Consider the following 72,089-nt stretch of genomic DNA (forward strand, 5'->3'; position numbering starts at 1 on the left):
CTGGCGAAGAGGGCCGCATCCAGCTTGGCCCTCAGCCGAATACGATTCCGGAGGCCCATATGGCTCCGGAGTCGGGCGGGCAGCCCCCTTTGAAGGAGGGGGGTGCACCACTTCCGCCGGTGGTCCCTGTCCATCCAGGGGCGCCGGATAACCTGATGGAGGCGCTACGAGGCGCCTCCGTTATGGACGAGCATCGTGTCCTTATGGGCACGGTGATCGAGAAGGTTCAGTCTGCCAAGAGTGGACTGAACGAAGCCTGCAGCAACCTGTTGACAGGTTTCGAGGTAAGTGACATAGAAAGAGAAAAACCCCATGTAGTCAGTAGCCCTTGAGACACTGTCCGGTGTTCGGCGACAAGAACCGGACAGAGGATCAATCTTTTATTGTAGGAGACTAACGTGATATGTATGCATAAGCAGGCGCCGCTGTTGGCCGCAACCTCGCATGCTACTGAAGTCTCTGAACTGAAGCAGAGGCTGGAGCGGACCGAAAACGAGCTCGGCGAGGTGACGATTCGGCTCTGGGAGAAGCAAGGTAAATGAAGACATGCTGTGTGTTCGAAAAGAACAAGCGTTGTATACTGACCGTAGTGTCGTAATATGTGCAGGAGCCGCAACCGAGGTGGAGGCCCTAAAAAAGGCTTTGGCCGAAGCCGAGGGGAAGGCCGTCAAGCAGCAAGCCGCCCGGAAAAAGCTTGAGGCCCGAGTCAAGGAGGTCCAGCAGGAGCTCCAGGATGCGGTGAAAAAATGTGAGACCTTGGAGCATGATGCGTCGGCTCGACGGGCCGAACTTACCAAGGCTCATCAGAGTGCGGAGACCGCACAGAATGAGGCCCAGGTCGCTCTCCAGGAGATCCAGGAGGCCAAGAAGATCACGGCGGGTAAGGCTTTTAAGATGCAAAGCAAGTATGCGGAGAGGCAGTACCTTTTACTAACCCGGGTTCGGAGTTCCCCAGGGGCTTTTGCGGATCTACCACATAGCGTATCAGACGGTGCAGAGTTCTACCGAGCCGAAGGAGGAGGTTCTATGGAGAAGTTATTCTGGTCGCAGTATGCGATGCCAGAGCATCCCGTGTCTTTCACCGATCAGCTGAAGCAGCTAGTGGAGCTGCACCGGGTGGCCGAACTAGCCATGAAGGATTTGACAATCTGGCTATGGCCAGCCGAAGCTATGCCCGGCAGCTACTTCAGACTCGTGAGGCGCCTAGTGGAAGCATGTCCGCGGCTGGACGTCGTCAAGCGCTCTGCCTGTATTGAAGGTGCCCGTATGGCCTTCGCTCGCTGCAAGATGTGGTGGGCGAAGATGAACGTTGTTGAAGTTGCCAGCGGTCCGCCGGAGGGCAAGGAGCACCGCACACCCGAGAAATATTTTGCGGATGTCATAGAAGGGTCTCGACTTGTGGCAGCTCAATGTTCGAAGGATATTATTTTCGAATGAATACATTCATGTTGTCCTTTGCCTTGTACTATAAAGACAAAGCTTGTTTTGTAATGTAATTTCGTTATGCTTTAAATTGTTTCCTCATGTGCGGCCGTGTTATATGCAATCTGAGGGTTGGCCAGTCGTCGGCTTCTGCCCTCACGTAATTAGTACGGAGGTGTTCGGGATGGGATCTAAACAATCTTGATCCAATTATATGGTCCTTGAAGGAGTTGTTTAGCACAACGAACAAGGCAATCAGACTATACGGCTTAAACACCCTCACTTAGCCATAGGAGTTTTATAATTAAGCAAGTGCGTAGCCCCTGGTCCAAGCCAGGGTGCTGTCAGCATCTGACTGGGAAGTGCCGATCCTTCACGTGACGCGGAAAAAATCTCCAACGATTTTGTAACCCTCGAACAGCTGACCGGCTCTCGCCGTATCATGACAGTCAGATTTTGGCTTTCTCTCCTGAGGTGCTCATCCGGTCAAGGCCATGGCACAATCGCAGTAGTTCTCCCTTTACTACCCTAGCCGATAGAGCGGAACGTAGGGTAGCAAGCACAGGAGCCGGGCAACCCAACTATTGACCAAAGACATGATTTAGAGCCAATGCATATAATGCTAAATTCGGGGTGCCGAACTTTTATACAAGAAGTGTTCGGACTTTGTTGCCGTGTTATGGGGCGATAAGCAGCCCCTGGCGAATATGAAACGTACAAAAGAGTACCGATGTAGCTGATAAGCAGATCGAAATAAAATGAAGTAAGAAGCGAAAACCACAGAAACTGGGCCGTAAATCATTTGTATTATAACTGAATGGATACGTCAAGGCGTATCTTATAAAAATAGTGCGATAAGCACCCGGACTATTTAACATGCCGGGATCAAGAAGGAGCAGCGTGCGGGTCCTGGGAAATAAGTAAAAATACCGTCAAGAAGAACGTATGGAGGTTACCCTACGCACCTATGTTGCATGCCCCCTTTGTATGCCGATCCTTCGAAGGTGCTGGTGATCAGGCTCGCGGGAAAAGGAACCTGAAACAGAAAGGAAAAAGTGTGTCCGGGGTCGGTCTAGCCGAATTGTAGATCCCGGGTTAGCTTGTGCCTCCGTCGATGTCCATGGAATTTCGAGTGCGTAATTATGTACGCGTGGTACAAATGCCACTACTTCATCGGGACTGGGACGGAGGCCGAATTGCTAGTCAAGCTCTTGACGAGCCTTGCTGTCCTGCTGCAGTGTAGTTCGGAACCTCTTGATGGTGTCCAGGGGCTCGGCAGCCGCACTGTGGTGCTATTTGAGAAGGTCGCTCTGTACCTCTGCTGCTAGGGCGGCAGTGTGCTCCTCTGTTCGGAGGGAGCGTTCCATGTTGCCATTGACTGTTATGACGCCGTGTGGACCGGGCATCTTGAGCTTGAGATAAGTGTAGTGTGGCACTGCGTTGAATCTAGCAAACGCTGTTCGTCCGAGCAGTGCGTGGTAGCCGCTGCGGAACGGGACGATGTCGAAGATTAACTCCTCGCTTCGGAAATTGTCTGGAGAACCGAAGACCACTTCCAGCGTGATTGAGCCCGTACAGCGGGCCTCGACACCTGGTATGACTCCTTTGAAGGTAGTCTTTGTTGGTTTGATTCGTGAGGGGTTGATGCCCATCTTCCGTACTGTGTCTTGATAGAGCAGGTTGAGGCTGCTACCACCATCCATCGGGACTCGCGTTAGGTGGAACCCGTCAATAATTGGGTCCAGGACTAGTGCGGCTGAACCGCCGTGGCGGATGCTAGTTGGGTGGTCTCGTCGATCGAAAGTGATTGGGAATGATGACCACGGATTGAACTTTGGGGCGGCTGGCTCTACCGCGTAGACGTCCCTGAGTGCTCGCATGCGCTCCCTTTTGGGGATGTGTGTAGCGTATAGCATGTTCACCGTTTTGATTGGGGGGGGATTTCTTATGCCCCCCAGTGTTCGGCTGCCGGGGCTCTTCGTCCTCGTCCTCACTTTGTGATCCCTTTTCTTTGTTTTTGGCATTTAACTTGCCGGCTTGCTTGAAAACCCAAAAATCCCTGTTGGTATGATTGGCTTGCTTATCCGGGGTGCCGTGTATTTGGCACGGACGGTCGAGTATGCGGTCCAGGCTAGAAGGTCCTTCATTGTTTCTTTTGTAGGGCTCCTTCCGTTGGCCGGACTTGGAGCCACTGAATCCGGCGTTGACTGTGGTGTCATCAGTGTTGTTGTCATTGCTTCGGCGTTTGTGCCTATTGCGCTGGAGCTTGCCAGTGCTATTCTTGGCCTCAGAGGGGCCTGTCTCGCTGGCTGTGTTGTTACTACGGGCCAGCCAACTTTCCTCTCCTGCGCAAAAGCGGTTCATGAGTGCCGTGAGGGCTGCCATGGACTTCGACTTTTCTTGGCCGAGGTGGCGTGCTAGCCATTCGTCACGGATGCTGTGTTTGAAGGCTGCTAAGGCCTCGGCACCCGGACAGTCAACGATCTGGTTCTTTTTGGTTAGGAACCTAGTCCAGAATTTTCTGGTTGATTCTCCAGGTTGTTGAACTATGTGGCTTAAGTCATTGGCGTCTCGTGGCCGGACATAAGTTCCTTGGAAGTTGTCCAGGAAAGCTTCTTCCAAGTCCTCCCAGCTGCCGATAGAATTTTCAGGCAGGCTGTTAAGCCAGTGCCGAGCTGGCCCTTTGAGTTTTAGTGGGAGGTATTTAATGGCGTGGAGGTCGTCTCCTCGAGCCATATGGATATGGAGAATGAAATCCTCGATCCATACTGCAGGATCGGTTGTGCCGTCGTATGATTCGATATTGACGGGCTTGAATCCCTCGGGGAATTCATGATCCAGTACCTCATCTGTGAAGCAGAGAGGGTATGCGGCACCTCTGTACCGGGCCGCATCGCGGTGTAGCTCTGATGGAGTCCGTCTGCGGCATTCGGCCCGGGCGTGGTCAGATTTATCACGTCTGAATAGGTAGCCGTCTTCGTGCCTCGAGGCACGTCCTCGCGATCCGTAGATCGATCTTGTGTGTCCTGCTCTACTGTCCAGGGTCTGCCGAAGGTCGTACGTGTGACCCCGAACTCTGTCGTCTTTATTTTTGCGGGGTGGTGGGGCAGGCTGCTTTTCGGCCTGAGTTGCCGCTTTATCCTGACCGCGGGGTGGCCGGTCGGCCGCCCTGTCTCGACCACGCGGTGGTCGTTCCGCATTACGTGAGGGAGATATGTGTTCCGGTGCCTCCTCGTCGAATTGAGGTAGCAGTCTGCGTTTCGGGTAGCTTTTGGTTGGGCGCTTGAGGTCGTATTCTTCGGCTGTCAGGACGTCGGTCCATCTGTCGACGAGCAGGTCTTGTTCGGCTTGAAGCTGCTGCTGTTTCTTTTTCAAGCTCCTTGCAGTGGCTATGAGCTGAGGCTTAAAGCGCTCCTACTCCAGAGGGTCCTCCGGCACGATGAAGTCTTCATTGCCGAGGCTTGTATCGTCTTCGGAGGGTGGATGGTAACTATCGTCCTCCGAGTTATCTTCTATGGCCTGTTCATCAGGGTTGTCTTGCGTGTTGTCATGTTCCTCCTGTTCGGATGCAGCGTCGACAGGGTCTTCATTGTTTTCGGCGTCGCCCGGAGTACTATTTTCTCCGGTGCCAGTGTTGCCATCCTTTGAGCGACAAGGCTTAGAACGGCATTTGGGGCTGATGTCTACTACGCAACCTTCTTCTTGTAGACGTTGTTGGGCCTCCAAGTGCAGAGGTTTGTAGGACAGTAGCAAATTTCCCTCAAGTGGATGACCTAAGGTTTATCAATCCGTGGGAGGCGTAGGATGAAGATGGTCTCTCTCAAGCAACCCTGCAACCAAATAACAAAGAGTCTCTTGTGTCCCCAACACACCCAATACAATGTAAATTGTATAGGTGCACTAGTTCGGCGAAGAGATGGTGATACAAGTGCAATATGGATAGTAGATATAGGTTTTTGTAATCTGAAAATATAAAAACAGCAAGGTAACTAATGATAAAAGTGAGCGTAAACGGTATTGCAATGCTAGGAAACAAGGCCTAGGGTTCATACTTTCACTAGTGCAAGTTCTCTCAACAATAATAACATAATTGGATCATATAACTATCCCTCAACATGCAACAAAGAGTCACTCCAAAGTCACTAATAGCGGAAAACAAACGAAGAGATTATGGTAGGGTACGAAACCACCTCAAAGTTATTCTTTCCAATCAATCCGTTGGGCCATTCCTATAAGTGTCACAAACAGCCCTAGAGTTCGTACTAGAATAACACCTTAAGACACAAATCAACCAAAACCCTAATGTCACCTAGATACTCCAATGTCACCTCAAGTATCCGTGGGTATGATTATACAATATGCATCACACAATCTCAGATTCATCTATTCAACCAACACATAGAACCTCAAAGAGTGCCCCACATTTCTACCGGAGAGTCAAGACGAAAACGTGTGCCAACCCCTATGCATAGGTTCATGGGCGAAACCCCCAAGTTGATCACCAAAACATACATCAAGTGAATCACGTGATATCCCATTGTCACCACAGATATGCACGGCAAGACATACATCAAGTGTTCTCAAATCATTAAAGACTCAATCCGATAAGATTGCTTCAAAGGGAAAACTCAATCCATTACAAGAGAGTAGAGGGGGAGAAGGAACATAAGATCCAACTATAATAGCAAAGCTCGCGATACATCAAGATCGTGCCAAATCAAGAACACGAGAGAGAGAGAGAGAGAGAGAGAGATCAAACACATAGCTACTGGTACATACCCTCAGCCCCGAGGGTGAACTACTCCCTCCTTGTCATGGAGAGCGCCGGGATGATGAAGATGGCCACTGGTGAGGGATCCCCCCTCCGGCAGGGTGCCGGAACAGGGTCCCGATTGGTTTTTGGTAGCTACAGAGGCTTGCAGCGGCGGAACTCCCGATCTATTCTGTTCCCCGATCGTTTTAGGGTATATGGGAATATATAGGTGAAAGAAGTATGTCAGGGGAGCCACGAGGGGCCCACGAGGGTGGAGGGCGCGCCCAGGGGGGTGGGCGCGCCCCCCTGCCTCGTGCCTCCCTCGTTGCTTTCCTGACGTGCACTCCAAGTCTCCCGGGTTGCTTTCCTTCCAAAAAATAACTTCTCCAGAAGGTTTCATTCCGTTTCGACTCCGTTTGATATTCCTTTTCTTCGAAACACTGAAACAAGGGAAAAAACAGGAACTGGCACTGGGCTCTGGGTCAATAGGTTAGTCCCAAAAATAATATAAAAGTGTTTAATAAAGCCCATAAACATCCAAAACAGATAATATAATAGCATGGAACAATCAAAAATTATAGATACGTTGGAGACGTATCAGCATCCCCAAGCTTAATTCCTGCTCGTCCTCGAGTAGGTAAATGATAAAAACAGAATTTTTGATGTGGAACGCTACTTGGCATAATTTCAATGTAATTCTTCTTAAGTGTGGTATGAATATTCAGATCCGAAAGATTCAAGATAAAAGTTCATATTGACATAAAAGTAATAATACTTCAAGCATACTAACAAAGCAATTATGTCTTCTCAAAATAACATGGCCAAAGAAAGCTATCCCTACAAAATCATATAGTCTGGCTATGCTCTATCTTCATTACACAAAGTATTTAAATCATGCACAACCCCGATGACAAGCCAAGCAATTGTTTCATACTTTTGACGTTCTCAAACTTTTTCAATCTTCACGCAATACATGAGCGTGAGCCATGGACATAGCACTATATGTGGAATAGAATGGTGGTTGTGGAGAAGACAACAAGGGAGAAGATAGTCTCACATCAACTAGGCGTATCAACGGGCTATGGAGATGCCCATCAATAGATATCAATGTGACTGAGTAGGGATTGCCATGCAACGGATGCACTAGAGCTATAAGTATATGAAAGCTCAACAAAAGAAACTAAGTGGGTGTGCATCCAACTCGCTTGCTCACGAAGACCTAGGGCATTTTGAGGAAGCCCATCATTGGAATATACAAGCCAAGTTCTATAACGAAAAATTCCCACTAGTATATGAACGTGACAAAATGAGAGACTCTCTATCATGAAGATCATGGTGCTACTTTGAAGCACAAGTGTGGTAAAAGGATAGTAACATTGTCCCTTCTCTCATTTTCTCTCATTTTTTTATTTGGGCCTTTTTTCTCTTTTTTTATGGCCTCTTTTTTTCGTCCGGAGTCTCATCCCGACTTGTGGGGGAATCATAGTCTCCATCATCCTTTCCTCACTTGGGACAATGCTCTAAAAATGATGATCATCACACTTTTATTTTCTTACAACTCAACAATTACAACTTGATACTTAGAACAAAATATGACTCTATATGAATGCCTCCGGCGGTGTACCGGGATATGCAATGAATCAAGAGTGACATGTATGAAAGAATTATGAACCGTGGCTTTGCCACAAATACGATGTCAACTACATGATCATGCAAAGCAATATGACAATGATGGAGCGTGTCATAATAAACGGAACGATGGAAAGTTGCATGGCAATATATCTCGGAATGGCTATGGAAATGCCATGATAGGTAGGTATGGTGGCTGTTTTGAGGAAGGTTTATGGTGGGTGTATGATACCGGCGAAAAGTGCGCGGTATTAGAAAGGCTAGCAATGGTGGAAGGAAGAAGAGTGCGTATAATCCATGGACCCAACATTAGTCATAAAGAACTCATATACTTATTGCAAAAATCTACAAGTTATCAAAGCAAAGTATTACGTGCATACTCCTAGGGGGATAAATTGGTAGGAAAAGACCATCGCTCGTCCCCGACCGCCACTCATAAGAAAGACAATCAATAAATAAATCATGCTCCGACTTCATCACATAACGGTTCACCATACGTGCATGCTACGGGAATCACAAACTTTAACACAAGTATCTCTCAAATTCACAACTACTCAACTAGCATGACTCTAATATCACCATCTTTATATCTCAAAACAATTATCAAGCATCAAACTTTTCTTAGTATTCAACACACTCATAAGAATTTTTACTATTCTTGAATACCTAGCATATTAGGATTATTTAAGAAAATTACCATGCTATTTAAGACTCTCAAAATAATATAAGTGAAGCATGAGAGGATAATAGTTTCTATAAAACAAAACCACCACCGTGCTCTAAAAGATATAAGTGAAGCACTAGAGCAAAAACTTTATAGCTCAAAAGATATAAGTGAAGATCAATGAGTAGTCGAATAATTATGCAACTATGTGAAGACTCTCCCATTTAACAATTTCAGATCTTGGTATTTTATTCAAACAGCAAGCAAAGCTAAAGAAAATAAAATGACGCTCCAAGCAAAACACATATCATGTGGTGAATAAAAATATAGCTTCAAGTAAAGTTACCGATGAACAAAGACAAAAGAGGGGATGCCATCCGGGGCATCCCCAAGCTTAGAGCTTGGTTATACTTGAATATTACCTTGGGGTGCCTTGGGCATCCCCAAGCTTAGGCTCTTGCCACTCCTTATTCCATAGTCCATCGAATCTTTACCCAAAACTTGAAAACTTCACAACACAAAACTCAACAGAAAACTCGTAAGCTCCGTTAGCGAAAGAAAACAAAACACCACTTCAAGGTACTGTAATGAACTCATTCTTTATTTATATTGGTGTTAAACCTACTGTATTCCAACTTCTCTATGGTTTATAAACTATTTTACTAGCCATAGATTCATCAAAATAAGCAAGCAACACAATGAAAACAGAATCTGTCAAAAACAGAACAGTCTGTAGTAATCTGTATCAAACGTATACTTCTGGAACTCCAAAAATTCTAAAATAAACTGGTGGACCTGAGGAATTTGTCTAGTAATCATATGCAAAAATAATCAACTAAATAGCACTCTCCAGTAAAAAGTTTTAACTAATCTCGTGAGCGCTAAAGTTTCTGTTTTTTTACAGCATGATCATAAAGACTTCACCCAAGTCTTCCCAAAGGTTCTACTTGGCACAAACACTAATTAAAACACAAAACCACATCTAAACGGAAGCTAGATGGATTATTTATTCCTAAACAGAACCAAAAAGTAAGAAACTAAAATAAAATTGGGTTGCCTCCCAACAAGCGCTATCGTTTAACGCCCCTAGCTAGGCATGCTGATTTCAATGATGCTCACATAAAAGATAAGAATTGAAACATAAAGAGAGCATCATGAAGAATATGACTAGCACATTTAAGTCTAACCCACTTCCTATGCATAGGGATTTTGTGAGCAAACAACTTATGGGAACAATAATCAACTAGCATAGGAAGGCAAAACAAGCATAACTTCAAAACTTTAAGCACATAGAGAGGAAACTTGATATTATTGCAATTCCTACAAGCATATGTTCCTCCCTCATAATAATTTTCAGTAGCATCATGAATGAATTCAAAAATATAACCAGCACGTAAAGCATTCTTTTCATGATCTACTTGCATAGAAAATTTACTACTCTCCACATAAGCAAATTTATTCTCATCAACAATAGTGGGAGCAAACTCAACAAAATAACTATCATGTGATTGAAAATTAAGATCAAGATGACAAGTTTCATGGTTATAATTATTATTTAAAGCATACGTGTCATCACAATAATCATCGTAGATAGGAGGCATGCTTTCATCATAGTAAATTTGCTCATCAAAGCTTGGGGGACAAAAAATATCATCTTCATCAAACATAGCTTCCCCAAGCTTAAGGCTTTGCATATCATTAGCATCATGGATATTCAAGGAATTAATACTAACAACATTGCAATCATGATCATCATTCAAGTATTTAGTGCCAAACATTTTAATGCATTCTTCTTCTAACACTTTGGCACAATTTTCCTTTCCATCATACTCACGAAAGACATTAAAAAGATGAAGCGTATGAGACAAACTCAATTCCATTTTTTTGTAGTTTTCTTTTATAAACTAAACTAGTGATAAAACAAGAAACTAAAAGATTCGATTGCAAGATCTAAAGATATACCTTCAAGCACTCACCTCCCCGGCAACGACGCCAGAAAAGAGCTTGATTGACGGGGTGTGAGTGCCGCTTACCTAGCCTCCCCGGCAACGGCGCCAGAAAAGAGCTTGATGTCTACTACACAACCTTCTTCTTGTAGACGTTGTTGGGCCTCCAAGTGCAGAGGTTTGTAGGACAGTAGCAAATTTCCCTCAAGTGGATGACCTAAGGTTTATCAATCCGTGGGGGGCATAGGATGAAGATGGTCTCTCTCAAGCAACCCTGCAGCCAAATAACAAAGAGTCTCTTGTGTCCCCAACACACCCAATACAATGGTAAATTGTATAGGTGCACTAGTTCGGCGAAGAGATGGTGATACAAGTGCAATATGGATAGTAGATATAGGTTTTTGTAATCTGAAAATATAAAAACAGCAAGGTAACTAATCATAAAAGTGAGCGTAAACGGAATTGCAATGCTAGGAAACAAGGCCTAGGGTTCATACTTTCACTAGTGCAAGTTCTCTCAACAATAATAACATAATTGGATCATATAACTATCCCTCAACATGCAACAAAGAGTCACTCCAAAGTCACTAATAGCGGAAAACAAACGAAGAGATTATGGTAGGGTACGAAACCACCTCAAAGTTATTCTTTCCAATCAATCCGTTGGGCCATTCCTATAAGTGTCACAAACAGCCCTAGAGTTCGTACTAGAACAACACCTTAAGACACAAATCAACCAAAACCCTAATGTCACCTAGATACTCCAATGTCACCTCAAGTATCCATGGGTATGATTATACAATATGCGTCACATAATCTCAGATTCATCTATTCAACCAACACATAGAACCTCAAAGAGTGCCCCAAAGTTTTTACCGGAGAATCAAGACGAAAACGTGTGCCAAACCCTATGCATAGGTTCATGGGCGGAACCCACAAGTTGATCACCAAAACATACATCAAGTGAATCACGTGATATCCCATTGTCACCACAGATACGCACGGCAAGACATACATCAAGTGTTCTCAAATCATTAAAGACTCAATCCGATAAGATTACTTCAAAGGGAAAACTCAATTCATTACAAGAGAGTAGAGGGGGAGAAGCAACATAAGATCCAACTATAATAGCAAAGCTCGCGATACATCAAGATCGTGCCAAATCAAGAACACGAGAGAGAGAGAGAGATCAAACACATAGCTACTGGTACATACCCTCAGCCCCGAGGGTGAACTACTCCCTCCTCGTCATGGAGAGCGCCGGGATGATGAAGATGGCCACCGGTGAGGGTTCCCCCCTCCGGCAGGGTGCCGGAACAAGGTCCCGATTGGTTTTTGGTGGCTACAGAGGCTTGCGGTGGCGGAACTCCCGATCTCTTCTGTTCCCCGATCGCTTTAGGGTATATGGGAATATATAGGTGAAAGAAGTACGTCAGGGGAGCCACGAGGGCCCCACGAGGGTGGAGGGTGCGCCCAGGGGGTGGACGCGCCCCCCTGCCTCGTGCCTCCCTCGTTGCTTTCCTGACGTGCACTCCAAGTCTCCCGGGTTGCTTTCCTTCCAAAAATAACTTCTCCAGAAGGTTTCATTCCGTTTCGACTCCGTTTGATATTCCTTTTCTTCGGAACACTGAAACAAGGGAAAAAACAGGAACTGGCACTGGGCTCTGGGTCAATAGGTTAGTCCCAAAAATAATATAAAAGTGTTTAATAAAGCCCATAAACATCCAAAACAGATAATATAATAGCATGGAACAATCAAAAATTATAGATACGTTGGAGACGTATCAGGGGCGCCGGCGCTTGGACTGCGTCTAGCTCGAACCGAACATAGTTTGGCTGTGAGTCATCCTCCAAGGACAAGTTCTTCAAAGAATTTAGTACATCACCCAAAGGAGAATGTTGGAAGATGTCTGCGGTGCTAAATTCGAAAATCGATAAGCGATCCAGCTCGGTGTCCGCAGGCGCACTTGATCTGGAACGTGTAGCCGGAGACGAGTCCGGAGTTCCATTGACGCAAGCATTGTAGGATGTCGAGTCCGTGTGCGGCTCCAATGCCGCGGACTTTATGGCCTCGGAGGGGATGATCTGCTTCAGTACTGAGGCCATTGCAGCAACAGGATCCATCTCCTGGGTGTGCTCCGATGACAGATTTAAGTCATGTTCATCGGAGAGAAGGGGAGCGGTCGCCGCGGTCTCAAATCCATCGAAGATCAAGTCTCCACGGATATCCGCGACGTAGTTCAAGCTTCCAAATCTGACCTGATGGCCAGGGCGTAGCTATCGACCTGCTCCAGATGGCCAAGTGAGTTGGCCCGTAGTACGAAGCCGCCGAACACAAAGATTTGTCCGGGGAGAAAGGTTTCTCCCTGAACGACGCCATTACCGACGACTGAAGGGGCCATCGAGCCTTATGTCGACGGCACAGTGGAACTCTCAATGAAAGCACCAATGTCGGTGTCAAAACCGGCGGATCTCGGGTAGGGGTCCCGAACTGTGCGTCTAGGATCGATGGTAACAGGAGACGGGGGACACGATGTTTACCCAGGTTCGGGCCCTCTCTATGGAGGTAATACCCTACTTCCTGCTTGATTTATCTTGATGAATATGAGTATTACAAGAGTTGATCTATCACGAGATCGTAATGGCTAAACCCTAGAAGTCTAGCCTATGAGTATATGGTAATGAGTATGTCTCCATCCGGACTATGCTCTCCGGTTTATATAGGCACCGGAGAGATCTAGGGTTACATGGGGTCAGTTACATAGGAGGAAATCTTCATAATCGGTGGCCTAGCTTGCCTTCCACGCCAAGTAGAGTCCAATCCGGACACGGGTATAGTCCTCGGCCTTCATGTCTTCACAGCCCATCAGTCCGGCCCAGTAGAAAACAGGCCGGACGACCGAGGACCCCTTAGTCCAGGACTCCCTCAGCGTCGTGCTTCGGTTTCGTGCCCAACCCCACTTGCTTCATGCACTGTTTCTCGCAGCTACGCGCGGTCAGCCTCAGCCAGGCAGTCCGCGAGGCTTGCCTGCGCACCGCCGCTCTAACCGGTCATCGATTGGACGCCACAACCATGACCCCTTGCTGGATGGCAAGCTCGCATGGCCGACTTGTGTCGGTCGAGGAACGGGGTCGCGGGACGGGGATCGCGACGTCTGAAATCGAGGGTCGAAGAGGGCTACTCTTCTTCGGGGCGGTATTTTGGATCACGGGACGCGACCCTGCTAAAACTGGGTCGAAAAATCTGGGTCGATCTTGTCGTTCCCTCCGGGATTTGGATATGCGGTGATACATTCCTAAATCCCCCAGAATTTTCTCGTCTAATAAAATTTCCATTAAATTGTCATCATTAAAGGCTCGTAAATCAGCTCACGGCTGCTTCGGCGTAATTTTCTCAACTATCTATTTCTCTTTCACACGTACCGTTCTGCACTTCTGCACTAGAATTATCCATCTCCAGTCTTTCTATCACCTTCGCTTCTTTGGCAAAGCTCTAGCGAACTAGTCGGCCATGGATCCATCTCCGATCCTCCACCCGTCCAGCACTCTCCACCCTCTAGCCTCGGATTCTTAAGCGCGTCACTGGTCTCGTCGATGTATGGCGGGAGCGGGACGGGAGAGGATGAATACGGCAAGAGCTCCATGGCCGGCCGACGGCAGGCAAGCTGGTAAGGCTCAATTTTCTCACAAATTTTCATACATATTCTTCGCTTCTTCCATACCAGTCTGGATCGGCACCCATCGATCAGGGTCGCGACCCATCCAGCAACCCAGCTCGACCCTAGGTCGTGCCCGACCCTCGATCCGGGTCGATCGACCCCGGGTCAGGGATCACACAATCGACCCGCGAACCAGGCTACTATGGTCGGTCCTCGGTCGTCACCGTCGTGCCAAGCCTGGACTACGCCATGAGCCACGGGTGCTGCGTGATAGGCCGGCCCAACCACCACCGCGTGCCTCGGCGGCTCGAACCCACTAATTGCGCATGTCACCAGCCGGCTGCCCACACTTCACCGTGCTTGCCGGAGTCGAGCCGTGTGCTGGCCGCCGCGATCCCCCAGCCTCAGCCGCATCGCGCGCAAGCCCTGTTGTCCACGTTGCGCTCCGCGGAGACTCCACCGCCCGCCACCACCACTCTGTCCAGCCCCACCGTCTGAAGGTCTCCAACAGCCGCTGCCTCCAGTCGTCGGCCGGACGGAGTCGGCTCGGCGACCATCGGCGCCAACTGGTGCTCGGCTCGGCCAGCCTCGTAGGAGAGGAAAGAGGGGTCGGTAGTGGTGACTGGTGAGGGTAAGGGGATCGTGAGAGGAGAGGATAGAGGAAGAAGAAGAGAGATGAATATGACTTGTGGACCCATACTGTCAGCGAGAGTTTAGGGTTTAGGGATTGGGATCGTCCCTTTTCCCCATGCGCCAAATATGTCTAGGGTTAGAAAAGACCGGGATCAGAAAGGTCAGGGTATCAATTTTAGGGATTCAAAGGTGAGGGTTCATTTGGATCAGCCTCTACAAAGTCAGGGTTTATTTTAGACTTCACTCTACCACGTCGCAATGCTGCGCTACGCGGGCACCTCGCTCTCCGCTGCCCGGTCGCCACAGCGCGCGGTACACGGTACATACATATGGAGCAGTCACTGGCGTCCCACTTGTCGGCCAGTGCCTTCTCCGGCGCATGCATACGGAGCGGTCGCCGGCGTCCGTCTCCAGGATCCGGTTCCGGTAGGGTCCTGGTCGAGGTCTGGACGGGGCTTGCACGCAGTACATATTTACCATGCAGAATTGCAGATGCAGATAACACAGTTACTGGGCCAACTGAACAGGGCGTACCCCTCCCCTCCAGATCCCTCCCGTCCGCCCCTCCCTCCCCTCCCGCCCGCCTGCCCTCCCGTGTGGGGGGATGATGCCGGCGACGGGGCGTCCCTCCATCGTGGCTGTGATAGTGGATCTTGAGCGGGCGCCTCGGGACGATGTGTGTGTGACCATGGCGTCGTTCACGCAGCGATGTGACCTCCTCTACCTTCCGTTGTCTTCATCGTCGGTCCAAAGGATCTGGTCGGTGGGTGTTGCCTCGCGGTGGCTTCCCGTCGGATCAAGCGGAGGAGGAGATGGTGGCCTAACTGCTGAAGTGGGTGAGGATGCCACCATCGTCGGCGACGCTCGTGGGTGTTGTTTTTCTCGTTGGAGGCGATGGTGGGGGCGTCCCTCGCTCGTTCTTTCCTGGGGAAACCTCAGATCTGGAGGAGGCTACCATTTACGACGGTGCCCGTGGGCGTCGTAGCCCTCGTTGGAGGCATGTAGGGCCCCCTGGATCGAATGATGGCGACATCTTCGTCATCACCCCCGTGGGGGCATCATCTTTGGAGACGTTCATCGGATGGACGGACATGTGGACGGCTTGGTGGTTGGGCGTCGGTAGGTGGTGGAGCGGTGCTTCATCATACACATCGATGGTGGCGGATCTCGGCGGCGTGGCGCAGTGGAGACTCGGCGACCGATGGGTGGCGATGGACTCGTGCAGGAGGACGACGTTGTCTGGCGTCGTGGTGGCGTCGATGGCAGAGAGGCCTGGCAAGGTCTATGCGTTAGTATCTGATCTGAGGATGGATCGATGGATAAAGGAGGTGACGGCCTTGCAGCGTGCATATGTGGTGCCCACTAAAAATGCGCCGGACCGTTGTGTAACCCAGTCCAGGTATTGTGGCTTGGATGGGGCATCCGGCATTAGATGTTAGGTGTTGGCGCGATGTCTGTTTGGTACTAGACTCGGACATTCAGCACCCCTCGTCACGGGATAGAAGTAGCGACAGGTGTTGTCAAGATGATGGCTTCAACCTTACTGATGTATTGTAAGGGCTTTGTGAATAATAATTAATAAAATAACCACATGCATCGCTCAGATGTAGAGGCGGGGTACATCCTCCTTAAAATAAAAGCTGAACAGGGCGCAGCTATTTTTTTTGGAAATGGAGGTATACCCCCGGCCTCTGCATCATGATGATGCATGCGGCCCTCTTATTAAAAATCCAGAAAGTATCATCGTAAAGGTCTTACAGCTCGCAAACGAAGCAAAACAAAGTACATAAACCGGAAAATTACAAGCGGACAAAGACAACCGATACGGTAATAATAAGGATAAGCTCTCTAGACTCCTATCCTGTTATGCGAACGCCATCCGAACCGGTTGAATATAACCCGAGCCACCATCTCCCATTGGTTGCACCCAGTAACCAAAGACTCCCTGGAGTCCATAGGAGTGAGTAAGGACCACGTACGGATCCAAGTTGTAGCTCTGAAGATAACCTGCAAAAAAGTTAAGTTGTGTTGTCTGTTAAAAATCATATCATTTCTGCAGTTCCATATAGCCCATAATAACGCACCCGAATACGAGCTGCCGTGATTTGTTCAACCCCAGCTAACCACATCCCAAACAAAGACGCAATATCTACTGGAGGATTGATATTAAAAGCTATATGAATCGTTCTCCAAAGTAACTTGGCAAGTGGGCATTCAAGGAATAAATGTTGTATTGTCTCATCTTGAGCACAAAAACAACACCGCAAATTGCCTACCCATCGCCTCTTAAGTAAGTTGTCCTTTGTGAGTATTACTTGCTTGTGGACAAACCACATAAAAAATTTAATCCGCAAAGGAACCTTAACCTTCCATATATGTAGTGACCTTGAGAGGGGGCCAGAATTAATCAGATCCGTATAAAAAGATTTCACCGTAAATATCCCATTTTTAGTTAACCTCCATTGTGTTGAGTCCAGCATGTCGGAGAGTCGAACTTCAATCAATCTCCGAACCAAGTGCATCCAGGCTGTCCATCTCTCACCCACTAACGTACGTCTGAACTGGATGTTCAAGGGAATAGTTTGAAGGACGATACCTACGTAATCCTCCTTACGTTGCACAATATTGTAGAGGGTGGGATATTGTAAGGCCAGAGGCGTCTCTCCTAACCACGTATCCTCCCAAAATCTTGTTGACATCCCGTTGCTAACCAAGAATTTGACCCTACGAAAGAACATATCCTTCGTTCTCATAAGTCCCTTCCAGAACGGCGAATCAGTCGGTCTGATGGTAACCTGGGCTAGCGTTTTCGAGTGCAAATACTTATTGCGCAGGATTTGAGACCACATGCCCTTCGGCTCTGTCTCTAACCTGTACAACCATTTGCTCATAAGACATTTATTCTTAATTTCCAAGTTCTCAATACCGAGGCCCCCTTGGTCTTTAGGTCGACAAAGGATATCCCATCACGTGAGACAGTATTTCCTCTTGGCCTCATCAGACTGCCAAAAGAAACGAGATCTAAAAAAATCAAGTCGCTTTCGGACCCCTTTCGGAATTTCGAAGAACGAAAGTAAAAACATTGGCATGCTAGTCAATACTGAGTTAATCAAAACTAGCCGACCTCCATATGACATCAACTTGCCCTTCCAGCAGCTGATTTTTTTTTCAATTCGTTCTTCAATACATTTCCATTCTTTATTTTTTTGACTGGGAACTGTAGGGGAAACCCCCACAGCATATCAAAACTTTATTGAAAAAGAGAGAGCAAGTACACGTACAAAGGGGGATTACAAGAGGTAATCAAACTAAGCTAAGGGAAGAAGGAGAAGAAACGAGTTAAAATTTTCCATTCTTTATTGGATAGCTTACGGTGATGAATCGGAATACCCAAGTAACTGAACGGTAAGGCACCTAATTCGCATCCAAACAATTGTCTGTATGTATGTTCTTCGTCTTTGGCCTTCCCAAAACAGAACACCTCACTCTTATAAAAATTGATTTTTAAGCCAGACAATTGTTCGAATAGACACAAGATAAGTTTCATGTTACGTGCCTTAGCCATGTCATGTTCCATGAACAGAATAGTGTCATCAGCATATTGTAGAATGGACATCCCACCATCAACTAGATGAGGAACTAGACCCACTACATGACCATGCTGCTTGGCCCTGCCAATAATGACGGCCAATATATCTGCCACAATATTGAACAGAAGAGGTGACATGGAATCCCCTTGTCTCAACCCCTTATGCGTCTGGAAGTAGTGACCGATGTCATCGTTCACCTTAATTCCGACACTATCTTTCTGGACTTGAGTATCAACTTGGTTCCTCCAGGTTTCACTAAAACCCTTCATGCGGATTGCGTGCTGAAGAAAAGGCCATTTTACTTTATCATAAGCCTTCTCAAAATCCATTTTGAAAATAACAGGGCGCAGCTACCTCTACTGGTGCCGAGTTGCTTCGAATTTCAAGCATTGATGCATCTTTTCTCCAACGAAATTAGCTCTTGTACGTACTGTACTATACTAACATCGCGAGTTGCTTTCAGGCCCTTTTCCTCCCTACTCCTTAACCTGAGTCTTGTCGAGTTATTACTGGAACCATCTCTACATATGTCAGGTCCACAGGTTAACAGACGCAGGCAGCGACAAAACTGCAGTCTTGCGGTCGTTGGCACGCTATGATTCCAAGCGTGTCCATTTCCGCAAGTACCGTGGCGGTAGTGACGAGTTCTCAACCGGGCGAATGGGAGGCCGAAACGTGCGAGGCAGCGGCCAGCCGCGCCTTGAGGTCATCGACTGGTGGTGGTGAAAAGCTGACTCTTATTTTGGGTCTACGAATTCACGGACCCTATGCAAAGCAGACCAACGTGACCTCGCCACGTAAAAATATGATATGCAGCGTGCGGTGTAAGGCCAACTCCAGCGCGGCACCCCATCCGGTCCGACTCCGTTCGTTTGAGACAAAATAAATAGACCACACGGCTCAGCGTGATGGCCTCGATTCATTTGATCCGTTTTGTGTCCGGGCCGATCCATTTCAAACGCAAACATGCGCCGGGTTTGAGTCGCGGCGGATAGCAAACGGACACGTCGCTCGTCCGCTTTGAGGCCTCATGGCATGCGGCCACCTACCTCCCACCGGCCAACATTAATGCGCACGCGCGGTCGGCTCCACCTGTCATCCGCCCAACGAACGGTCGCCGTCCTTCTTAAATGGGAAGCCGTGGACCGGTTGTCGTCCACACCCCCCACTCCAGCCCGTGTTGCCTCCTCGAAACCCGACACGCCCCAAACCCTAGCTCTCCCTCTCCGCGATCTCGTCGGCCGGCCGCCTCGCAGCCATGGGGTTCTGGAACACCGGATGCAAGGGGAAGCACGACCGCGAGGCTGGCTCATCCTCGGGCCGCCGCCGCGGCTCCGTGAAAGAGGAGCCTGCATCACCATCGCGCCGGGCCCCCGCGCCTGCCCATTCACCATCGGCCCTATGGCCGGCGGCGAGCGCGACCAGCAGTACATCAACGCGGATGTATGCCGGCGTTATTGGGAGACGAGGACGCCGCTCCCGTGGAGCGACGTGCGCCTCCCCAATAACTGGCATCTCTTCGCCGATCAGGTGCCGATCCCGACGAGCGGCCGTGCGTGCCGCGAGGAGATCCATCGCCGCCGCCTCCTGCCGGACGACCTGTACTACGACCCCAGGTACGCCCCCCGACTCCGACCTGTGGGACACGTGGTTCCGGGACGAGCACGACACGCGGCGCGCCTTTTTCTTCCCCGGCACCTAGTCGGGGCCGCGGCGGCCACGTTGAGAGCGCGCAGCGGCTGCTCCCCAAGTGTGCGGCCTCACGCCCACGTCGTCGCCTTCACCATCTCCGTCGTCACCACCACCTGCTCGCATGACAGCGGAGGAGGCCCGACTCATGCAACGTGTCATGGAGGACTCCATGCGCACGCACGATGAGCGCCAATGGGAGGGCCTCGAGGAGATGATGGCCCTCTCTGTGGCCCGCGACGTCGCCATCCCCGAGCTGGAGATGGTGTGGACGGAAGAGGTGATGGAGGAGGAGCCCGTGGCCGCGTTCCACCCGGGCCTGATGGGCCAACAGTGGAGCTGGTCGTGCACGGCTCCGGAGATGGCCGACGCCGTGGGGGGCGTGAACTGGTGCCCCACGCCGCCGCGGTCACCGGAGCAGGAGGCGTCGCCACGGGAGGAGGTGGTGCAGGCACCTGCCGCCTTCCAGCCCGCCCCCGTGTACCACTAACCGCTGTCCCACCTCTGGACGCCGCCGGACTACATCGACCTCGTCAGCGACGACGACGACAACGGCGGTCACTGAAAGGCGACAACGGCCACGACATTGACGGGCACAGCAGGTGCGCGCGGGCGGCGGTTTTATTTTGTTTTTTATGTTAATTATGTCTATGTAAACCGTGGAACTGGACCATTTTGTGGAATTTATGTTTTATGTTTTTATGTTTGCGTTTATTTACTTTTTTCAGCATTTCATTTTAGTTTTTGTGTTTTTTTAATCACGTCCACCCCAGACATGATTTGGGGTGCGGCCGCGCGTTGGGCGCACCGACAACCCAACGGCCCCAAGCGGACATGAACGAACCCATTGCCGCCCCAAACGGACGAAATCCAGCCAAACCGGACGTCCGTTTGGGATCGTGCGGTGGCGTTGGCCTAACCTCCCAGGTAGATGGATGCAGAGAATGAACAAACAACTGCTAGTCTACTATTCACGTCGACAGCCTAGCCACGACAAGACTAGCTGACCATGATTTTTTTTTTGTGTGTGAATATTTATCTTACTTATTCGCAAAGAAAAAAGGATATTTATCTTACTCCATCACTGGACGGCATGCCCTTCCTTCCGGCTGGGCCATGGCTACGGAAAATGGCCTCGGACCATTCGAACTGGTCAAGCCTCCATGGGAAATTCAGTCAGGAAAGGAGGCAACGCATGCTCACAATTGGCTTATTAGGGACAAGCAAAAGGGAGGCGTTGGTCTTGTGTGTTTTCAAAGTATGGCGAGCGTAGAATCCAAGGAAGCTTTACGCACATATTTTGGCAAATGGCACGGCCAGTCTTGTCCTAAAAATGGCACGTCCAGGACGGGCGTCCTTCCTGAAGGAAGGAGCGTCTGTTTTCAACAGGTTGTTGAGCCGCAGAAAACAAGAGAAAAGCTAAGATAGGTACTTGGACTTGACTCTCCTGAGTGAGATGAATACGTTATCTACCAGTAGCCGGAAAGAACAACATCACGCCGGCTCAAAAAGTGCCAGTAGTAAAACTTGTCGTGCAAGGGTCCAAACTTGGGATGATTTTGCTGTGGAAAAGGTAGCTCGCCCTTACCTGTCCCACTCATTCAGCCCACTACCACCAGCATTTCACCGCGGTCCACTTTAAAGTCACAATACCAAAATGGTCTCCCTCCCTCCTCTTCGGTGCTTGTAGTTGTCGCTAGATGGTCTACGGATCTAGATGTAATTTTTATTTCTGGTATTCATTGTACTGCCATGATTGAAGATGAATAGATTGAAAGTTTTTCCGAAAAAAAAACAATCAAGCAACCACAGTGATAGATAAACCCATCCATTTGGTCTCAACCGTAGCTTTGTTCTTTTTGAACGATAGCAGGAGAGCTATTATATTCGTTGTAAAGAAGAAGATGGTACAAGGACCCAGACTGCTCGGTTTACTGTAGAAAACCGGGCGAAAACCTGAACAACGGTAAGCCACACCTAGCTTACCAGTAGCTTTGTTCTGAAACCGATACGTTTGTTCAGTTTTCGCTCCCAGGTGGCCAGGTCAGTTCTATGGCGATAGGATAGGAGCATGTGAGTGAGCAACCTTTTGGCATCACCTTCAGCAAGGGAGGTGGTAGCTGTAGCTGTAGAGTAGTTCCCCGGCCAATTAATTGGTGGGCTTAAATCAAGCAACTCCTTGTCACAGGCTGTCAAGTTACTACATTTAAGGTCCACAAAGTTGGGGCACAGCTACAGCACTCCTTTAAGAACATGCATGTGATACTCTACTGCTTTCTGCATAGCCTAGAGGACTAGTATCCCAACTGGATCAGATTGGATATCTCTGTGAAAGGATGCGTAGGAGGGGCAAATTATTGCATTTCGATGGAACCGGAGACCGGAGACTTGCCTACAGTGCTGCCTGGCATCATCCAAGATCTACATATTTCATCATTGTCGCATTGTAGGTAGGTCCAAAGGTTTAGCGTGATGGCGAAAACAGATAAGCACTTGAGATGGTACATACGGGAGCTTTAGCAGTCAGGTTCAGGTCTGCTGCCATGGCTTACAAAAGTGCAAGTCTTGCTAAGATATTTTGTGGTTTATTGGTCAACGGACGAGATGCCATGAGCATTGGTAGGTGCCTAGGATGATTCAACAACTCCTGGTTTTTGTACCCCAGAAAATGAGCTACTCCAGTGTTTTCGAGAAGGAACCTTATGATAACAGAACTTATGCGACAGTAAAAGGCGTTGATGACCTTAAACACTGGGTCTTGAGATAATTTTGCAACTTGGTGTTCTAAAAAAAATAAGGTAAATTTGCAACTTGGAAGTTGGAACGGAAGATTCGGTACAACGAATACAACCCTTTGCGAAGTCTTTGAAAAAAACGAGTTGAAGTTACGACCCATAGTTATCAATTACCCAAGTGCAAAAGGTTTCCTACCATATCGTAGTCGTGTCACATGTTTCCTGATGACAGAAAATTGCTGAGGATGTTGTTTGCGAATCGCTCTTTAGTATGAATAGAAGAAACACATTTCCATTGTTTCCAAAACATATACTTTTTGTTCACCTTTTTGCCCTAAAGCAGATCGAGTCCTCACACGAGTTGGAGTTCACAGAGAGACTTTGATCCTACAAAATACCAAAAAGACTACATCAGTGGTAGCTGCCACATGAAGAACTCCGATGAAAGGAAGCAGATTTTCCAAGCCTATATGTGCAGCTACCCATCTTTGCATATATGATACTCCTACCATTTACATCATAAATGCATTCAAAACATATGGACTTGCAACTATAAGCGAATTGCGTACCTTCTAAATTTCATTCTCAATTTGATCTGGACTTTAAAGATAAGCTGTCACATATACTTTACATGTACTGTCCACTTGTCCTTTTCCCTTCTAAATATTATGGATCAGTTTCATCGTAAATATTTGCAGGCAGCTGCAGCCCTTATGCTTGTGTAAGCAACTGAGCACTTTGCAAACTCTGAAAGCAAAGTGCACAGTAAAGAGTAGAAGAGTGCAATCCAAAATACGGTAAGCACACATATCATAAATAAATTGTTTTTTGCAGCATAGTATGATATTTTATACTGCCTCAGTGATGACTTAGCAATACAATTACACCCTAACAATATACTCACGAGTTTCTTCACAAATGTTAAACCCAGCTAATTTAAGCAAAATGAAGTAATTACTTGATGAATCTTAGAATATACTGTACTAAGCAGAGCGAAATTTTCGGCTTTACTATTTGAATCGTGAACAAGAGTGTTGAAGTGTATATGTGGATTGCGTAGCCCTTTCCATCAGTTCGGACTTTTGGTTGCGTTGGCTAGTGCATGAAGCTTAACAAAGAGAATTTTCTTCAAATAGTAGGTAACAAAATGCATACCACCAGTCAGGTATTCTTCAGAGAACAATTGATCAGTCACGGGCCTACAAATATTGAATCAACTGAATGACATATTTGCCTTTCTTCGTAGTCACGATTTCCCCAATCTACAGGAAATAATGACTTGAAGTAACTCAAGCATATAACAGAGATTTGAAAATGTATTAGACATCTCTAGTAGCATGCATACATCTTCCATAGCATGCTATAATGGGTATTTCTGCATATCATATAATGCAAAGATCTAATTGTCAGCATATATCAACAAACATATTATGAATATAAGTGGACAGCGAAAGGTTGTAATTTTTCCATTTAACATTTTGGAGTATGGTTCACAGAATAAAGAAGGAAAGGATTAAAAAAACAACAAACACTAAACATATAGAATGGGCGGTCCAACTTAACTGCATACAGAATACAATGCAAGGCCCAACATATTCTCAAAAACCTGCACTGGTGGAATGCCTCTGAAGCACCAGAAAAATTGTTCCATCAGCGTAAACTAGGTGCAACAGTAACATCATAATTTTATCCTAATTTGCTCAAGAGAATTCAAGGCTCATCAAACATTTATTCAAAAAGACAATAACTGGTGATTGATTTTACCTTTAATCTCCCCATCCCACTGACAGAAACAACATCCCCAGCCTTGAGGGTAGCTCCACTTTTCGAAACCAGTGACCAATTCACACGAACATCTCCAGAACTTACCAAACAGAAAAGGAAACTTACAATGAATTGCATTGTGCATGGTAATTAGAAAAACCAACAGGCTAACAGCACCGTCCAAAATAAGATAAGAATGTCCAACTATTCATGGTAAGGTAAAGAAAAGCCTTACTGAACATAAAGTAACAAATTAGCAGCTCAAAGTTCATACCTGATCATGCTACCAAGCTTTGTGCGTGATATTTTAAATCCTGCACTGGCCACAGCATCAACCCGAAGTGATGATTCTACAGTTTTAAAAGATTTGGTCCTGCAGTTCAATGGCAGTGCTGAGTAGCTTATTCCAGGGTATTACATCATAAGTTGTTGTGATCTTAAGCATGCAGTATATACACTAAGATCCACGATGACATGTGAAACAAACCTTGGTGGCTCATACTCTATAGCAAGCAAGGGAATCTGGGTGCATGAAACACCAACTTTCCCCACCTGTTCAATAAAATATCATTCAGAGTAAACCATAATTAGAAGAATCTGCACTTCCAACAAGGAAAATGATACTAAAAAAATCATGAACAACAGTCAAAGTTCATGGGGAGATTCTTCGCGGACAAATTTGTGTCAAAACTCACAAATACAAAAGACTAACATAAAAAGAACAAAGATTTTCAGCGATCTAAGCGGACATAAAAATTAGGATCGCAATGTGCTCTAATTTCTTAAAATGTCGAGTAAAAACAAACACATCAGCATGTAATATACAGGTTATGTGCTTTGCATAGCATTGAATGCATGTCACTGAACCATATCTCAGATCTGATCCATTATATAAACATAGGCACATAAGTGGGAGCATGCACATCCAGCTCGCACAAACGAAAAATTGGCAACATAATTTGTGAGATACCTACCTTTTCTAGTGTGGAAGTCAGATAGTCAACAAGCTCTGGATCAACAAGGACCTGAGCACCTCTTTCCCCCTAACAGAAAAGCAAAGAGACAACCCAAATGATGATAAGATGGGAAAAGAAAAACTGGACACGCCTCAGGGAAATGAGTATTTGTGGAAAGTGTGGACCTGTAAAAGTATATCTCCAACTTTCTCCCTTGTAATTCCTGCCCCAAGAATAGCACCGAGAAAGTCACCATGAGAACAGGGTTCCAATCGGAAATTCCCGGAGATGCTAGGAAAGGTTTAAAAGTCAGTTTACATAACAGATAGTGATGGCTACAATATAAATTCTTGAAAACCTCAAAGCAGCAACTACATCTGGGTCACTTCTCATAGAGTCTGGATGCCCAGCTGAAATTCGGCACCGCTCAGCCTAAATGGATATGAAGATGAGAAAAACAAGGTATATAGGTTAATATAAGCTATTATTCACGTAAAAATGGTAGCTATCAACAACTCCTTTGATTGTATTGAATTCCACCTGTGGATAGCCCCCCTGAGCTACTGCTTTGATATCAGCTAACTTTTCAATTGCTAGCATAGCCTCCGCTATGATAGGTGGCGTAAGAAAACTGGTGTGGAAGACATCTCTTCGTTGGGAAGCCCTTTGTGCCTGCATAAGCTTGATGTCAGTACAAATTCATGAACTGAAGAACTAATGATCATGTAACTGTAACCCCAGTAATTTTCTCAATATAAAACAGGGTGATATCCCTTCTCTTGGAAATGGAATAACTACAGTATTGGAACAAATTTACTGAAAAACCATGTAGTAACCTCATGGTACATTGTTAATATGCAAAAAGGCAGTTATGTTATGTTATGTTTCAAGCATCATGTGACACTATAGGGTATCAGGATCAAGTTTGTATTTCCTCCCTACAGCTTATCCGTACATCTATTCACCAATTCTTTAACTCCTGCCACTTGGTTTACCTTGGAAGAAGCAATTTTATTCTCTTCTTACAAAGGCACCAAAGCCAATATGATTGAAAGGTTATGTTTTCACACACCAAATGGACAATTCATCGACTTTTTCTTCATGCTTCAATAGCAAAACAGCTAACAGGAAGCACATCTCATTTCCCCTAAGTTTCATGTACTAAAAATATTCTCTTAGAGAGGAAGCATCAGCCTATTAGAACACAACCTAAAGCTCATGAATAGTGGGAAGAAGTCTCAAATTCCATCGAGGCACAGTTCCTCGATAGGCCAAGTATCCGCACTATCATCAACCATCTAATCTCAGTAAACACATCTAATTTTCCCCTAATTTTTCATGTAACATACCCTCTTAGAGAGGAAGTCTATGAGCCTACTGGAACACAACCTGAAGCTCATGATACTTTCTTAAATTGTGGAAAGAAACCTCAAATTCCATTGAGGCAGTTAATCAAACACCTCGTCCACAAGCCGACTATCCGCATTATCGTCAGCCATCTAATCTCAGCAAGCGAAACATTCAAACATAACTGTTTCACGTCGAACTAGACTCTGACGGAAGCTCAATGGAAAATACAAATGTGCTAGAATGAAGAAAAAGAGATAACCATATCCAGAATGTCCATGACTTCCTCGATTACATGCCTGTGCACGCCCCCCTTAGCAGACGAATCTCCGACTGCGGCCGCCGAGACGGCGAGGGCCACGTCACACCGCCCTGCGCATGGCGACCAAGTATTAGACAAACAGCTCAATCGGAGTATCAGGCCGACCGGGCAATGGGTTAGGGCTTACCTCGCGCGAAGAAGCGGAGTGGTGCGGGGATAGCGCGGCGCGGGCAAGGGAAGTGGAGGAGCCGCCGGAGAGGGCTTGCCAAGGCGACCGCGGCGGCCATCCTTTCTGCAAGCCGACTTGGCCGCCTGTGCTTTGAGCGCTCTGTGATGTGATGTGAGCGTGTCGTGCTTGGTGGCGGTTGCCTAACCGGGTGGGGGATTGTGTATGCCGTCTGTGGCATTTTGTGGACTGTACTCGTGTCGCAGTATCCCCGCCGCCGCCGCCGCGATGAGCACGCTCCTCCGCCGCATCCTCTGCAGCACGCCCGCCGGCGCCTCCCTCTCCCACCGCCTCCCCTTCGCCACCTCCTCCCGCCGCACCCCGCACCGCTTCCGCCGCAGCCACCGCGCGCCCAGCCAGTCGCCGTCTCCCGACGCCGTCTCCGCTGCCATCGCCTCCCTCCCCTCCCGCCTCACACCGGCCGTCCTCGCATCCTCCCTCGCCTCCACCTCCGACCTCCGCCTCCTCTTCCCGCTGCTCACCCACTCCCTCGGCCGGCCCACCTTCCGGCCCGACCCGGGGCCCTTCCTCGTCGCTGTCAAGCGCCTGGGCGCCGCCCAGCTCTACGACGAGTTCGACCGCACCTGCGCCCTCTTCTTCTCCCTCCTCCCCTCGCTCCCGTCCCCGGGGCCCCTCCTCAGGGCCGCCCTCTACTTCTACTGCGAGTTCCGCAAGCTCGGCAAGGCGTTCCACGTCTACACCCTCATGCGCGCCTCCGCCGACCCGGCCGCGCGCCCCGCCGCCGACACCTACCACGCGCTCTTCACCGCGCTGCTGTCGCGCGGGGGCAACGACTCCATGGTGCACTACATGTACATGGACACCGTCTCCGCGCTGTTCCGGCAGATGCTGGAGGAGGGCATCCCGCCGGACACCCGGGCGCTCAACGTGCTCGTCAGGGGCTACGCGCAGTCGCTGCACCTCAACGACGCGCTGCGCGTGTTCCACCAGATGGCGCCCGTCTACGGCTGCGAGCCGGACGGCCTCACGTACAGCTACCTGCTGCGCGGGCTGAGCGCGCAGGGCCGCACCAACAACGCCCGGGAGCTGTTCGAGGAAATGCGGGGCAAAGGGATGATGCCGACGGAGCCGTCCTGCAACGCGTTCGTCAGCGCGCTCGCGGTGGCCGGGGAGGCCGCGGAGGCGGAGCGGGTGATGTGGGATATGGCCAGGGCGGGGGCGGTGGTGGATCATATCACGAGGAGGGCGGTGGTGGAGGAGCTGGGGAGGGCCGGGAAGAGGGAGGACGCTGAAAGAGTGGTCGGGGAGATGGAGGAGATGGGCATGCTCAGAGTCGCCGAGCGGCGAGAGCTCCTGGCTTCGATCCAAGACGACGAGGACGGCGACGATGGCCTGGATGCTGACGAGTGCACGAGAGGTGGTGATCGACGACGACGACAAAGTAGCTAGCACAGAATTCAGCAGGTTGATATCTGCATCGGATGAGTTTTTTTTTTACTATGATTCTCAAGTATCCGTTCATAAATGTAAGATGTTTCAGATATTTCAATATAGACTACATTTGGATTGAAATGAATGAACAAGCACACTGGAACTAAAGCTGTAGAACATCTTATATTTGTGAGGAGGGAGGAACAGAGTCATGTGTGCAATGTGCTCACAACGATACATGCGAGTTGAAAACGTATCGTGTAATTGAATGTTAAGTTTGAAGAGTTTAAATGTCTTGAATTATCACTACGCGCGAACACCACGTCTTCTAAACACATGGTGGAATGAACCAAGGAACTGTCTAGATTCCTTCTTCTCACATTTGTTTTTAACACAATACAGACACAAGTGGGAACGTCTCCTTCTTCTCGTATTGGTGAGTGTAATATGAGCACCAACATTTGAACCTGTTGGTAGAGCTATTGCCGACCCAACTCTACGTACGCTTCTTTGTTCTTTTTTTTTCCTTTTTTTCTTTTTGCGATGGTGCTCTACGTACGGCTTGACGCCATGGCTGTGGCTGCCGCTTCACCTGCCGTGCCAATCGACTCAACCAAGACTCGCAGGCAAATAGTATCACTTACCTGCATATAGCTTGTACCCTTTCATCTTCTGACGAGGTTTTAGTGCAATCCACTGAAATGCAGATAACTCAACAATAACCTGTTTTCTTTTATTCAGATGAAGACTTTTTCGCTCTTGCTTCGACCAAGTTGCTCTTACAAAGTTGCTTTTACGAATCCCACACGGGGTAAGTTTAAGACCAAAACCATGTTTTTGTCAGGCTCATTCTACAGAAAGGGGGGAGATGGAACGGCTCCACTTATTGTTTCTCCCCCAAATGGACCATCTGTAATTTGCTCATTCTTCAGGCTGATCGGACGGAAGCCATTCCAGAGTGTTACCGGTGGACATAGGCACAATCACCCCTAAGCCGTACGTATAAGTTGCAGGCACTTTCCAGGGGCTCCTTCTCAGAACAGTCTTTGATGTGTTCCTTGGGAGACCATAAAAATCTGGCCCATTGAAGCTTGTGAAAGCCTCTAGCTTATCAAGAGCACCGGCCTGAAACAGGACAAAATATGTCCAAGAAACAGATTAGTGGGAAATCCTAACATTTTCATGTCGGATAGAGTAGTTCTTTGCCTGTAAGATTGTGATAGGCTTTTTGTAGCTGAGACAATTATAACAGTAGTTTCTAGTAAGATGATAACGATCCAGGCCAAAGAAAATACTGAACTCCAATATGAGAGAGAGATAGAGAAAAATATATTACCTCTTCAAATACCTTCGCATAAAGAGAAAGAGCAACAGGAGCACTATATATTCCTGCACATCCACAGGAACACTCCTTCATCCGTTTATCATGGGGAGCACTGTCAGTGCCAAGAAAGTATTGTCTGCTCCCACTCGTTACAGCAGAAACGATAGCTTGTCCTGAGATAGAAGATTCAGAGACAGTTAAACACATTGCATGCTGTAGAAAAAAGAAAAGGGGGATTGAGCATATTATCTACCAAGGACATCGCTCGTGCTATCCTACAAATGCAGGTGATAATAAAAGAATGCAACGAAGTCCATAGCCAAGTTCGTGTATTCAAAATTGTAATGCTGGGCAAGAATCTGAATATAATGATCATCAAAAGGAACATGATAATATAATGCAAGAATAGCAATGTTGTAGATATAGTCTTTTCCTGCTGGAATGTCTAAGTCAATGTTTTCTACCAATTATCTCAACAAGAACAATAATTAAAGGTAGGAAGTTGAGCAGAATTAGAGATTTCTTGTGTGTTGTTGAAAAAGCAGAATAAGTGATACGAGACTGGAAAACTTGTGTGGCTTAGGGACACAAGAGTGATCAGAACATACTGTGGGTTTCTCTCTTCAGCACTGGCAAGCAATAATTGTGAGGCTGTAAACCACCCTGAAACAACGCATTCCTGTTTAGAAGGAGATGCTGTGGAGTCACTGTTGCAGCAACATGACCTGAAATCACAACAAAATATAAGAACCATGTATAAGGGCAAACATAAGTATTAAGGGTCATTGTAAAAGCACATACCTTCTTTGCATGATTCTACGAAGTTCACTGCATCCATCGTAGTGATATGTTCCATAACGATTTTCAGCTGTGGAAGTTTTTGTACAAGTGGTGCTAATATTTTCTCAATGAAGACCTTCTCACGGTCAAAGGTGTCTACATGAGGATCTGTGACTTCTCCATGAACCTGAAGGAAATGAAAAAATAGCCATAAAGGCGACTATGTTGGCATTGACCGTACAGGAATCAATATTACTAACTCTGACAAACATCTTTTTGATAAGTTCGGTATTGTCAAGGCAACAAATGACAAGCCCAGTTAACATCTGAAGTAAAACTAGAGACCAACTTGGCAGATGAACCAAAACTTTGGGATTCTGTGTAGGGAGGAGAACAATAACTACTTACAAGTAAAGGCATTTCCTGCTTGACCATCTCTTCAAGGACAGGCAAGCATTTCCCCAAAATATCAGTTACGCCATCTTGGGAGTTAGTAGTTGCTCCAGCAGGATACAACTTGACAGCAAAAACCACAGCACTCTTTCCTACAAACATGGCATGCAATATAAACATTATGATTCATCATCATTTCATAATTTATGAGTAATGACTGAAGGAGGAGCATAACATTTACAAGATGACCCAGAATCGTTAAGGGAATAATTGTAATCACATTAATCAAGCTTATTCTAGCTTTTAACACACACCAACAATGTGGTAACAAACTCATCGCGCAAATTCACATCAACAATAACAAACAATAGGGCTCACTACAAACTTGGTTTTTCGCTAGTTGGGAGACAGATATAGATATTCGATAATCATGAGATGCAACAATGAAGTACAAACAGCAAAAAAAAGGAACAGCTAAAGAACAAACTGCGGTGGGGAGAATCCATACTTGCGACCTTGATTTCCTCTGGGCTAGTGCTGTCCGTGAGGTAGAGCGTCATGAGCGGCACAAAGCTGCTCCCGGGAGGCAGCGCCTTGAGGATCTCATCTCTGTACGCGATCGCACGTGCCGTTGTCGTAACCGGTGGCTTCAGGTTGGGCATCACGATGGCTCTCTCAAAGTGCCTAGCGCTGCCACAGAGCACACAGCAAAACACACAGCCACCCTGCCTGTTATGTTCGTTCAGGCATTGCACCGAACAGTAAGAGTGCGTTAGCACAAGGAGCAAACCTGTGGGGGAGCACCGTGGCCATCACGTCGCCGTCACGGAGGTGGAGGTGCCAGTCGTCTGGGCGCGTGATGGTGAGCTCCTGCGGCGCCGAGGAGGCCATGGCGCTCGCCCTCGTGCTCGGGCGGTGGCGAGGAGGGTGGACTCGGACCCGGTGCGGGGGCGACGGCCGCAGCGAGGAGACCAGAGGCTTCAGATGCGGGTTCGCGGAGGCGACGGTGGTGATCGCGGCCTGCATTGACTTGGCGGCTTTATTCGTATTCGGTTTTGGCCCTCCTCCGGTGGCGAGTCCGGCGTGGAGCAGCAAGAGGCGTGGGCGTTTAGGTAGGTAGAAACCGAGATTCGGTTGGTGTAGTTCGGTGTTCGGCTCGGTTAAGTAATTTCGAACCCAAAATGACGAACGAAAGGCTCGGTTTTCAGATTCTGCCGAAGTAACCGGAGCTCCCCCGCCGTGTGCGGGCGTGCAGCGACGTAGGTAGAGGCAGCGCACTACGGGTCTAGGGTGGTCGGCGGCTGGAAAGTAGCAGAGAAGGCGCTGTTTGGATACTGTAACTTCTAACTTAGAGGCTAGAGGTTAGAGCTAGATTCTAATCCTAAACTTACTTTAACTAAAGAGGTGTTTGGATGACAAGGTTAGATTAACAATAAATGCTCTTTCTCAATCATTTGGCTACTTCGGACCCTATTTCCTGCCGGATTTGGCAGAGCGAGCCCTGGCCGAGGCAGACGGGGACGCGCCCGGCAAGGAGCCGCGTTGGCCTCTCGTGTAGCCCGCCGACCGAATCCGCCGCCCCTGCGCAAGGAGTCGCGCTGGCCGAGGCCGACGGGGACGGGCCGCGCAAGGAGCCGCGACTGCTTACCGGCGGACGAACGGGCCACGGGGAGACGAGGGGGTATGCTGCGGGGAGAGTGAGAGAAAAAAAATGTTTTTTAGTGGTCCCAAGAAGAACTAACCCAAAGAAGCACCTCTTGGTGGGTTAGATTTTTTGGATGGGTTAGATGCATCTAACCCAAACTAACCCTCCTGTTTGGATATTTTTGGGTTAGTTGAGTCCAAACTAACCCAAACTAACTCTAACTCATGGAACCAAACAGGGCCAAGGTGGGGAAAGAGCCGAGACAGGAGGCCCGCAAGAAAAAAGAGGCAGACTGGAGGCGGCACGACGAGAGTGGCGAGCGTGCATGCTGGCCGTGCGCCTGGCTGGTGTGTTGCGTTGTGCGTGAAGGCGATGGCCAAGGCATGGGTGTTTCATTCTTTGAGCAAAGTGCGTGGGGAATGGGCAGCAGGAGTAGCTGTGGCGGCTGCTGCGGTGGGTTGTATAAACCCGATCAAGCCGGGCCGGGCTTGGCAAAGCCCGAAGTAAAAAATCCCAAGCCCGAGCCCATCCCGAAGCATATGAACAGTAACATTTTTATTAAAAAATAATATTATGATATTATACCTATATTTGGAATAAATATATATATATATGGTCATTTCGGGCAGGCTTCGGGGGGAGAAGTAGAGCCCAAGCCCGGCCCTGGCCAAATGGCTCAGGCAGGCATGGCACGGCCTGGGTTATACGGGCCAGGCAAGACACGACCTACCCATGCATGCCAAGTACATGGGCCTTGTCAGGCCGACATGCGTGCTGCCCTCCCTGGCGCACACACAACCGCCTTCTTACACGGACCGGCACGACAGACCGTTTAGCCCGCTAGATCGCGTAGAATTCAACCTATTGGGTTGTTTTGGGCCTATATTCAGCCTATTAGACTGGATAAATAATAATAAAACTAAACATGTGGTGTTGTGCCAGCACTCGCGGCCTAGGCACAACCCTAGGCGGGCCATGTGCCGGCACGAACAAACTATAAATGTCTCGGGCCATGCCACGTGTGACATGCAAGTGGGCTATCATGCCGGGCACGCTAAGACCGGACCATTTGGCATTCTCGCGTCTCGAAGACTATATCTGGTTGACCATGAGTATAGCTTCTGTCTCGCTGAAGGATTTCTCCCTACATGTACCTACCGGGTCGGCCCATTTGCAATTTTTTTTGTCGCTAGGTTTCGATCGCGTGAGTTTGTTGGGTTTCGTTCGCTTGGTTTCGATGGGTTTCCTTCGCTAGGATTTTTCTGGTTTTTATCTTTTTTTTTCCTTTTTCTATTTTAACTCCCTCACTGGTTTTTTTTGTTTTTCTTTGTTTTTTCATTGGTTTTCTTTGTTTTCATCCCAATTTTTACTGGTTTTATTCTTTCTTTTTGCATCATTTTTCTTCTTTTCTTTCTTGGTTTCACTGGTCCTTTTTTCTTTTTTCCTTTTTGTTTATTTGTCTGTTTACATTGGGTTTTTTAACACATGTCTTCTTTTTTATACATATTGAACATTTCTTGAATACAATATGTACACTAATCTTAAATAGATATACTGAACATTTTTTTAATACATGGTCAAAAATGAAATACACATTCAAAATTTTGAAAATACATGATTAACATTTTTTAAACATATATATTTTATGTCTACCTTTCCATAAACACTGTACATTTTTCTGTACATTAGGGACAGTTTTATACACTAGTTTAACATTTTTCAAATCGATGATTAACATTTTTAACACATATGCTTTTTGACGTCTACTTTTTCATACATATCGTACATTTTTTGTATACACCAGGAACATTTTTTATATACACATTTAACATTTTCTAAATACATGATTAACATTTTTTCCAATATATGTTAAATATCTACTTTTTATACATGTTGTACATTTGTCGTATACATTAAAGAAATTTTATCCACGTTTAACATTTTTAGATAAATGATTACATTTTGAAGTATATTTTGATGTATGCTTTTTCATATACATTTTATATTTTTGTATATGTTTTTCTTATATATCAGAAACATTTTTCTTTATACATTTAACATTTTCAAATGCAGAATTAATATTTTTGAATATTTATGTAAAGTGTTTTTTGTAGTATATATAATATCTGGAAGTATAAAAAAGAATCAAAAAAGGAAAAGAAAAAAGTGAAAAAAAACAAAGAAACGAGTGCTTTGAGGCCTATGGCCACCCACGCATTGGGTCGGCCCAATCTGGAGCTCGCTACACGTGAAACTAGTTTTTGTCTCGTGTGAACCGAGACATAGCTTCGCCCGTTTGGCATTGTGTCTCGCTAACTCTACCGATGACGGGTGCCAAAGAGCCTAGGAGGGGGAATGGCCAACATGATTTGGGCCCGATTCAGTGATCACCTATGTCTCAGTATGTATGGTTAGTTTGTGTCAAATGCATAGATTAAAAAACCGGCAAATGTAAAAGCTGATAATTATGTTGGTTTTAGTTCGGCATTTGATTTGTCGGTTGTCACGCCAAGACACAAGATACCGGGGAGTGAGCGGGAAGGTTAATGATGCAGGTGAGGTGATGACCGATCTCGGCGTGCGTCGGGTCGGCGGCTTGCCACAACGCCATGCTTGAGTGCGTGAGGGCATTACGTAATGTTTTATGTCAATTAATGCATCGAAAGGGCCCCTGCTCGCCCCCTTCTCTCCCCCACTAAGACTAGGCCCCATTAGTGGGAAAAGGGAATGGGCGCACCAAGCCCTACAAAGGTTCGCACAAACCTAGGGGGGTTGCCCCATATATAAAGGAGGCAATTGGAATGGCCACATGACCCGTTCTGATCTGGTTGCGGTCCCCTTCCTTCACCTTAATATGTCCATAGTTTTATGGTTGCTACCCAAGGCTGCTAGTACCACCCTGTGACGCATGATTCATGTTGTCGTAAGTGTGTATACATTGGACGCATGACCACTGAAAGCGCAGGTTTACTTCCAGAGGGGGCTGAATGGGAGATTTTTAGAAATTCGTCAAACTTTGATGAATTTGATGAAGATCATGAAGGAAATATGCCCTAGAGGCAATAATAAAGTTGTTATTTATATTTCCTTATATCATGATAAATGTTTATTATTCATGCTAGAATTGTATTAACCAAAAACTTAGTACATGTGTGAATACATAGACAAACATAGTGTCCCTAGTATGCCTCTACTAGACTAGCTCGTTAATCAAAGATGGTTAAGTTTCCTAGCCATAGACATGTGTTGTCATTTGATGAACGGGATCACATCATTAGAGAATGATGTGATGGACAAGACCCATCCGTTAGCTTAGCACTATGATCGTTTAGTTTATTGCTATTGCTTTCTTCATGACTTATACATGTTCCTATGACTATGAGATTATGCAACTCCCGAATACCGGAGGAACACTTAGTGTGCTATCAAACGTCACAAGTAACTGGGTGATTACAAAGATGCTCTACAGGTGTCTCCGGTGGTGTTTGTTGAGTTGTCATAGATCGAGATTAGGATTTGTCACTCCGATTGTCGGAGAGGTATCTTTGGGCCCTCTCGGTAATGTACATAACTATAAGCCTTGCAAGCAATGTGACTAATGAGTTAGTTGCGGGATGATGCATTACGGAACGAGTAAAGAGACTTGCCGGTAACGAGATTGAACTAGGTATGGTGATACCGACGATCGAATCACGGGCAAGTAACATACCGATGACAAAGGGAACAACGTATGTTGTTATGCGGTTTGACCGATAAAGATCTTCGTAGAATATGTAGGAGCCAATATGAACATCCAGGTTCCGCTATTGGTTATTGACCGGAGATGTGTCTCGGTCATGTCTACATAGTTCTCGAACCCGTAGGTCCGCACGCTTAACGCTCGATGATGATTGTATTATGAGTTATGTGATTTGATGTACCGAAGTTTTTTCGGAGTCCCGGATGAGATCACGGACATGACGAGGAGTCTCGAAAAGGTCGAGACATAAAAATTGATATATTGGACCATGTTATTCGGACACCGGAAGTGTTCCGGATGGTTTCGGGTAAAACCGGAGTGCCAGAGGGGTTACCGGAAACCCCCGGGGGAACTAATGGGCCATCATGGGCCCTATTGGAGAGAGAGGAGGGCAGCCAGGGCAGGCCGCGCCCCCCCTTGGAGTCCGAATTGGACAAGGGAAGGGGAGGGGACGGCGCCCCCCTTTCTTACTCCCTCTCCTTCTCCTTCCTTCCCCCTCTCTCCCTCTTGGTGGAATCCTACTAGGACTTGGAGTCCTAGTAGGACTCCCCTCCTTGGGCGCGCCCCCGAGGGCCGACCGGCCTCCTCCCTCCCTCCTTTATATACGTGGGGAGGGGGGCACCCTAGAACACACAAGTTGATCTTTTAGCCGTGTGCGGTGCCCCCCTCCACAGAAACACACCTCGGTCATATCGTCGTAGTGCTTAGGCGAAGCCCTGCGCCTGTAACTTCATCATCACCGTCACCACGACGTCGTGCTGACAAAACTCTCCCTCGGCCTCAACTGGATCAAGAGTTCGAGGGACGTCACCGAGCTGAACGTGTGTAGATCGCGGAGGTGCCGTGCGTTCGATACTTGGATCGGTTGCATCGCGAAGACGTTCGACTACATCAACCGCGTTACTAAACGCTTCCGCTTTTGGTCTACGAGGGTACGTGGACACACTCTCCCCGCTCATTGCTATGCTTCTCCTAGATAGATCTTGCGTGATCGTAGGAATTTTTTTGAAATACTATGTTCCCCAATAGTGGCATCCGAGCCAGGTCTATGCGTAGATGTTATATGCACGAGTAGAACACAAAGAGTTGTGGGCGATAATAGTCATACTGCTTACCAGCATGTCATACTTTGATTTGGCGGTATTGTTGGATGAAGCGGCCCAGACCGACATTACATGACCGCGTTCATGAGACTGGTTCTACCGCCGTACTTCGCACACAGGTGGCTAGTGGGTGTCTGTTTCTCCAACTTTAGTTGAATCGAGTGTGACTACACCCGGTCCTTGTTGAAGGTTAAAACAGCACACTTGACGAAAAATCGTTGTGGTTTTGATGCGTAGGTAAGAATGGTTCTTGCTAAGCCCGTAGAAGCCATGTAAAACTTTCAACAACAAAGTAGAGGACGTCTAACTTGTTTTTGCAGGGCTTGCTGTGATGTGATATGGTCAAGACGTGATGATATATAAATTGTTGTATGAGATGATCATGTCTTGTAAAAATTATCGGCAACTGGCAGGAGCCTTATGGTTGTCGCTTTATTGTATGAAATGCAATCGCCATGTAATTGCTTTACTTTATCACTAAGCGGTAGCGATAGTCGTAGAAGCAATAGTTGGCGAGACGACAACGATGCTTCGATGGAGATCAAGGTGTCAAGCCGGTGACAATGGTGATCATGACGGTTCTTAAGAGATGGAGATCAAAGGCACAAGATGATGATGGCCATGTCATATCACTTATATTGATTGCATGTGATGTTTATCCTTTATGCATCTTATTTTGCTTAGTACGGTGGTAGCATTATAAGATGATCTCTCACTAAATTTCAAGGTACAAGTGTTCTCCCTGAGTATGCACCGTTGCTACAGTTCGTCGTGCCGAGACACCACGTGATGATCGGGTGTGATAAGCTCTATGTTCACATACAACAGGTGCAAGCCAGTTTTGCATACGCAGAATACTCGAGTTAAACTTGACGAGCCTTGCATATACAGATATGGCCTTGGAACACTGAGACTGAAATGTCGAGCATGAATCATATAGTAGATATGATCAACATAGTGATGTTCACCATTGAAAACTACTCCATCTCACGTGATGATCAGACATGGTTTAGTTGATATGGATCACGTGATCACTTAGATGATTAGAGGGATGTCTATCTAAGTGGGAGTTCTTAAGTAATATGATTAATTGAACTTTAATTTATCATGAACTTAGTACATGATAGTATTTTGCATGTCTATGTTGTTGTAGATAAATGGCCTGTGCTACTGTTCCGTTGAATTTTAATGCGTTCCTAGAGAACGCTAAGTTGAAAGATGATGGTAGCAACTACACGGACTGGGTCCGTTGAGGGAGTCCTGGATTAGGGAGTCCTCGGGCCTCCGGGCTATGTGACGTGGGCCGGACTGATGGGCCGTGAAGATGTAAGACGGAAGGCTTTCCCCCGTGTCCGGATGGGACTCTCCTTTGCGTGGATGGCAAGCTTGGCATTCGGATATGTAGATTCCTTTCCCTGTAAACTGACTCTGTACAACCCTAGGTCCCTCCGGTGTCTATATAAATCGGAGGGTTTAGTCCATAGAGGCAATCATAATCATACAGGCTGGACATCTAGGGTTTAGCCATTACGATCTCGAGGTAGATCAACTCTTGTAACCCCTATACTCATCAAAGTCAATCAAGCAGGAAGTAGGGTATTACCTCCATTAAGAGGGCCCGAACCTAGGTAAACATCGTGTCCCTGTCTCCTGTTACCTTCGATCCTAAGAAGCATAGTTCGGGACCCCCTACCCGAGATCTGCCGGTTTTGACACCGACATTGGTGCTTTCATTGAGAGTTCCACTGTGTCGTCGTCGAAAGGCTCGATGGCTCCATCGATCACCTGCAACAATACTACCATGAAGGAGATTTTTCTCCCCGGCCAAATTTTTGTATTCGGCGGCTTCACACTGCGGGCCAACTCGGTTGGCCACCTAGAGCAGATCGTCAGCTACGCCCCAGGTCATCAGATCAGTTTTGGAAATCTGAACTATGTCGCTGATACCCGAGGAGACTTGATCTTCCAAGGGTTCGCGGCCCCGACCACCGCTCTGGCCTTAGATCTGGAGCACGTCACCAGGTCCGAAGACGGGAGTTTAGAGCCCGCCGGACTCTCTGCAGCTACAGAGCTCGATATTGGAGAACCGGAGGGGATAGCATCACCGGCAGGCCCGGAGTTACGTCAGGCTCCCTCTATCATCATAAAACCGGACTCTTCTCCGGACACTAGCTCCGAACCCTCGAAGTCCGCTTCATGTGAGCTCGGCCAGGGAATTTCTGTCCCGCCCAACTCCATGGACTCTCGCTTCCCCGTCCAAACCTCGCTCTTAAACGAGGCTTTGGACCTAATGTGATCCCTCGTCATCACAGAGGAATCGCTTCCGAATTGCGCCCTGCCCGGACTAGGGGCTGAGAGCAGGGACTTTTACTTCCCACCCACCACCCACTTCATAGCCACTATCGAGGATTTAACCGACATGCTCGATTACGCCTCTGAAGACATCGACGGTATGGACGATGATGCCGGAGAGGAGCAGGCCCAAAACCCGCCATTCACTTGATGTTGGACGGCCACTTCCTCATATGACGTGTACATGGTGGACACACCTAAAGAAGGCGACGATGATGATGAGAAGGATCCAGTCGAGGACGAACCTCCTGAGATACCACCAAAGCGTCGACGTCAGTGGCGCCGCTCTAAATTGCGTCGCGGAAAAGATAGCAATACCGGCACCGGAGACAATAATACTCCGGAGAACGCCGAAGACCAAGAAGCCCCCATCGAACCAACATCCGAACAGGATGATTGGGAGGACGGGCAAGTTAACCCTGACGAGCCAGCAGGGAACGAAGACTCGAAGGATAGCAACTATCTACCACTCTCCGAGGACGACGCGAGCCTCAGCGACGAAGGTTTCATCATGCCTGAGGAACCCCTGGAACAAGAGCGCTTTAAGCGCCGGCTAATAGCCACTGCAAGAAGCCTAAAAAAGAAGCAACAACAGCTTCAAGCTGATCAAGATCTGCTCAACGACAGATGGACTAATGTCTTGGCAGCCGAGGAATACGACCTCGAACACCCAACTAAGAGTTACCCGAAACACAAGCTGTTACCCCAATTCGACGATGAGGCGCTGGAGCCCATACCACCGGCGCGTAACGCTGCTAACGGAGCTGACCGACCACCACGTGGCCGAGACAGAACGGCAACTCAAGCCGAACACCAGCCCGCACCACCTCGCCGTAAAGGCAGAGAAACAATAGCTCGGGGATACACCTATGACCTACGACAGGACCTGGAAAATAGATCCGGTCAGACCAGATCAATCTACGGATCACGCGGGCGTGCCCCGGCGCGAGAAGACGGCTACCAAGCCTGGCGCGACAAGTACAACCACGCCCGGGCCGAAAACCGCATACAGACTTCATCCGAACTGCGTCGTGACGTGGCCCGATACAGAGGCGCCGCACACCCCCTATGCTTCACCGATGAGGTAATGGAGCACCAGTTTCCAGAAGGGTTTAAACCCATCAACATCGAATCGTACGATGGCACAACAGATCCCACAGTATGTATCGAAGATTTTCTTCTCCACATTCACATGGCTCGTGGTGATGATCTACATGCCATCAAATACCTCCCACTAAAACTTAAGGGACCAGCTCGGCACTGGTTAAACAGCCTCCTAGAAAACTCTATCAGAAGCTAGGAAGACGCCTTTAGAGACAACTTCCAAGGCACGTATACCCGGCCTTCGGACGCCGATGACCTCATTCACATAGTCCAGTAACCCGGAGAGTCGGCCAGGAAATTCTGGACTAGGTTCCTAATAAAAAGAACCAGATTGTCGACTGTCCGGGCGCCGAAGCCCAAGCGGCCTTCAAGCACAACATCCGCGATGAATGGCTCACCGGACACCTCGGCCAAGAAAAACCGAAGTCCATGCCAGCCCTCATAGCACTCATGACCCACTTTTGTGAGGGCGAAGATAGCTGGCTAGCTTGTAGCAGCAACAGTACCAGCGACCCTGGCACTCCAGAAGTCAGAAACACCAACGGCAGGACCCGACGCAATAAGCACAAGCGTCGAAGCAACAATGACAATATCGAAGACACGGCGGTCAACACCGGATTCAGTGGCTCCAAGTCCGGTCAGCGAAAGAAGCCATTCAAAGGAAACAAAGACGGCTCATCCAGCTTGGACCGAATACTCGATCGACCCTACCAGATTTCACGACACCCCCGACAAGCCTGCCAATCATACCAATAGCATTTGTTGGGTCTTTAAACAGGCCGGTAAGTTAAATACCAAACATAAGGAGAAGGGGTCGCCAAGCGAGGATAACGACGAGGAGCCTCGTCCACCAAACACAGGGGTACAGAAGAAATTCCCCCTCCCCCCGAGGTAAAAATGATGAACATGATATATGTCACACACATCCCCAAGCGGGAGCGCAAGCGTGCGTTAAGGGACGTCTATGCGATAAAGCCAGTTGCTCCAAAATTCAACCCATGGTCAGCCTATCCGATCACTTTCGATCGCAGAGACCATCCGACCAGTAACCGCCACGGAGGTTCGGCCACATTGGTCCTTGACCCAATCATTGACGGATTCCACCTCACGCGAGTCCTCATGTATGGCGGCAGCAACCTTAACCTGCTCTATCATGACACAGTCCGCAAGATGGGTATTGATCCATCAATAATCAAGCCCACCAAAACTACCTTTAAAGGAGTAATACCTGGTGTAGAGGCCCACTGCACGGGCTCAATCACATTGGAGGCCGTCTTCGGTTTCACCGGACAACTTCCGAAGCGAAGACTTGATCTTCGACATCGTCCCTTTCCACAGTGGTTACCATGCACTGCTCGGACGAACTGCGTTCGCTCGCTTCAATGCGGTCCCACACTATGCCTATCTCAAACTCAAGATGCCCGGACCACGCGGTGTCATAACAGTCAATGGAAACATGGAACGCTCCCTCCGTACTAAGGAGCACACCGTGGCCCTGGCAGCGGAGGTACAAGGCGGCCTTATCAAGCTAACTATTACATCGGCGGCCAAGCCCTCAGACACTATCAAACGAGTCCGGACTACCCCGCAGCATGACAGTCCAGCTCGTCAGGAGCTCGATTAACAATTCGGCCCCCGTGTCAGCCCCAACTGAATTGCGGCATATGTACCACGCGTACATAACTACGCACTAAAGATACCATGGGCAAAGATGGAGGCATAGTAAAGATAAAGTCCATAATGCGGCTAGACCCTATCCGGACCCTCATATTTCTTTTTTTCTCTTATTTTTATTTCTCCAGGTTCCTTGCAACCCACCTCACCTTTCGACGGTGCCAAGGGCCCTTTTCTGGGCCTATCATGAAAACCCACCCGTTGATCCTTTCGAAGGATAACACGCCAAGGAGAAAAGCAGCGTAGACGCATGGCAGAGTATCTAAAGGGTTTTTAAAGATCACCTCGTCCGTTTTCAGGACCCGTACACAGCTTTCCCTTGTGCTCGGCATGTAAAATATCCTTGTTGCTTATCGCATTATTGTACAAATACATTTTGATGTATCAATCAGATTATAATGGAAACAATTTCTAGCCCAACCTATATGGCATTGGCTTATTTCTTAATCTGCATTTCCCTATTTTTTCGTCCGACTGTCATGTACACCTCGGTACGACTTAAATCGCTAGGGGCTCTATTGAGCCACGTACATTTCTTAAAATAAGTCTGAACACTTTTATAGTAGAATTCGGCGTCCCGAATATAGCATTATATGCATCGGCTCCGAATCATGTCTTTGGTCAATAGTTGGGTTGCCCGGCTCCTGTGGTTACTGCCTTACGTTCCGCTTGTTCGGCTAAGGTAGTAAAGGGAGAACTACTGCGATTGTGTTTTTAGTTCATCCGGGAAAACACCTCAGTAGAGAAAGCCGAAAACTGACTGTCACGATGCGATAAGAGCTGGTCAGCTATTCGATGACTAAGTATAAATCTTTTGCGATTTTTTCCGCATCACGCGACAGACCGGCCTTCACCCGGTCGGGCATTTACAACACCCAAGTTCGAATAATCGAATAATACTAGGGGCTGCGCCTACACTCCCATTGTCAAACTCCTATGGCTAAGTGAGAGTGATAAAGCCACATAGTCCAATTGCCTGGTTCGCCGCACTAACACCTCCTTCAAGGACCAAGTCGTTGGGTCAAGCGTGTTTAGATGCTATTCCGAACACCCTCGTACTACCTACGTAGGGGTTGAAGTCGACGACTGGCCAACTCTCAGATACCGTAAACGACCGCACAAGAGGAAACATCTTAAAGTAAAACAAGCAACATATCATACATAAGCCTTGTTTCATAATACAAAGATTGGACAACATGGATACATTCATTCAAAAATGATGTCCTTCGAACACTGGCCCTCTACAATACGGGATCCTTCCAGGACGTCATCGAAATACCGCTCCAGCGTGCGGTGCTCTTTGCTTGCGGGCGGTCCCTCGGTTGCGAGCTTGACGACATTCATCTTCGCCCACTGCACTTTGACACGGGCAAAGGCCATCCGCGCACCTTCGATACAGACCGGCCGCTTTACGGCATCAAGCCGGGGGTAGGCGTTGACCAGCCGCTTCACGAGCCCAAAGTAACTGCTGGGTATGGGTTCGACAGGCCAAAGACGGATTATAAAATCCCTCATGGCCAATCCGGCCATCCTATGCAGTTCGGTCAACTGTTTCAGCTGATCGCTGAGGGGCACTGGATGCTCTGGCGCAAGGTACTGCGACCAGAACAGCTTCTCCGTTGAGCTCCCCTCTTCGGCTCGGAAGAACTCCGCAGCGTCAGCAACACTCCGGGGCAGATCCCCAAACGCTCCTGGAGAACTCCAAACCCGGGTCAGTAAGATGTACCTTCTTCTCACAAATTTGCTCTGCATATTAAAGGCCTTACCAGCCGCGATCTGTTTTGCCTCTTGGATCTCCCGGAGGGCGCCTTGGGCCTCAACTCGGGCTTCCTGTGCACTTTGGAGGGCCTTAGCAAGTTCGGAATTTTGATCCGAAATGTTGCGCTCTAAGGACTCACATTTGCTTATAGCATCCTTGAGCTCTTGCTGGACTTCCTCCACCCTTGATTCATGTTTCATGCGGGCGGCTCGTTCCTCCTCCGCCTCCTTCTTGGCTTCGGCCAGCGCGCTCTTGAGGGTCTCAACCTCTGACGCGTCAGCTATGAGCATAATTATAAAACTCATCCAGATAACAAATCAGAGCTGATATCATTTTAGATGTGTTTCGGTATCACATACCTTGTTTTGCCTCTAACTTCCGCCTCAGCTCGGACGCTTCAGCGGCATAGGAAGCTAATGCCTGCATCGCAGCCTGTTTGTTCAAATAGATATGTATGTTAATCTCCTGTGCTAGTTATTCAATCCTCTGTTCGACTTTTCTTTGCGAACACCGCATAGAGTCTCAGGGGCTACTATCTATACACGGGCATTCCTTTTCTATAGTTAAAAGGCATTATATCACATACCTCAAAGCCTCTCAGAAGGCTAGTGTAGGCCTCGTTCAATCTGCTTTTAGTGGACCGAACCTTTTCAACCACCGTACCCATAAGGGTACGATGTTCTTCCACAATGGCGGCGCTCTGAAGCTTTCACCAGAGTATCCAGCACCTCCGGATTGACAGAGGTCGCCGATGGAGTGGGCGCGCCCCATTCTTTTGAAGGAGGCTGCTCATCTGACTCCGGAGCTGTGTGGGCCTCCGGAAGACATTTGGTTGGGGGCCAAATTGGACATGGGGGTCGGTTCCCCCATGTTCTCGGCAGCAGGGGTATCACCCTTTGGCGCCGTCTTGGCGGCTTCCTGCGCCTCTCTCTGACCCGGAAGGGTCCTTCGGGACAACACCTCGGTGTTATCTGTAGCAGTGGGGGGGGGGGGAGGTTGGCGGAGGCGACTCGCTCTCCATCATGTTCGGACCCATCGAATTCCCAGAAGATGAGGATCACTGGGGGAGGTCATGAGCCAGACTGCAGCACGCAATTCAACATGTTAAAACCACAAGGCGAAAAACCGGATATGCTTCTGCCTGGGGCACCACTCGTGGATGTCGTCAGCGTCCGTCTCGGAATCATCCATAAGGGAGATTCTCCCTTTCTTGGACGCCTTCGTATCTAGATCCACGGAAGCCGCCCTCTTCTTCTTTCCCCCCTTAAGGGGGGAATCGCTCTCTTCCTCCTCCTCTTCATCTTCGTCATGAGAGGAGAGAGTTTTGGTGTCTTCGGACATTACGTCCGAGGCGCCTTTATGGCGGAGGACACCCTTGGCCTCCTTGCTCTTCTTCTTGGCCTTCTTTTCCGGCGCCTGATATGGCGCCGGGACTAGCATCCTCGTCAACAGAGGAATAGCTGGGTCTTCGAGTAGCGGAGCCGGACAGTGAATCCGATCCGCCTTCTTCGTCTAGCCCTGTGGGAAGAATGGAAAGCCTAGTAAACTCCTTGGGTTTACAAAATAAGGTTATCAGAAAACTTGCGGGGGCCGCTGCGTGAGTGCAGTCGAGGCCGAGGTCTTCGGTCGTTTTTGGCCACGTCTTTTGGATCTTCAAAAGCAACTTCCACACGCCTTTATGCTTCGTGCCGAAGAACCGCTGCAGGGTCCGGGGACTGGCCAGGTCAAACTCCCACATATACTGAGTCCGGCGTTGGCAGGGGAGAATCCGGCGAAAGAGCATTACCTGGATCACGCTGGCAAGACTGGTATTCTTGTCTACCATACTCTTGACGCGCTTTTGCAGCGTCATCACCTCGTCAGACGACGCCTAGTCCAGGCCCTTGTTGAGCCAGGATGTCAGCCGCATTGGAGGCCCGGACTTGAACTCGGAAGGAGCGGCCCATGTGGAGTCACGGGGTTCTCCTGCTGCCATCCCTTCACGGTCTCCACGAAGGTGCCTTTGGGCCAAGTGATGTTGGGGAGCTTGCTCACCATGGCGCCGCCACACTCCGCGTGTTGACCATCCACTACTTTCGGCTTCACATTGAAGACCTTGAGCCATAGGCTGAAGTGGGGAGGGATGCGGAGGAATGCCTCACACACGACGATGAACGCCGAAATGTTGAGGAAGGAATTCGGGGCTAGATCATGGAAATCTAGCCCTTAGTAAAACATAAGGCCGCGGACGAAAGGATGGAGGGGAAACCCTAATCTGCGAAGGAAATGGGGGATGAATACTACCCTCTCATTGGGCTCCAGAGTAGGGATGATCTGCTTTTTGGTCGGAAGCCGGTGGGTGATTTCCTTGGCTAAATACCCCGCTTCCCGGAGCTCCTTGATGTTCCCCGCCGTGACGGAGGAGGCCATCCACTTGCCCTGCGCTCCAGATCCGGACATGGCTGGAATGTTTGTAGGGGACGGAAAGGATTGAAGCTTGGGCGCTGGAGCTCGAGGGCGGATGGGCTGAGGAAGAAGAGGGCGTGGGGTAAAAAGGGGGATCCTTTTCTCCTTATAAAGGCAGTGAATGTCAAGCGTCCCCCACAAGCCTTAAAGCTCGCCTATTCCCAAGGGGTCATGCGAACGACACGGTTGGATTTCCCAAGCCCGTATTGATGAGAATCCCGTAATAAGGGGACACGATCTCTGCTTTGACAAGACGTGTCATCGGAGGCTGCATCTCGGAACACGAAACGGGAAATTGAAAAATGATTCGAAATAATGAAAGAGGCCAGATGTGACGTCTCGCCAGCAAAACTGTCAGGTAAAGACATATCATGTTTTTTGATTAAGTATTATGCCCTTGTGATGGTGGTTTGTAACTGTTAAGCAGATCCGGATATAGTTCTTGATTGATCAACTACTTTGAAGTGTTCGGAGGAGGAACCTGCCTTGCAATGCCGAAGACAATCTGCGCACCGGACATATCGTCATCGAAGCCTGGTTCAGGGGCTACTGAGGGAGTCCTGGATTAGGGGGTCCTCGAGCATCCGGGCTATGTGACGTGGGCTGGACTGATGGGCCGTGAAGATACAAGACGGAAGGCTTTCCCCCGTGTCCGGATGGGACTATCCTTTGCGTGGATGGCAAGCTTGGCGTTCAGATATGAAGATTCCTTTCCCTGTAAACCGATTCTGTACAACCCTAGGTCCCTCCGGTGTCTATATAAACCGGAGGGTTTAGTCCGTAGAGGCAATCATAATCATACAGGTTGGACATCTAGGGTTTAGCCATTACGATCTCGAGGTAGATCAACTCTTGTAACCCCTATACTCATCAAAGTCAATCAAGCAGGAAGTAGGGTTTTACCTCCATTAAGTGGGCCCGAACCTGGGTAAACATCGTGTCCATGTCTCCTGTTACCTTTGATCCTAAGACGCACAGTTCGGGACCCCCTACCCGAGATCTGTCAGTTTTGACACCGACATCCATAACTTGAGGATTATCCTCATTCCTGCACAGAATAATTACGTCCTGGAAGCACCGCTAGGTGCAAGACCCGCTGCAGGAGCAACGCCGGATGTTATGAACGCCTGGCAGAGCAAAGCTGATGACTACTCGATAGTCCAGTGTGCCATGCTTTACGGCTTAGAACCGGGACTTCAACGACGTTTTGAATTTCATGAAGAATATGAGATGTTCCAGGAGTTGAAGTTAATATTTCAAGCAAATGCCCGGATTGAGAGATATGAAGTCTCCAATAAGTTCTACAGCTACAAAATGGAGGAGAATAGTTCTGCCAGTGAACATATACTCAAAATGTATGGGTACCACAATCACTTGACTCAACTGGGAGTTAATCTTCCGGTTGATAGTGTCATTGACAGAGTTCTTCAATCACTGCCACCAAACTATAAAAGCTTCATGATGTACTATAATATGCAAGGGATGGATAAGACAATTCCCGAGCTCTTCGCAATGCTAAAGGCTGCGGAGGTAGAAATCAAGAAGGAGCATCAAGTGTTGATGGTTAACAAGACCACTAGTTTCAAGAAAAAGGGCAAAGGGAAGAAGGGGAACTTCAAGAAGAACGGCAAGCAAGTTGCTGCTCAAGTGAAGAAGCCCAAGTCTGGACCTAAGCCTGAGACTGAGTGCTTCTACTGCAAATGGACTGGTCATTGGAAGCGGAACTGCCCCAAGTATTTGGCGGATAAGAAGGATGGCGAAGTGAAAGGTATATTTGATATATATGTTATTGATCTGTACCTTACTAATGCTCGTAGTAGCGCCTGGGTATTTGATACTGGTTCTGTTGCTCATATTTGCAACTCGAAACAGGGGCTACGGATTAAGCGAAGATTGGCTAAGGACGAGGTGACGATGCGCGTGGGAAATGGTTCCAAAGTCGATGTGATCGCCGTCGGCACGCTACCTCTACATCTACCTTCGGGATTAGTTTTAGACCTGAATAATTGTTATTTGGTGCCAGTGTTAAGCATGAACATTATATCTGGATCTTGTTTGATGCGAGACGGTTATTCATTTAAATCAGAGAATAATGGTTGTTCTATTTATATGAGTAATATCTTTTATGGTCATGCATCCTTGACGAGTGGTCTATTTTTACTAAATCTCGATAGTAGTGATACACATATTCATAGTACTGAAGCCAAAAGATATAAGTTTAATAATGATAGTGCGACTTATTTGTGGCACTGCCGTTTAGGTCATATTGGTGTAAAACGCATGAAGAAACTCCATGCTGATGGGCTTTTGGAATCACTTGATTATGAATCACTTGATGCTTGCGAACCATGCCTCATGGGCAAGATGACTAAGACTCTGTTCTCCGGAACAATGGAGCGAGCAACAGACTTGTTGGAAATAATACATACTGATGTATGCGGTCCGATGAGTGTTGAGGCTCGCAGCGGGTATTGTTACTTTCTGACCTTCACAGATGATTTGAGCAGATGTGGGTATATCTACTTGATGACACATAAGTCTGAAACATTTGAAAAGTTCAAAGAATTTCAGAGTGAAGTGGAAAATCATTGTAACAAGAAAATAAAGTTTCTACAATCTGATCGTGGAGGTGAATATTTGAGTTACGAGTTTGGTCTTCATTTGAAACAATGCGGAATAGTTTAGCAACTCACGCCACCCGGAACACCATAGCGTAATGGTGTGTCCGAACATCGTAACCGCACTTTATTAGATATGGTGCGATCTATGATGTCTCTTACTGATTTACCGCTATCGTTTTGGGGTTATGCTTTAGAGACAGCTGCATTCACGTTAAATAGGGCACCATCTAAATCCGTTGAGACAACACCATATGAACTGTGGTTTGGCAAGAAACCCAAGTTGTCGTTTCTTAAAGTTTGGGGTTGTGATGCTTATGTGAAAAAGCTTCAACCTGATAAGCTCGAACCCAAATCGGAGAAATGTGTCTTCATAGGATACCCAAAGGAGACCGTTGGGTACACCTTCTATCACAGATCCGAAGGCAAAATATTCGTTGCTAAGAATGGATCCTTTCTAGAGAAGGAGTTTCTCTCGAAAGAAGTGAGTGGGAGGAAAGTAGAACTTGATGAGGTAATTGTACCTGCTCCCTTATTGGAAAGTAGTTCATCACAGAAATCAGGTCAAGTGATTCCTACACCAATTAGTGAGGAAGCTAATGATGATGATCATGAAGCTTCTGATCAAGTAACTACTGAACCTCGTAGGTCAACCAGAGTAAGATCCGTACCAAAGTGGTACGATAATCCGGTTCTGGACGTCATGTTACTTGACCATGACGAACCTATGAACTATGAGGAAGCGATGATGAGCCCAGATTCCGCGAAATGGCTTGAGGCCATGAAATCTGAGATGGGATCCATGTATGAGAACAAAGTGTGGACTTTGGTTGACTGATCGGCAAGCCATAGAAAATAAATGGATCTTCAAGAAGAAGACCGACGCTGACGGTAATGTTACTGTCTACAAAGCTCGACTTGTTGCAAAAGGTTTTCGACAAGTTCAAGGAGTTGACTACGATGAGACTTTCTCACCCGTAGCGATGCTTAAGTCTGTCCGAATCATGTTAGCAATTGCCGCATCTTATGATTATGAAATTTGGCAAATGGACGTCAAAACTGCATTCCTGAATGGATTTCTAGAAGAAGAGTTGTATATGATGCAACCAGAAGGTTTTGTCGATCCAAAGGGTGCTAACAAAGTGTGCAAGCTCCAGCGATCCATTTACAGACTGGTGCAAGCCTCTCGGAGTTGGAATAAACTTTTTGATAGTGTGATCAAAGCATATGGTTTTATACAGACTTTTGGAGAAGCCTATATTTACAAGAAAGTGAGTGGGAGCTCTGTAGCATTTCTAATATTATATGCGGATGACATATTGTTGATTGGAAATGATATAGAATTTCTGGATAGCATAAAATGATACTTGAATAAGAGTTTTTCTATGAAAGACCTCGGTGAAGCTGCTTACATATTGGGCATCAAGATCTATAGATATAGATCAAGACACTTAATTGGACTTTCACAAAGCACATACCTTGATAAGATTTTGAAGAAGTTCAAAATGGATCAGTCAAAGAAAGGGTTCTTGCCTGTGTTACAAGGTGTGAAGTTGAGTGAGACTCAATGCCCGACCACTGCAGAAGATAGAGAGAAAATGAAAGTCATTCCCTATGCCGCCATAGGTTCTATCATGTATGCAATGCTGTGTACCAGACCTGATGTGTGCCTTGCTATAAGTATAGTAGGGAGGTACCAAAGTAATCCAGGAGTGGATCACTGGACAGCGGTCAAGAACATCCTAAAATACCTGAAAAGGACTAAGGATATGTTTCTCGTTTATGGAGGTGACAAAGAGCTCGTCGTAAATGGTTACGTCGATGCAAGCTTTGACACTGATCCAGATGACTCTAAGTCACAAACCGGATATGTATTTATATGGAATGGTGGAGCTGTCAGTTGGTGCAGTTCCAAACAGAGCGTCGTAGCGGGATCTACGTGTGAAGCGGAATACATAGCTACTTCGGAAGCAGCAAATGAAGGAGTCTGGATGAAGGAGTTCATATCCGATCTAGGTGTCATACCTAGTGCATCGGGTCCAATGAAAATCTTTTGTGACAATACTGGAGCAATTGCCTTGGCGAAGGAATCCAGATTTCACAAGAGAACCAAGCACATCAAGAGACGCTTCAATTCCATCCGCAATCTAGTCAAGGAGGGTGACATAGAATTTTGCAAAATACATACGGATCTGAATGTTGCAGACCCGTTGAATAAGCCTCTCTCACGAGCAAAACATGATTAGCACCAAGACTCCATGGGTGTTAGAATCATTACTATGTAATCTAGATTATTGACTCTAGTGGGAGACTGAAGGAAATATGCCCTAGAGGCAATAATAAAGTTGTTATTTATATTTCCTTATATCATGATAAATGTTTATTATTCATGCTAGAATTGTATTAACCGGAAACATAGTACATGTGTGAATACATAGACAAACAGAGTGTCCCTAGTATGCCTCTACTAGACTAGCTCGTTAATCAAAGATGGTTAAGTTTCCTAGCCATAGACATGTGTTGTCATTTGATGAACGGGATCACATCATTAGAGAATGATGTGATGGACAAGACCCATCCGTTAGCTTAGCACTATGATCGTTTAGTTTATTGCTATTGCTTTCTTCATGACTTATGCATGTTCCTATGACTATGAGATTATGCAACTCCCGAATACCGGAGGAACACTTAGTGTGCTATCAAACGTCACAACGTAACTGGGTGATTATAAAGATTCTCTACAGGTGTCTCCGATGGTTTTTGTTGAGTTGGCATAGATCGAGATTAGGATTTGTCACTCCGATTGACGGAGAGGTATCTGTGGGCCCTCTCGGTAATGTACATCACTATAAGCCTTGCAAGCAATGTGACTAATGAGTTAGTTGCGGGATGATGCATTACGGAACGAGTAAAGAGACTTGCCGGTAACGAGATTGAACTAGGTATGGTGATACCGACGATCGAATCTCGGGCAAGTAATGTACCGATGACAAAGGGAACAACGTATGTTGTTATGCGGTTTGACCGATAAAGATCTTCGTAGAATATGTAGGAGCCAATATGAACATCCAGGTTCTGCTATTGGTTATTGACCGGAGATGTGTCTCGGTCATGTCTACATAGTTCTCGAACCCGTAGGGTCCGCACACTTAATGTTCGATGACGATTGTATTATGAGTTATGTGATTTGATGTACCGAAGTTTGTTCAGAGTCCCGGATGAGATCGCAGACATGACGAGGAGTCACGAAAAGGTCGAGACATAAAGATTGATATATTGGACCATGTTATTCGTGTTGGGGAACGTAGCAGAAATTCAAAATTTTCTACGCATCACCAAGATCAATCTATGGAGTCAACTAGCAACGAGAGAGAGGAGTGCATCTACATACCCTTGTAGATCGCGAGCGGAAGCGTTCAAGAGAACGGGGTTGATGGAGTCGTACTCGTCGTGATCCAAATCACCGATGATCCTAGCGCCGAACGGACGGCACCTCCGCGTTCAACACACGTACGGAGCAGCGATGTCTCCTCCTTCTTGATCCAGCAAGGAGGGAGGAGAGGTTGATGGAGATCTAGCAGCACGACGGCGTGGTGGTGGAAGTAGCGGGATCCCGGCAGGGCTTCGCCAAGCGCAAGCGGGGATGAAGAGGTGTCACGGGAGGGAGAGGGAGGCGCCAGGGCTTGGATTGCTGCTGCCCTCCCTCCCCCCACTATATATAGGGCCAAGGGAGGGGGGGGGGCGCAGCCTTGGCCCTTCCTCCAAGGAAGGGTGCGGCCAGGGAGGAGTCCTTCCTCCCCAAGGCACCTCGGAGGTGCCTTCCCCCTTTAGGACTCTCCTTTATCTTATCTCTTGGCGCATGGGCCTCTTGGGGCTGGTGCCCTTGGCCCATATAGGCCAAGGCGCACCCCCTACAGCCCATGTGGCCCCCCGGGGCTGGTGGACCCCCGGACCCCTTTCGGCACTCCCGGTACAATACCGATAATGCGCGAAACTTTTCCGGCGACCAAAATAAGACTTCCCATATATAAATCTTTACCTCCGGACCATTCCGGAACTCCTTGTGACGTCCGGGATCTCATCCGGGACTCCGAACAACTTTCGGGTTACCGCATACTAATATCTCTATAACCCTAGCGTCACCGAACCTTAAGTGTGTAGACCCTACGGGTTCGGGAACCATGCAGACATGACCGAGACGTTCTCCGGCCAATAACCAACAGTGGGATCTGGATACCCATGTTGGCTCCCACATGTTCCACGATGATCTCATCGGATGAACCACGATGTCGAGGATTCAATCAATCCCGTATACAATTCCCTTTGTCTATCGGTATGTTACTTGCCCGAGATTCGATCGTCGGTATCCCGATACCTTGTTCAATCTCGTTACCGGCAAGTCTCTTTACTCGTTCCGTAACACATCATCCCGTGATCAACTCCTTGGTCACATTGTGCACATTATGATGATGTCCTACCGAGTGGCCGAGAGATACCTCTCCGTTTACACGGAGTGACAAATCCCAGTCTCGATTCGTGCCAACCCAACAGACACTTTCGGAGATACCTGTAGTGCACCTTTATAGCCACCCAGTTACGTTGTGACGTTTGGTACACCCAAAGCATTCCTACGGTATCCGGGAGTTGCACAATCTCATGGTCTAAGGAAATAATACTTGACATTAGAAAAGCTCTGAGCAAGCGAACTACACGATCTTGTGCTAGGCTTAGGATTGGGTCTTGTCCATCACATCATTCTCCTAATGATGTGATCCCGTTATCAACGACATCCAATGTCCATGGTCAGGAAACCGTAACCATCTATTGATCAATGAGCTAGTCAACTAGAGGCTTACTAGGGACATGGTGTTGTCTATGTATCCACACATGTATCTGAGTTTCCTATCAATACAATTCTAGCATGGATAATAAACGATTATCATGAACAAGGAAATATAATAATAACCAATTTATTATTGCCTCTAGGGCATATTTCCAACAGTCTCCCACTTGCACTAGAGTCAATAATCTAGTCCACATCACCATGTGATTAACACTCACCGGTCACATCACCATGTGACCAACATCCAAAGAGTTTACTAGAGTCAACAATCTAGTTCACATCACTATGTGATTAACACTCAATGAGTCCTGGTTTGACCATGTTATGCTTGTGAGAGAGGTTATTAGTCAACGGGTCTGAACCTTTCAGATCCGTGTGTGCTTTACGAATATCTATGTCATCTTGTGGATGCTACCACGCGCTACTTGGAGCCATTTCAAATAACTGCTCTACTATACGAATCCGGTTTACTACTCAGAGTCATCCGGATTAGTGTCAAAGTTCGCATCGACGTAACCCTTTATGACGAACTCCCTTTCACCTCCATAATCGAGAAAATTCCTTAGTCCACTAGGTACTAAGGATAAGTTCGACCGCTGTCATGTGATTCTTTCCCGGATCACTATTGTACCCCTTGACCAACTCATGGCAAGGCACACTTCATGTGCGGTACACAGCATAGCATACTGTAGAGCCTACGTCTGAAGCATAGGGGACGACTTTCGTCCTTTCTCTCTCTTCTGCTGTGGTCATGTCTTGAGTCTTACTCAATACTCACACCTTGTAACACAGCCAAGAACTCCTTCTTTGCTGATCTATTTTGAACTCTTTCAAAATCATGTCAAGGTGTGCGTTCTTTGAAAGTATCATCAGGCGTCTTGATCTATCTCTATAGATCTTGATGCCCAATATGTAAGCAGCTTTATCCAGGTCTTCCTTTGAAAAACTCCTTTCAAACAACCCTTTATGCTTTCCAAAAAATTTACATCATTTCGGATCAACAATATGTCATTCACATATACTTATCAGAAATGTTGTAGCGCTCCCACTCACTTTATTGTAAATACAAGTTTCTAACAAACTTTGTATAAACCCAAAAACTTTGATCACTCCATCAAAGCGTATATTCTGACTCCGAGATGCTTGCTCTAGTCCATGGAAGGATTGCTGGAGCTAGCATACCTTTTAGCATCCTTAGGATCGACAAAACCTTTCTGATTGTATCACATACAACCTTTCCTTACGAAAACTGGTAAGGAAACTTGTTTTGACATCCATCTGCCAGATTTCATAAATGCAGCTAATGCTAACATGATTCCGACGGACTTAAGCATCGCTACGGATGAGAAAATCTCATCGTAGTCAACTCCTTGAACTTGTGGAAATACTCTTTGCCACAAGTCGAGCTTCATAGACGGTAACATTACCGTCCATGTCCGTCTTCTTCTTAAAGATCCATTTATCTCAATGGCTTGCCGATCATCGGGCAAGTTCACCAAAGTCCATGCTTTGTTCTGATACATGGATCCTATCTCGGATTTCATGGCTTCTAACCATTTGTCGGAATATGGGCCCACCATCGCTTCTCCATAGCTCGTAGGTTCATTGTTGTCTAACAACGTGACTTTCAAGACAGGATCACGTACCACTCTGAAGTAGCACGCATCCTCGTCGTCCTACGAGGTTTGGTAGTGACTTGATCCGAAGTTTCATGATCACTATCATAAGCTTCCACTTCAATTGGTGTAGGTGCCACAGGAACAACTTCCTGTGCCCTGCTACACACTAGTTGAAGTGATGGTTCAATAACCTTATCAAGTCTCCACCATCCTCCCACTCAATTCTTTCGAGAGAAACTTTTCCTCGAGAAAGGACTCGTTTCTAGAAGCAATTACTTTTGCTTCCAGATCTGAAATAGGAGGTATACCCAACTGTTTTGGGTATTCTTATGAAGATGTATTTATCCGCTTTGGGTTCGAGCTTATCAGCCTGAAACTTTTTCACATAAGCTTCGCAGCCCCAAACTTTTAAGAAACGACAACTTAGGTTTCTCTAAACGGTGTCGTCTCAACGGAATTGCGTGGTGCCCCTTTTAAAGTGAATGCGGTTATCTCTAATGCCTAACCCATAAACGATAGTGGTAATTCGATAAGAGACATCATGGTATGCACCATATCCAATAGGGTGCAGTTATGATGTTCGGACACACCATCACACTATGGTGTTCCAGGCGGTATTAATTGTGAAATACTTTCCACAATGTCTTAATTGTGTGCCAAACTCGTAACTCAGATACTCATCTCTATGATCATATCACAGACATTTTATCCTCTTGTCACGACGATCTTCAACTTCACTCTGAAATTACTTGAACCTTTCAATAATTCAGACTTGTGTTTCATCAACTAAATACACTCAGCATCTACTCAAATCATCTGTGAAGTAAGAACATAACGATATCCACTGCATGCCTCAGCACTCATTGGACTGCACACATCAAAATGTATTACTTCCAACAAGTTGCTCTCTTGTTCCATCTTACTGAAAACGAGGCCTTTCAGTCATCTTGCCCATGTGGCATGATTTGCATGTCTCAAGTGATTCAAAATCAAGTGAGTCCAAACGATCCATCTGCATGGAGTTTCTTCATGCATATATACCAATAGACATGGTTCGCATGTCTCAATCTTTTCAAAAACGAGTGAGTCCAAAGATCCATCTACATGGAGCTTCTTCATGCGTTCTATACCAATATGACTCAAATGGCAGTGCCACAAGTATGTGGAACTATCATTACTATTTTATATCTTTTGGCACGAACATGTGTATCACTGCGATCGAGATTCATTTTAGGTGCAAGACCATTGAAGGTATTATTCAAATAAACAGAGTAACCATTATTCTCCTTAAATGAATAACCGTATTGCGATAAACATAATCCAATCATGTTTATGCTCAACGCAAACACCAAATAACAATTATTTAGGTTTAACACCAATCTCGATGGTAGAGGGAGCATGCGACGCTTGATCACATCAACCTTGGAAACACTTCCAACACATATCGTCATCTCACCTTTAGCTAGTCTCCATTTATTCCGTAGCTTTTATTTCGAGTTACTAACACTTAGCAACCAAACCGGTATCTAATACCCTGGTGCTGCTAGGAGTACTAGTAAAGTACACATTCATATAATGTATATCCAATATACTTTTGTCGACCTTGCCTACCTTCTCATCTACCAAGTATCTAGGGTAGTTCCGCTTCAGTGACCGTTCCCCTCATTACAGAAGCACTTAGTATCGGGTTTGGGTTCAACCTTGGGATTCTTCACTAGAGCATCAACTGATTTGTTGTTTCATGAAGTATCCCTTCTTCCCTTGCCCTTCTTGAAACTAGTGGTTTTACTAACCATCAACAATTGATGCTCCTACTTGATTTCTACTTCCGCGGTGTCAAACATCGCGAATAGCTCAAGGATCATCATATCTATCCTTGATATGTTATAGTTCATCACGAAGCTCCAGTAGCTTGGTGGCAGTGACTTTGGAGAACCATCACTATCTCATCTGGAAGATTAACTCCCACTCGATTCAAGTGATTGTAGTACTCAGACAATCTGAGCACATGCTCAACGATTGAGATTTTCTCCCTTAGTTTGCAGGCTTAAGAAACTTGTCAGAGGTCTCATACCTCTTGACGTGGGCACTAGTCCGAAATCCCAATTTCAGTCTTCGGAACATCTCACATGTTCTGCGACGTTTCAAAACCGTCTTTGGTGCCACAATTCTAAACCATTAGCATTACGCACTGAACTATCACGTAGTCATCAAAACGTGTATGTCAGATGTTTCGCAACATCTACAAACGACGCCGAGGTTCAGCACACCGAGCGGTGCATTAAGGACATAAGCCTTCTGTGCAGCAATGAGGACAATCCTCAGTTCACGGACCCAGTCCGCATAATTGCTACTACCAACTTTCAACTAAATTTTCTCTAGGAACATATCATAAATAGTAGAACTAAAGTGTATGACATAATTTGCAAAGACCTTTTGACTATGTTCATGATAATGAAGTTCATCTGATTATTTAATGAACTCCCACTCAGATAGACATCCCTCTAGTCATCTAAGTGATACATGATACGAGTCAAACTAGGCCGTGTCCGATCATCACGTGAGACGGACTAGTCATTATCGGTGAACATCTCCATGTTGATCGTATCTACTATACGACTCATGTTCGACCTTTCGGTCTCTTGTGTTCCGAGGCCATGTCTGTACATGCTAGGCTCGTCAAGTCAACCTAAGTGTTTCGCATGTGTTCCGAGGCCATGTCTGTACATGCTAGGCTCGTCAACACCCGTTGTATTCGAACGTTAGAATCTATCACACCCGATCATCACGTGGTGCTTCGAAACAACGAACCTTCGCAACGGTGCACAGTTAGGGGGAACACTTCTCTTGAAATTTTAGTGAGGGATCATCTTACTTATTACCGTCGTTCTAAGCAAATAAGATGCATAACATGATAAACATCACATGCAATCAAATAGTGACACGATATGGCCAATATCATTTTGCTCCTTTGATCTCCATCTTCGGGGCACCATGATCATCTTTGTCACCGGCATGACACCATGATCTCCATCATTGTGTCTTCATGAAGTTGTCACGCCAACGATTACTTCTACTTCTATGGCTAACGCGCTTAGCAATAAAGTAAAGTAATTTACATGGCGTTATTCAATGACACGCAGGTCATACAAAAAATAAAGACAACTCCTATGGCTCCTGCCGGTTGTCATACTCATCGACATGCAAGTCGTGATTCCTATTACAAGAATATGATCAATCTCATACATCACATATATCATTCATCACATCTTCTGGCCATATCACATCACATAGCACATGCTGCAAAAACAAGTTAGACGTCCTCTAATTGTTGTTGCAAGTTTTTACGTGGCTTGTATAGGTTTCTAGCAAGAACGTTTCTTACCTACGTAAAACCACAACGTGATATGCAAATTTCTATTTACCCTTCATAAGGACCCTTTTCATCGAATCCGTTCCGACTAAAGTGGGAGAGACAGACACCCGCTAGCCACCTTATGCAACTAGTGCATGTCAGTCGGTGGAACCTGTCTCACGTAAGAGTATGTGTAAGGTCGGTCCGGGCCGCTTCATCCCACAATGCCGCCGAAACAAGATAAGACTAGTAGCGGCAAGAAGAATTGGCAACATCTACGCCCACAACTGCTTTGTGTTCTACTCGTGCATAGAAACTACGCATAGACCTAGCTCATGATGCCACTGTTGGGGAACGTAGCAGAAATTCAAAATTTTATACGCATCACCAAGATCAATCTATGGAGTCATCTAGCAACGAGAGAGAGGAGTGCATCTACATACCCTTGTAGATCGCAAGCGGAAGCGTTCAAGAGAACGGGGTTGATGGAGTCGTACTCGTCGTGATCCAAATCACCGATGATCCTAGCGCCGAACGGACGGCACCTCCGCGTTCAACACACGTACGGAGCAGCGACGTCTCCTCCTTCTTGATCCAGCAAGGGGGGAGGAGAGGTTGATGGAGATCCAGCAGCACGACGGCGTGGTGGTGGAAGTAGCGGGATCCCGGCAGGGCTTCGCCAAGCGCAAGCGGGGAGGAAGAGGTGTCACGGGAGGGAGAGGGAGGCGCCAGGGCTTGGATTTCTGCTGCCCTCCCTCCCCCCCACTATATATAGGGCCAAGGGAGAGGGGGGGGGGCGCAGCCTTGGCCCTTCCTGCAAGGAAGGGTGCGGCCAGGGAGGAGTCCTTCCTCCCCAAGGCACCTCGGAGGTGCCTTCCCCCTTTAGGACTCTCCTTTATCTTATCTCTTGGCGCATGGGCCTCTTGGGGCTGGTGCCCTTGGCCCATATAGGCCAAGGCGCACCCCCTACAGCCCATGTGCCCCCCCGGGGCTGGTGGACCCCCTTGGTGGACCCCCGGACCCCTTTCGGCACTCCCGGTACAATACCGATAATGCGCGAAACTTTTCCGGCGACCAAAATAAGACTTCCCATATATAAATCTTTACCTCCGGACCATTCCGGATCTCCTCGTGACATCCGGGATCTCATCCGGGACTCCGAACAACTTTCGGGTTACCGCATACTAATATCTCTATAACCCTAGCGTCACCGAACCATAAGTGTGTAGACCCTACGGGTTCGGGAACCATGCAGACATGACCGAGACGTTCTCCGGCCAATAACCAACAGCGGGATCTGGATATCCATGTTGGCTCCCACATGTTCCACGATGATCTCATCGGATGAACCACGATGTCGAGGATTCAATCAATCCCGTATACAATTCCCTTTGTCTATCGGTATGTTACTTGCCCGAGATTCGATTATCGGTATCCCGATACCTTGTTCAATCTCGTTACCGGCAAGTCTCTTTACTCGTTCCGTAACACATCATCCCGTGATCAACTCCTTGGTCACATTGTGCACATTATGATGATGTCCTACCGAGTGGGCCGAGAGATACCTCTCCGTTTACACGGAGTGATAAATCCCAGTCTCGATTCGTGCCAACCCGACAGACACTTTCGGAGATACCTGTAGTGCACCTTTATAGCCACCCAGTTACGTTGTGACGTTTGGTACACCCAAAGCATTCCTACGGTATCCGGGAGTTGCACAATCTCATGGTCTAAGGAAATAATACTTGACATTAGAAAAGCTTTGAGCAAACGAACTACACGATCTTGTGCTAGGCTTAGGATTGGGTCTTGTCCATCACATCATTCTCTTAATGATGTGATCCCGTTATCAACGACATCCAATGTCCATGGTCAGGAAACTGTAACCATCTATTGATCAACGAGCTAGTCAACTAGAGGCTTACTAGGGACATGGTGTTGTCTATGTATCCACACATGTATCTGAGTTTCCTATCAATACAATTCTAGCATGGATAATAAACGATTATCATGAACAAGGAAATATAATAATAACCAATTTATTATTGCCTCTAGGGCATATTTCCAACAATTCGGACACCGGAAGTGTTCTGGATGGTTTCGGGTAAAATTGGAGTGCCGGAGGGGTTACCGGAAACCCCCGGGGGGAACTAATGGGCCATCATGGGCCCTATTGGAGAGAGAGGAGGGAAGCCAGGGCAGGCCGCCCCCGCCCCTTGGAGTCCGAATTGGACAAGGGAAGGGGGGGCGCCCCCCTTTCCTACTCCCTCTCCCTCTCCTTCCTCCTCTCTTCCTCTTGGTGGAATTCTACTAGGACTTGGAGTCCTAGTAGGACTCCCCTCCTTGGGCGCGCCCCGAGGGCCGGCCGGCCTCCTCCCTCGCTCCTTTATATACGTGGGGAGGGGGGACCCTAGAACACACAAGTTGAACTTTTAGCAGTGTGCGGTGCCCCCCTCCGCAGAAACACACCTCGGTCATATCGTCGTAGTGCTTAGGCGAAGCCCTGCGCCGGTAACTTCATCATCACCGTCACCACGCCGTCGTGCTGACAAAACTCTCCCTCGGCCTCAACTGGACCAAGGGTTCGAGGGACGTCACTTAGCTGAACGTGTGCAGATCGCGGAGGTGTCGTGCGTTCGGTACTTGGATCGGTTGGATCGCGAAGACGTTTGACTACATCAACCGCGTTACTAAACGCTTCTGCTTTCGGTCTACGAGGGTACGTGGACACACTCTCCCCGTTCGTTGCTATGCTTCTCCTAGATAGATCTTGCATGATCGTAGGATTTTTTTTGAAATACCACGTTCCCCAACAGATCAGAGTGAAGAAATAGAAATGCCAGGGAACTATATCATCATAGAAATAAAAAGCATGAATACAAGATACATACAGGTGAAGAACATGCAATCATACAGGCATACAAGCATGAGGAAGATGAACTGAAGAGATGAAATACATCATGGTAAAAGTCTTCAGTTCAAGTTCTTCAGAAATTAGATCACAAATTCTTTAGCAGCGGAATAACGTAAAGGTAAGGGTGAGGAATTTGAAACCAGGTTGGCTCGGTGAAGACACAGAGATTTGGTAGACCAGTTCCATTTGCTGTATCAACTGTACGTCTGGTTGAGACGGCTGAGATGAACTCAGAGGACACTTAGTTCTCACCGTATTCCTCTTGAGCCAAGGTCACTTAGACATCGCCCAATCACTCGTGGTAAGTCTTCAAGGTAGACTTCCAAAACCTTCACTGACTTGTTCACCAGCACACCACAATGACTATTAGCTGCTCAGAACTTGACGCCTAACTGTGTGAAAGAACGACAGTCTTCAAAGGTAACAGGCGTCGGATCACACAGATCAATCTCTTCAGTGATGCTCAATCACTTTGGCTTTGGTTGGGTTTTTCCTCACTTGGATTATCTCAAAGTCGTCAGAGGATGGGTTGCTCCCAAATGACAAGTTTTAAGTTCTCTCCGCAGCAGCCAACCAACAAGTGGTTGTAGGGGCGGCTATTTATAGCCAGGGGGCAACCCGACATGAATTGTCATAAATGCCCTTCTCAGATATGACCGTTGTCAGGATAAGAATCCACTCGACAGCTGGCATGCGGCACAATGTAGGATCAAAAGTAGGTATAGAGGGGGGTTATTAGACTACTTGACCAAATAAAAATCTAACATTTTCCCAATTTTAAGTGTTGGCAGATTTTAGCAATTAGTACAAGTCAAGCAATCAACCTACACATGCAATTCTAAGAGTGTAGCAGCGGAAAGTAAATCATTGCATATGAAGGTAAAGGGAAGGGTTTGGAGAAGGCAAACGCAATGTAGACGCGGAGACTTTTGGCGTGGTTCCGATAGGTGGTGCTATCGTACGTCCACATTGATGGAGACTTCAACCCATGAAGGGTAACGGCTGCGCGAGTCCACGGAGGGTTCCACCCACAAAGGGTCCACGAAGAAGCAACCTTGTCTATCCCACCATGGCCATCGCCCACGAAGGACTTTCCTCACTCGGGTAGATCTTCAAGAAGTAGGCGATCCCCTTGCCCTTACAAACTTCTTGGTTTAACTCCACAATCTTGTCGGAGGCTCCCAAGCGACACCTAACCAATCTAGGAGATACCACTCTGCAAAAGGTAACAGATGGTGTGTTGATGATGAACTCCTTGCTCTTGTGCTTCAAATGATAGTCTCCCCAACACTCAACTCCCTCTCACAGATTTGGCTATGGTGGAAAGATGATTTGAGTGGAAAGGAACTTGGGGAAGGCTAGAGATCAAGATTCTTGTGGTAGGATTGGAATATCTTGGTCTCAACACATGAGTAGGTGGTTTTCTCTCAGAAAATGAGTAGTGGAAGTGTAGGCACGTTCTGATGGCTCTCTCTCATATGGAGATGGGGGTGGAGGGGTATTGATAACCCACAAGTATATGGGATTGCAACAATTTTCGAGGGTAGAGTATTCAACCCAAATTTATAGATTCGACACAAGGGGAGCCAAATAATATTTGCAAGTATTAGCAGCTGAGTTATCAATTCAACCACACCTGGAGATTAATTATCTGCAGCAAAGTGATCAGTAGCAAAGTAATATGATAGTTTTGATAATAGTGGCAACAATAGTAACGGTAACAGTGATAGCAGTAGTTTGTAACAAGTGCAGCAGTAACGATAGCAGTAGTAACTTAGCAAGAACAATATAAAATAAATTCGTAGGCATTGGATCGGTAATTTGTTGGATGATATTCATCATGTGATAGTCATAACCTAGGGCGATACGACACTAGCTCCAGTTCATAAATATAATGTAGGCATGTATTCTGTAAATAGTCATACGTGCTTATGGAAAGAACTTGCATGACATCTTTTGTCCTACCCTCCCGTGGCAGCGGGGTCCAATTGGAAACTAAGGGATATTAAGGCCTCCTTTTAATAGAGAACCGGAACAAAGCATTAACACATGGTGAATACATGAACTCCTCAAACTATGGTCATCACTAGGAGTGGTCCCTACTATTGTCACTCCGGGGTTGCCGGATCATAACACGTAGTAGGTGACTATAACTTGCAAGATCTGATCTAGAACATGGATATAATTGTGATAACATAAACGGTTCAGATCTGAATTCATGGCACCCAGGCCCAAAGTGACAAGCATTAAGCATGGCAAAGTCATAGCTACATCAATCTCAGAACATAGTGGATACTAGGGATCAAGCCCTAACGAAACTAACTAGATTACATGATGAATATCATCCAACTCCTCACCAACCAGCGAGCCTACGAAGGAATTACTCACTCCCGGTGGGGAGCATCATGGCGATGGAGAAGGGTTGGTGATGACGAAGAACAAAGATCCCCCTCTCCAGAGCCCCAAACGGGCTCCAAATCTGGCCTCCCGATGAAGAACAGGAGGTGACGGCGGCTCCATCTCGTGGATCGCGATAATTCTTTCTCCCTGATTTTTTTTCTGGAAAAATAGGATTTTATAGCGTCGGTTTCAGGGTCTGCAGGGCCACTAGGTGGGGCAACCCACCTGGGCGCGCCTGGGGGGCAGGCATGCCCTGGTGGGTTGTGCCGAGTCAGGTGCCCCCCCTAAGGTGACTCTTGGCTCCAGAAATTTTCTTTATTGATATAAAAAATCCTCGCAAAGTTTAGTTCCATTCCGAGAACTTTTATTTCCGCACAAAAACAACACCATGGTAGTTCTGCTGAAAACAACGTCAGTCCGGGGTTAGTTTCATTCAAATCATGCAAATTAGAGTTCAAAACAAGAGGAAAAGCGTTAGGAAAAGTAGATATGTTGGAGACGTATCAACTCCACCAAGCTTAAACCTTTGCTTGTCCTCAAGCAATTCAGTTGATAATCTGAAAGTGAAAAAGAAAAACTTTTACGAACTCTTTTTCTCTTGTTTGCATAAATAAACTTAAACAACACCCAGGTTTTCAGCCAACATTATAACTAACCATGCCGACAATAACTCTTAAAGATTATATTAACTCATATCAATAACATAATCAGCTAGCGAGCAATAATAGGATATCTCAAACGGCAACACGTTGTCAAAACAACCATGATATAATATGACAATAGAGGTATCTCGCTAGCCCTTTCTAAGACCGCAAAACATAAATGCAGAGCACCTCCAAAGTCCAAGCAGCGACTAAACATTGTAATTCATGGTAGAAAAGATCCAGTCATGATGCACCCAACATTAGCTACACACAATGCATAAGCATGATAGCAGTGCTCTCAGGTTCTGGCGCTTATTTTAGCAGGTGATGACACAACATAGAAGTAAACAGATAGTCCCTTTGCAAAGGAAGAAGTGATTTGCAGAGGTGCTAGAGCTCAAGTTTTTAAAACAGAGGTAAATGATATTTTGAGAAATGCACCCTTCTTGTTTACTTCACGACCATCAGTTATCAATATCTTCCATGCTAAGCACGCTAGTGGCGGTTCCCAAGCGATAAAAGTAAAGGTTTACTCCCCCTCCACCAACAATCACACTCCACGGCTTGTCCGAAACAACGGGTGCCGTCCATACAAACAACAGTCCCGGGGGAGTTTTGTTTAATTATTTGCATTTTTGAGTTAGGGACTGGGAATCCCTATTACCGCCCTTTTCTCGTGCGATGGTGAGTGAATAAACACTCAACCTGAGAATAACCTGCTTAGCATGGAAGATACCGACCACCTCCTGTCATTCCATGAACGATCCAGGCACACAAAAAGGATATTTATTTGAAGTTTTTAGAGGTGGCACATGCAAATTTACTTAGGACGGCAGGGTAATACCGCATATAGGTAGGTATGGTGGACTCATCTGGAATAACTTGGGTTCAAGGTTTTTGATGTACAAGCATAATTCCCACTTAGTACACGCGAAGGCTAGCAATTAGGTTGAGAAGCGGCCAGCTAGAGAGCAACAATGGTCATGAACATGCATTATGCATAAGTAACATTGGACACTAGCATGAGTAGGATATGAACACCATGAACATAAAAATCATAGAGGCTATGTTGGTTTTGATTCAACTACATGCATGAACATCTGCCAAGTCAAGCCACTCGAACATTCAGAGGAGGATACCATGTCATCATACTACATCACAATCATTTTAACGCAATGTTGACATCCAAGATAAATCATTATCCACTCCTAGCTACTTATGCATGGCATGAGAAACTATAATCTCTAATTGTCATTGCAAACATGTTTAATCTTAATGGGTTGAATCATGGATACTAGGTTAAACATATTTACACAAATAGAACAAGTTGAGTTCATACCCATTTCTCTCTGCCATGGCCAGTTCATCGAATATCGTCATTATTGCCTTTCACTTGCATAACCGAACTATGTGAAAATAATAATAGTGCAAGAGTGTCGTGGACTAAGCTAGAATCTGCAAACATTTTATTCAACAGGAGAAGACAAGGTAATATGGGCTCTTTATTAGATCAACAATTATTCATATGAGAGCCACTCGACATTTTCATCGTCGTCTTTTCCTTGATACGACTCGAATAAAAAGAAAAGAAATTCAGAGAAACACACTGAAATATTTTTGGAGTTTTTGATTTTCTTGAACAAGCAAATAAATGGGAAAAGCAAAAACGAGAAAAACTATTTACACGGGAAAACTCCCAACAAGCAAAAGAAAAAAAGGAAATATTTTTGGGTTTTCTTTTAAGTATTAAAACTAAGCATGCAAAGAAAGTAAACTAACTACAATGTTTTTTTGGTTTTTCTAAGGTTTTTCAAACACACAAGAAGCAAGCGAGAAAATAAATTTAACATGGACAATAGAATGAAAAAGTGTGGACACCGACAACTGGAATGAGATGTGTAAACATGAATGTAATGTCGGTGGGAAACACGTACTCCCCCAAGGTTAGGCTTTTGGCCTAACTTGGTAATCGATCGGTAGCCTGGATAGTAGTCGGAGTGGTAGCTCACAGAGGCTCTCGGTGCGGATGCCTCGGCTTGTCATGCCGCCTCAACTGCTGCATTGTGAGCTCGGGCCTCGCTCTCAAGAACAAAATATCTTCCCTTGCTGTGATAATCAAAAAGAGCAAGCACAGGAAAATATGTGTGCACAACGGAATCTTGGTTAAACAGCAGTTTGTAAGTAAAATTATGAATATTTCCTTTAAGGATCTTATGATTTTTCGTAGCATCAAAGTCTAAATACTGCGTGGGTAGAATAGGAGCAAAGGGAAAAGGTGAAACACCCATCTCTCTTGCTAAACGTGTGGCATAAATTCCACCGTAGAAATAGCCACTATTAGCGTTATGTTGCAGCCTGTGTGCAACAATCGCCCCAAGGTTATAATTTCTATCACCGGTGAGAGCGGTGCGTGTGAGGCTCAAGTCTGGAGCACAAAGTGTACTACAATCTTGCTTGCCTATGATACATTACCCATTAAATAATGCAAAGTACTGAATTGCGGGAAAATGAATGCTCATTATTCTACCTTGTGCCACTCCCCTCGTCTCACCGTAGCAAAGACTAGTCAAGAATGATTGGTACTTAGCCCTTGGCGGTTCATCAAGCAAACCCCAGAATGGAATTTTGCAGTGGTGAGCAAATCTTTCTAGTGATATGGTAAATGGATTTTCATAAAGCTTAAATGACACCCTAGACTCACGGGGATGGAATTTAAATCCTTTGACAAATGATTCAGTGAGAGTGTGGTGTTGATCGCACTTATCTGAAATGTAGGGACCGAGACCGGCACTGTGAACATATTTCTCAAATTCCTCCTTAATGCCCACACGCACCGTATAGTCATCGCAAGGCCATAAGCATGTTGGTGGTGGCATCTCATATAGAACTTTTACTTGGTTCAACATAAGACCAACGAGCGGAGCTGTCACTAGAAGATGCCCCCAAGGATCTCCTCCTCATAGAACTCCTTCCAAAAAGGTTCGTCATGTTCGCGTACAATTTTCTGAAATTTTTGGGTGACAAAAATTTATCAACAGGACTTTACAAAATTGATAGCAACTACTCATAGGGATACATAGAGGTCTTAGCAAGCATTCAAACTACTTAGAACTCTAAGAATTCAACATGCAAGCTCATCTGCAGCAACACCAAGAATAGCTAATTATTCAAAATATAAACTGCTAAAGCAAAAACTAATTGGACAAACGGTGGAGTCACATACCAAGCAACAATCCCCCAAAACAGTTTCGGAAATGGAGCTTCGAGCAAAGAGATTGAAATCCGCGGGTTTGGGAGAAAGAACACGGGAGAGAGAGCAATGGCGAATTTTTTCTGGAGGTAGGAGATGATGTGGTGTAAAGAGATAAGTGAGGGGGCCCATGTGGGGACCACAACCCACCAGGTGCACCTCCCTCTGATGTTATTTGCACCAGAAATTCTTAAATATTCAGAAAAAAATCGTATTAAATTTTCAGAGCATTCTGATAACTTTTTTTGGTCATTTTTTATTGCATGGGAAAATCAGAAAACAGACAAAACATGGAATATTATTTTATTTAACTAATAAAAACAGAAAACAAAAAGTAGGGACATAAGGTAGTGCTTACGAAATTCATCAACTTCATACCTTTCAAAAATGATCCATTAATAAGGTTGATCAAGTCTTATTGTGTAGCGACCAGACCTCAAATGGCCTGTGCTGTTGTGCACCAGTGTCATCCCTGGATCAGTAATGCTGACACGCACAGTACAAATGGAGGAAGTAGCAATCACACACTTATTACATCGAATATCTCCGAAGAGATTAAGTATAATAAACATGGCTTAAGGCCATCTAAAAACGATAACAGCGGAAGACTTGGAAGATAAGTGAGTCCATCAACTCCAGCGGCATCACTGAGTATAAGACCACGACCTAAGGCACCTTACTCGTCGTCTGAAAAGTCTGCAACATGAAACGTTGCAGCCCGAAAACGGGTCAGCACATAGAATATGCTGGCAATGTAACACATAGAGAGCAATGAACAATGATAAGGCTATACTATATGCATATATGGCTGGTGGAAAGGCTCTAAGGTTACAGTTTTGCGAAAAGCCAATTTTATCCTACTACAAAGGAATAAATTTTATTTAACTATCATGGTGGTTGAAACATTGAGAAGGTACCTCCAACTCAATCCCAATTAAGTAACATCATTAACCCAACAAAATTAATTATAAGTATCACGGTGATGAGATTCAAATGATAATCCAGGTACTAGATACTCAAGTTGTCCATAACCGGGGACACGGCTAACCATGATTAGTTTGTACACTCTGCAGAGGTTTGTGCACTTTTCCCACAAGACTCGATCGCCTCCGCTTGATTCTCGCACTGCATGATGTTTGAGAAACGGATGACCGAGACACAGTCTTTCAGAAACAGTCACTCTCTACTCTGGATGGACCGGTACACCTACTTTCCCCTACATCTGCTAGTCCACCTCTTCAAGAGATCCTGTAACCTACTCAGCTATGCTAGAGCCCATAATAGCTTGCGGCTGCACACGGAAGTTTCTAGCATGAATAATCTTATGATCCCTTTGAGCCTGGGTGGCGGACCTTATACAAACAGACAACACTGGGTTCTCCAGGTGCCTCAATCCACCCAGATGTGAGTTTTAGTTGCCACCTTAAGTTGAACCATTATTAAACACTCACATCTGTCATGAATATCTCTCAAACCCAAACCACGTCTACGCATAGCATGGCAATAATAAAAGCAACGTAGAATTACTCCCAAGGGTTTGATAGTAAACAGGTAATAGGTACTACCTCAACTACATCCCAATACCCACAGTTTAATTAGATCCTAATCATGCAATGTGTTTGGGAAAATAGATCTAATGCAATAAAACTGGGTATGAACGGGGTATGATCAAAGTGTTACTTGCCTTGCTGATGATCCGCAAAACCTAGCGAGTCGAAGTAACAACCGGCACACTCCGGGTATTCTATCGCAAACAAACAAGCATACAATCAGTACTCAGCTAATGCACAGGTAAAACTCGAATGAAAGATCCAACCAGAAAGTTCAACTTAAGAACTCCGGTTTGCAAAAAGAATCAACTCGAAAGAAACAACAAAAGTCAAACGGCGAAAGAAAGAAACTTCGTTTGCTAATCTGGATCTAGGTCAAATTTTACTGTAGCAAAAACTTGATTGAGTAGGTTAAACGGAAAGCGAATTTTGAGACGAAACTCTAGGTGCTTGATCACCTGATTCTGATAAACGAGCGAAAAGTTAAACAGATTCGAAGTTTCGATCAGAAATCGAATCTGAGAAAATAACGAGAAAATCCGTCGAAAAAGAAAAACGGACGAACGGTTAAATAACGGACGTTCGTTAACAGAGAAAAACCGACGAACGCGTTCGTTAAAACGAACGGTTCGGTGAACGCTCGTAAAATAAGAAAACCGAAAAAACCGATCTAGGGTTTTTTTTTAAACAAAAGGTTTTTTTTCAGAAAAACCGGTCAACACGAACGGTAGTACCTTGGCGGGGCTCGCTCCGGCGAGGGGCTCCGGTGGGCGGGGTCGGCAGCGGGGCTCGGGCGCGGCTCCCGGCGACGAGTGGTGCGGCAAACGGCGGCCGGCGGCGGTGGCTAAGATGCGGCGGCGGCGGGCTCCTCCCGCGGGTGGTGGTGGCGAAAAACGGAGGGGGGGGCTATATATAGGTAGGAGGGGGGCTAGAGGGCTTGGGGAAGGGGCAAAGCCCGAGGCGGCGGCGGCTTCGTGCTCCCGGCGGACTCCGGCGGCGTGGGGAAGAAGGAGAGCACGGGCGGGCCGGCCTGGCTTCGGCTGGGCCTCGGCCCAGTCGGGCAAGCGCGTATTTTTTTTTTAAAATATGTTCCGCGGAAAATATTGCATAGAATAATAAATAAAAATCATAAAAATACGAAATAAATTTTCCCCGTCTAGTTAGAAAATCTAGAATAGGGTGAACATTTTTAAAATCAAAAATAAATATATTGAAAACATGCATATTTTTTAAATGCAATAAAATTGCAAATAAAATCCAATAAATTCCAAATAATGTTTTTAACATTTTTCCTCCGGTATTTGAATGTTTTTGGAGAAGTCATATTTTCTCCTCTCGTTTATTTTAAAATGAAATATTCTTCCGGAGAGAAAAATAATCAAAAACCAAAATCCTCGTTGGAAAATCAAATAAGAAAATTCAAGAAAATCCCCAACTCTCTCCGAGGGTCCTTGAGTTGCTTAGGATTTATCGAGGATTTGTCAAAATGCACAAAACATGATATGCAAATGATGATCTATGTATAACATTCCAAATTGAAAATTTGGGATGTTACAAACCTACCCCCCTTAAGATGAATCTCGCCCTCGAGATTCGGGTTGGCTAGAAAACAGGTGGGAGTGGTTTTTCCGTAGATCTTCCTCTCGCTCCCAGGTGGCCTCATCTTCGGTGTGGTGACTCCACTGAACTTTGCAAAACTTGATAACCTTGCTGCGGGTAACTAGGCTGGCATACTCGAGAATCTTAACTGGCTTCTCCTCATAGGTCAAATCACTTTCCAACTGAATCGCTTCCAGTGGCACAGTATCTCTCAGTGGTATCTCAGCCATCTCTGCGTGGCACTTCTTCAACTGCGAAACGTGAAATACATCATGTACTTCAGACAATCCTTCGGGCAATTCCAGCTTGTAA

The 72,089-nt window shown here is 46.6% G+C and overlaps 3 protein-coding genes across 6 annotated transcripts; 1 reads left to right on the top strand and 2 right to left on the bottom strand.

Moving 5' to 3' along the window:
• Positions 1–22,767: 22,767 nt before the first annotated feature.
• Positions 22,768–27,509, bottom strand: LOC109771680 (uncharacterized). Of its 4 annotated transcripts, XR_002234925.4 has the most exons (13): positions 27,237–27,509; positions 27,050–27,159; positions 25,981–26,112; positions 25,799–25,872; positions 25,626–25,731; positions 25,459–25,527; positions 24,972–25,036; positions 24,759–24,857; positions 24,485–24,584; positions 23,876–23,982; positions 23,290–23,467; positions 23,046–23,107; positions 22,768–22,942 (listed from the first exon to the last, which is right to left on the bottom strand). XR_002234925.4 is itself a non-coding variant. In XM_020330379.4 (11 exons), exons 1-10 carry the CDS (start codon positions 27,454–27,456, stop codon positions 23,920–23,922), a joined length of 1,038 nt encoding a protein of 345 aa, XP_020185968.1. In that variant the 5' UTR covers positions 27,457–27,509; the 3' UTR covers positions 22,768–23,107; positions 23,876–23,919. The 4 variants fall into 4 exon arrangements, 1 of the variants encoding a protein (XP_020185968.1); XR_002234926.4 differs by lacking the exon at positions 23,290–23,467; XR_002234923.4 differs by having other exon boundaries at positions 22,768–23,107.
• On the top strand, positions 27,441–28,919 carry LOC109771679 (pentatricopeptide repeat-containing protein At2g27800, mitochondrial). The gene has a single exon (XM_020330378.4). It carries the CDS (start codon positions 27,441–27,443, stop codon positions 28,683–28,685), a length of 1,245 nt encoding a protein of 414 aa, XP_020185967.1. The 3' UTR covers positions 28,686–28,919.
• Positions 28,920–29,379: 460 nt separating this feature from the next.
• LOC109771678 (dihydroorotase, mitochondrial) lies at positions 29,380–32,480 on the bottom strand. The gene is made up of 7 exons (XM_020330377.4): positions 31,955–32,480; positions 31,673–31,854; positions 31,180–31,316; positions 30,793–30,958; positions 30,600–30,716; positions 30,004–30,164; positions 29,380–29,792 (listed from the first exon to the last, which is right to left on the bottom strand). Exons 1-7 carry the CDS (start codon positions 32,188–32,190, stop codon positions 29,589–29,591), a joined length of 1,203 nt encoding a protein of 400 aa, XP_020185966.1. The 5' UTR covers positions 32,191–32,480; the 3' UTR covers positions 29,380–29,588.
• Between the last annotated feature and the right edge of the window lie 39,609 nt (positions 32,481–72,089).

Source organism: Aegilops tauschii, chromosome 3, assembly GCF_002575655.3.
Source record: "Aegilops tauschii subsp. strangulata cultivar AL8/78 chromosome 3, Aet v6.0, whole genome shotgun sequence".
NCBI classification, from domain to species: Eukaryota; Viridiplantae; Streptophyta; class Magnoliopsida; order Poales; family Poaceae; genus Aegilops; species Aegilops tauschii.

Bases quoted from the DNA above. Each gene is read 5' to 3' on its own strand.
- LOC109771679 (XM_020330378.4), top strand. From the start codon at position 27,441: ATGCCGTCTGTGGCATTTTGTGGACTGTACTCGTGTCGCAGTATCCCC.
- LOC109771680 (XM_020330379.4), bottom strand. From the start codon at position 27,456: ATGCCACAGACGGCATACACAATCCCCCACCCGGTTAGGCAACCGCCA. The intron at 25,873-25,980 runs GTGGAATTCAAT...ATATCCATTTAG, and splicing joins CTCAGGGGGGCTATCCACAG to GCTGAGCGGTGCCGAATTTC. The intron at 25,037-25,458 runs GTAGGTATCTCA...TTTATTGAACAG, and splicing joins TGACTTCCACACTAGAAAAG to GTGGGGAAAGTTGGTGTTTC.
- LOC109771678 (XM_020330377.4), bottom strand. From the start codon at position 32,190: ATGCAGGCCGCGATCACCACCGTCGCCTCCGCGAACCCGCATCTGAAG. The intron at 31,855-31,954 runs GTTTGCTCCTTG...GCTCTGTGGCAG, and splicing joins GCCACGGTGCTCCCCCACAG to CGCTAGGCACTTTGAGAGAG. The intron at 29,793-30,003 runs GTAATATATTTT...GTCCTGTTTCAG, and splicing joins ATGCGAAGGTATTTGAAGAG to GCCGGTGCTCTTGATAAGCT.